Consider the following 60102-nt stretch of genomic DNA (forward strand, 5'->3'; position numbering starts at 1 on the left):
TTGGTTTTTCTCCGGTACCGGGAACCGAACTCACGACCTTGCGCTTGCCAGGCAGGCGCTTTTGCCGCTGAGCTAAATCCCCAGCCCCTCATTTTCACTTGTATTTAGTGTTCTGCTATTGCGTGGATATATCCCAGTTTATTGTTATTAGTAAATATTTTTGTTATATTCAGTTACTTGGGTATTATGAATAGTAGTTCTGTGTCTTCTTGCATGCATTTCTGTTGGACATACGTAATTATGTTCAGTATATTCCTAAGGGTGAGAGCAACAGTTCATGTGTGTTTGCTCAGGAGTTTCCAGAATGGCTCTTGGAAACTGTACCTGCTGAATGTGATCATTCTGTACAACATTTGTTGTCATTTATGCTGCTTCTTTTCTGAGAAGTTCTGTTGTGTGTGAAGTCCTATCAAATTGTGCTTTTAATTTGATGTTCCCTGTTGATTACTGAGGTTGGACTACTATACATATGTTGTCTCCATTTAGCTATTCTCTTGTTGTGAAGTACTAGTTCAAACCTTTTATACGTTTTTCTTGGGGACAGTCTATCTCAAATTTAGTTGTGAGAATTTTTAATATAGTTTTGATAAATGATTTCTGTGACATATGTATTACAAATATCTTTTTCCTGTGCATGGTCTGCCTTTCTACTTTGATAAGGCTTTCCTTTGTTCATGTGTTCTGATAAACGTTTCTCATTTTAATGTGGTAGCGTATATCAAGTGCTTCCCTTTTGATTAGCATTTTTTGGGTATTTGTTTGGATTTTTGTATCCCTTAAAAAAAATCAATGTTTATCCTAAGGTCACAAATAAATTTGCTCAATATTTTCCTTTAGGAGACTTACAATTTTACTTTCACATTTAGATCTACAATTCCACCTGTATTTACTATGGTATGAAGTAAAGGATCAAGATTCATTTTTTGCATACAAATGCACAATTGATTTGGCATCTTCCAGTGAAAAGCCCATACTTTTTGTCATTACACATTTTGCCATAAATCAATTAACTACATATATTTGGATTTTGTTACTTGACTCTGTTGTTATATCATCAGGATATTTGGCTGTCTTACACCAAATTCCATGGCTTTATAATAAACCTTGATATCAGTGTGGATCCTCCAATTTTGTTTCTTTTGTCCTATTTGTGTTCAACCTTGTACTGCATCTTTTTAGACATTTGACAATTCTTGATTCTTTCCATTTGTGTAAATTTTAGAATCATTATTTGCTAACAAAATCTCACCAAAATTTTTATAAGGATGCATTTTATCTACAGGTGAGCTTTGGAGGAATTATCATCTGTATAGCATTATGCCTTTCAATCTATAAACATAGTATTTCTCTATATTTATTTATATTTTATTTGGCTTTAAAGGTTCATACATTTGTCATATTTATTTGAAGACATCTGGAATTTTGCATTGATGTTGATATAGATGTCTTTTCAGATAATCTTGTTGGCAGTAGAAAGTTGTTTTTGATTATTTGCCTTTTATTTGATAGCACGTTAATGTGGTAGATTATTTAATGGTTAACTTGGAACACTCAGCTGAACTGAATCAGGATGGTGCTGGGTGTGGACAGACCACCTGAGGATTGTTGCCAAGAGCAAAAAAGGAAAACTGGAGAGGAAGGTGGGTGCTGTTGATTCTCCTGGTGAAGCTTGTCACACTGGTTTTCCTGATATGATCTCAGCTGTTCTCATCATCGGAGGAGCTCGGATCCTTGCTGTCACTGAGGATGGCTGCAGTCCTTTTTAGGGGAGCTCTCGTCCTTACTTTGAGCATCACTTCCTGGCTCCAGTGCAGATCCCTCAGGCTGCTGGCACAGATCTTTCACCCCGCTGGCACAGACTTCCTAGCTTTCACCACTGGTCTTTGGGCCTTCTCAGTGCAGATCCTTGGTACAAACATGCATGAGACGTTGCTATGGGCTCTAGGTCTTCAGCTGGACATTGCTGTGGGATCAAGGCCCTCAGCTGGATTCTTTGGGTCTCTCGTGTATGAACAGATCTCCCGCACTCTTGCGTCTGACTCTTTGGGTGAATACAATAAAGTAATTCTACAAATTATATGTCCTGTATTAAATTGTTTCCTCTGCAAACCCTGACTACAACAGTTAATTTTAATTAATTAATTATAATTAATTATACATCTTTTGATTTTTTTAAGTTCTTCCATGTCAGCTGTGAATATTAACAGTTTGCTTTCCCTTCTACTACTTCTGAGCTTTGTTTATTTTTCTGCTTATCTATTATCTATTATGTATCTGTCTATCTACTCAGCCCTATCAACTTTGTTCCCATGGGTAGGGTCCATAGTCTAGCATGCGGTGGAAGTGTTGAAGTTTTCCTTGTCTCATTATTGATCTCATCAGGGAATCTTTTATTAGCTTGCTCTGATGTAGGGTGTCTGTTGGTTTTTTTATTTTTTCCAATTTATATTTTATTAGTATTATAGTTGTATTAAGCATATAATTTAAAGAATTTATAGATAGTTGGCCATCATATCTGTACATTTTTCTCCCAATATTCATATCATCTCTGCCATTTCTATTTTATGTTTACTTTTTCTTTTCTACTGTTAAGTTTATTGATACAGCTTAGATATACATAATGATCACATTAATCATATAGGATTTGTACCTGTACATGATATATTTTGATTTCTTTTATTTTCCCCCAGTCTCCTCCCCTCCCTTCTACTCCTCTTCCCCTTCTTATTTACAAAACTTTGTTTCCACTTTATCTCTTTTCTCATTTTTTTCTTTTCCCTTTCTTCCTTTTCCCCTCCCCCTCACTATTTTCCCTTCCCATTTGAACATTTTCTTCCTGTTTCACAAAATATCTATTATACATTTTGGTCCTTATTTACACTTTCAATTTCTCACACAAGAGAAATAATGCAATATTTACACATGTGTGTCTGATTTATTTCACTTAAGTATATGGTCTCTAGGTCCATCCATTTATCTAGAAATGTCTCTTTATCCTTCTTTATGGGTGAGTACTAATCCATTGTATAAAAAAACCCCACATTTTCTTTATTTGTCCATTAGCTGATGGGCATTTGGGCCATTTCCAGGACTTAGCTATTACAAACTGTGCTGCTGTGAGCATGGGTGTGCATACATCATTGTGGTTTGATGCTTTTAATTATTTTGGGGAGATACCAAGAAGACAGGTAGCTGAGTCGAATGGAACCTCTCTACTCCTAGTTTTTTGAGGAATCTCCACACTGATTTCCACTGTGGTTGCACCAGTCTACACTCCCACAAACAGTGGAAAAGAGTTCCTTTTTTCCCCACAGTCCCTCCAGCATTGGTTATTGGTTGATTTTTTGATAATAGCCATTCTTTTGGAAGTGAGATGGGATCTCAGCAATGTTTTAATTTGCGTCTCTCAAATGACTAGTGACTTTGAACTTTTTTTATATGTTTATTTGCCATTTGTACTTCTTCCTCTGACAAATCTCTATTCATTTTCAATGCCCACTTTTGGATTGGGTCTTTAAATTTGGGGGACTTGAATCTTTTCAGTTCTATGTATATTCTATATATCAGTCTTTTGTCCAAGGAATAGCTGGCAAGAATTTTTTCCCCACTCTGTGAGCTGTCTCTTTACTTGGTTGGTAATTTCTTTTGCTGTGCAAAAATTTTTTTAAATGAGATCCCAGTTGTTGATTTTTTTTAATATTTGCTGTGCAATATTTGTTGCTTCTCAGTAAATCTGGGGGCTTGAGTCAGCTCGGGCCTCTGTTTCAGTGGAGTTCACTGACCCTCCATATATATTTTCTGTCTCTCTGATCTTTATTCATCTCTCAAACAGGGTTTGCAGGTCTGAACCCAGCGGTAAGATATCATGAGGCATGTTCTACACCCTAATTGGGGTCCCATCAGGGAGATAGCATCAGTTGTCCATAGAGGTAACTTTCTCATCAATGCAAACTCATTTGCTTTCTTCTCTTTCCTGTTTACATACTTCTGCCTTTGGTAGTGCATGCTAAGAGTATAGGACCCCTCAGATAAATTTCCTTTCACATCAATTTTATTGGTATGTTTTAGATATACATGATGATCATATTCATCATAGGGAATTTGTACCTGTACACAATATATTTTGATTCCTCTTTTTTCCAGTCCCCTCTCTTCCCTTCAACCCTTCTTCTCCTCCCTATTTACAAAGCTTTGTTTCTATTTTATCCTTTTAAATAATTTTCTTTTTCCTTTTCCCTTCCTTGCTTTCCCCCTTCCCTCCCCCTAGTTCCTGTTTCCTTTTGAACAATTTCTTCCCATTTTATAATATCTATTGTACATTTTGCTCCCTATTTACTCTTTCAGTTTCTCACCCCAGGGAGACAATATGATGTTTACACATGTGAGTCCAATTTATTTCACTTAAGAGTATGTTTCAAGTTGCATTTGTTTACCTAGAAATGTCTCCAGTTTATCCTCCTTTATAGCAAAGTAGTACTCCATTGTATTTTAAAATTTTTTTTTTACCCATTCCTTTATTGATGGGCATTTGGGCTCTTTTCAAGATGTAGCTATAAACTGCTGTAAAGTTTTATGCACATGTATTACTTTGGCATGACATTTTTAATTCTTCCAAGAAGTACCCAAATGTATAGCTGGATCAAATGGAACTTCTAATCCTAGTTTTTTGATGAATCACCACACTGATTTCCACAGTGGCTGCACCAGTCTGCACTCCCACCAACAGTGGAGAAGGGTTCCTTTTCCCCGCAGCCCCACCAGCATTCGTTATTGGTTGATTTCTTAATAACAGCCATTCTTTCTGGAGTGACATGTAATCTCAGCATTGTTTTATTTGCATTTCTCCAATAACCAGTGATGCTGAACTTTTTTTCATATATTTATTTGTCACTTGTATTTCTTCATCTGAGAAGTGTCTATTCATTTCAGATGCCCGTCTTTGGATTGGGTCTTTAAATTTGGGGGGTCTGATTTTTCTCAGTTCTTTACATGTTCTAGATATACGTCTTCTGTCTGAAGGACAACTAGCTAAAATTTTTTCCCATTGTGAAGGTTGTCTTTTCACTCTGTCAGTGATTTCTTTTGCTGTGCAAAAGCTTTTTCATAGGATGAGATCCCAGTCGTTGATTCTTTGTATTATTTCTCATGCAATTGGGTTTTTTTTTTTTTCCCATGAAATCTTTGCCTACACCCATCTTCAAAAGTTCTGCCTATTCTCTCTTTCAGCAGATTTAGGGTTTCTGTTTTAATACATAGATTTTTGACCTATTTCTATTTTAGTTTAGTGCATGGTGAGAGACATGGGTCCAGTTTTAGTCTTTGGTGTGTGAACAGACTTCCTCCTTTGTCAAAGATAAGGCAGCAAAATGCATTTGGAGTTGTTTCTACATCTTCTAATCTGTTCCGCTGTCCCTCAAGTTTGTCTTTTTGCTATTACCATGCTGTTTTTATCACAGTAGCTTTGTGCTGGGAGCAGCTGAAGCTGGAAAGTAATTACATGTGCAGGACGAAGCCAGCCCAAGAACATGGGAGCTCCTCAAAGAATGTAAATAAGCCATTGTAGCTTGTTAACTGATAGCTGGGCAGAGAGGCTGAAATTAGTATCAACCTCTTGAGAGTATAAATAAATGCTCTACTGTTCTGGGGCAGTTCCTCTCTTCTGCTCAGGAGAGAGAGGAACTCTACCTGATCCCCTCTTTTTGTCTCTTGTTTATCTTTTCCTCATTCTTGCCACTGTTTCTTGCTAGGGTACAGCAAGAACCCAGTGAGTTGTGACAGCTCTGTAGTATAATTTCAGATCAGGAATTACAATGTCCCCTGCCTTGCCTTTGTTGCTGAGAATTGTTTTTACTATTGTAGGTCTCTTCCGGTTTCAAATGAATTTTAGGAAAGTTTTCTCGAATTCTGTGAGGTATGCTAATGGTATTTTGATTAAGATTGTATTAAATCTTTATAACAATTCTGGGAATAGGCCCATTTTCACTATGTTGGTTCTTCCTATCCATGAGAAAGGGATATCTTTCCATATTCTGATATCCTCTCTGATCTCTTTTTTCAGAGTACTGTAATTTTCAATGTATAGCTTTTTTACCTTCTTTGTTAGATTGATCTCTAAATATTTCCTTCTTTTAGATGCTACTGTGAAGGGTGTGGTTTCCCTAATTTCTCTCGCAGTGGGTTTGTTGTTTGTGCACAGGAATGCTATTGATTTTTGAGTGTTGATTTTGTATCCAACTACACTACTGAATTTGGTTATTAAATATACAAGTCTTTTGGTGGAGTTTTTGGAGTGCTCTATGTAGAACATCATGTTATCTTCAAATAATGATAATCCTTTCCTAACACAGAAATTTCTTGCACTTAGATCATTTCAAGGACTGATCTTAGCAGATTAAGGCTAATAGCAAGACCTTTTCCATTCATATATTTTGTCTATTTGTACATGTGGATATGCTCTTTCATGGTGAGTTGGTCTATAAGAGTAGGGATTTATCCCTCAATATTTGAACCCCGGTTCTGTCCTTGTGCTTTATTCAAGTAAACAAATGCTTATTATTCTTCACTTGTTTGGCATCAATGTAAAAACTTAGAATTTCTAAGTTGAAAATATCATAGTGCTGAGGATATAACTCAGTGGCATAAGTGCCTGCCTGGCAAGCACAAGATCCTGAGTTGAATTCCCTGTACAAAAAAAAAAAAAAAAAAGAAAGAAAGAAAAAGAAAATATCAAAGAGATCATTCTAGTCCCAAACTCTTCTTTAACCTATTGGGAAACTAAGACACTTAGCCACATTTTTTATGGTAGATCATATTTTATTTTGTCTCTGGAGAGAGCAAGAAGTCTGTGGTATTTTCTTCCACAGTATAAGCAAAAGTTTCTAGGTACATTCTCCTATGTGAAAGGTTCAGGATCTCATACAAAAAACCTTTGCAGTCTAGTTTTGTTCAATGAAAATTAGTCATTGTGATAGTGAGAAGAGCTTGGGATTTGATTCAGACAGTAGTTCAGGACCTGCCTTATCCACTGATAACAAAGATACCAAGTGTGTACTCAGTCTTTCTGAACTAGTTTCATCATCTGTAAAACATGACTAGTAATACCCACACTGCAATTTTGCTTTAAGAAATTATATGTGATATTGTATGTAAAAGTTTGGAACATGATTAATACGCAGAATCTGTTTCTAAAATGATATTGTTTAAATTTATTTTAATGACTTTTCTTACATACTGAGATTTATTTTACTTCCTCTTTATAAAATGAAGCAGCCACATTGTACATTTGTTTGGCTTCCTTTCTCTGTAGAAAGGTTGAAATTTAATTGCACTGTCATCAATATTCCCAAATTCACTCATTTACATCCGGAGAATGTTCCTCCTTGTTTCTAAGAGCTAAGCAGTTATGTCCTTGTGCACTCATGTCAGCTCAGCTTGATAGTGGAGTTCATTTTGAGGCTTTTTTTTAAATTTTTTTTTTTTTTTTTTTGGTCTTTTTGAGACAGGGTCTTGCTATGCAGTGCAGGCTGGCCTTGAGCTCACTTTGTAGCCTAGGTTGGCCTTGAACTCTCAATGATCTTTCTGCCTCAGCCTCCTGAGGGCTGGGATTACAGGAGTGTGCCACCACATCCAGCTTGAGACATTTTAAAATGCCACTGTCATCTCTAGAGGAACATCTATCTTCAATATCAAATATTTACAGCTGACCTAAGTGACAGAACGTGATACAGGTTGATAAGTTACCTTTCTGCTTCACAGAGACTAAAGTAAGCAATATTCACCTGAGATCCAGGTAGCTATTAGTGGACCAGTCTTCATTCAGATAGCCAGGAACTAAGCCTTGGGGCTAACAAGCGTGCCTTCTACAATTCCTTTCTTAGTACTTTTGTCAAAAATGTAATTAATATTAAAATGGAAGTTCCTTCACTCTAACCCAATCCCACTGAAAAAATCTTTTGAAGTTATCATGAAACTTTGTCCATTAATAAGACTTTGTACTCTACTATTTACTTTCCCATGAATGATTTATCTGCACTGGAAACACCACTCTAAGAATCTGTTTTTTACCCTCTAGGAGCACAGCCCCAAAGGTAATTAATTTAGTGTCGCAAATAAATCAAGAAAGCATAAACGTTGCGAGAGCAATTGTTTGGACTGCACTTTTGTCTTTCCATGAGTAGATGTGTGTGCTTCTTCTAGTTCAATTAAGCTGTGGGGTATGAAAATTTACTTGCAGATGTTTTTCCCCCTGTGTCCTGCTAGGTAGTCACTCTAGTAACTGAGGTCTGCCACCAGAGGAAGGCAGTGCCACGGTATCTCAGCTCCTCCCTGAGGAACCTGCCACACAGACCAGGAAATGCAGTGTACATGGAGATAACAGGTCAACGGTGCCTGTGTTGTCATGGGAAAGAAAGTGAGGAAGTCTTGAAGTTATGATTAAACAGCCACAGACACTCAGAGTCTTCTCATGCAGTCTCAGATCCTTCTCCCCTAGACTTGGAGCTTTATTGGATGACCTGGGTCGGGTCCCATCCTGACCTGGTCTACTGAACACCAGCCCACCCCCTCCTGTGCCGCATTGCTATAACCTTGCCAAGACTCAGTTTTTCGGTCCAGGCATCAGATTACTTGTGATTTGGAGCTTCAACGGTAGCTTGACTGAGAGCGTCTGAGAATGCTGAGCCCCAGTGCTTTCTCTCGGAGTCTCTTCACCATGCCCTCCAAACTGCAGAGAATTTTACCAGCACTGTGGCTTCTCGGGGTCCTGTCTTTAATGTGGTGTCCACCTGTACTGTGTGGTGAGTACAAAGGTTGTGTGTAAAGGGGGGAGAGTTTAAACCAAGGTAGGGAGAGAACGCTTGTCTGAGAATTGATCAAATGCTCATAATTCAACACAATTTTACAGAAATGAAGCACATTTTAAAGAACTACATCTAAATAGTTTTCATCCTTTCAAAATAAGCTATAACTAGTTGCAAAGCTAAATATTACAAATCCTTGAGGAACTGATCCAGTAAAAACAAAGCCTTTTTATTTGGTTATTTATTTGGTTATACCTAAATGAATACTCTTCGATAATTAATTCTTCTGTGAGGCCATTTTTTTCCTACTGCGTTGGTGATTGAGTACATGTTTGCCTTTAAGAAAGTAAAATTTTATAATATTATGAATGAGGCGTGAATTACTAGAGTTAAATTATAAATCTCTGTATAAACTGAAACCATTGTGTAAGTGTGAGGCATAGTATTGTAATTTAGAGAATAGTTGTTCCTAGTGAAAGTATTTGAGGACCTGCAGCTCCTACTGGGCTAGGGATGCTCATTAATGCAGATGTAATTGTTTTAATTTTAAAGAGAAATGTGCCAATAAAAATTTTTATTCTGATACTGTTTCTTTTCATGAGAAAAATTTTCTAAGACTATTAGAAATATTTAGGTACATATCCTCTGTACCATCTTTCAGTGTTTAAAGTAGAACATTCTGTACAGAGTTCAAAATCAACTCGAAATGGAAGAAAGAGTACACCAAAAGCTTTGTTGCTCTCCATGTAGGTTTTGTTCCATATTCGATCAATATCCGGCATGTTTCCAATCCTGATGGTGCATGGATTGATTCCATGCAAAGCACAAACAACTTTGTCATCCTGGTAAAGACATTGGTAGAATTTGTGAAGACAAAATTTCTAGGGCCCCAGAATGACCCAAAGTTGTCCAGACTTGGAACTTTCTTAATACTGCAGAGTGACTTCAGAGCTGTTTTTCTAAGGTATTTTACTTAGAATTTTTATACACTCAGATAATGAATATTTTTAAAGGAATATTTAAAAGGACATTTTAAAAGGTTAGGAAAAAGAATTCATTCAACTTGGGTGATTCTGCTCTCCTGGGTACAGAAACAACCCGGTTGTTATTATTCCAAAGCCCCAGCCTGTTCCCGCCCTCTCACTACCCTGATCTGCCCGGGCTCCTTTTCTTGTCTGAGACGGGGGAGGTAGACTGTTCAACAAACCACTGAAAGTTGTCAAGATTCCTTCTGGTTCCTCTGCATTTATTCACTGTTCCAATACCTCAAGCCCACCTCACTATGGTCCTTGTTCCTCAACCTGCTGTATAAGGTGTACCTGAACCAGTCTGTTTGTTTTTTGTTTTTCTTCCGGTACCAGGAATTGATCTCACAACCCTGCACTTGTGAGGCAGGCACTTTGCCACTGAGCTAAATCCCCAGCCCCAACCTGAACCAGTCTGGACAGGTTTTTGAGTTACCTTCTTTTTTCTTCTACAAAATCAAACTTCTGTCACTTTTCCTTTGCTCAAACTATTATCCCAACATTAAAAACCTGCCCATATCTCACCCTCTATGCAGTTTTTTTCTAAACCTCAGAATATACTTCAGTCTCCTAAGAATATGCTGTCTTGCCCCTTTCCCCCTTGGCTCTGTCCCTCTCCTCCTGACCCTTCTTGCCTCCCCCTATGCCTCTCACATGAGTTCAAACTGAACAGTGCTGTGGTTTTACTACCCGCGTGGTCAGGTCTGAGATCTCTCACAGTGTTAGGAGGACATGGCTCCTGGTCTGCTGAGCCTGATAGGAGGAATTATAGAAATATTTATGGATCAATTCAGAAAAGGCCTTTTCCTCATGGATGTGTTTCATTTGATATTTAGGAGAGTCCACCCATAAACCTTAAACTTGTACACAGGTTGGCATTTATTTGGGACCTATAACGTCAAAGACAGAGACAGAGATCACGGACACACATTCTCTGCTTTCAAAACAAAACAAATTATAAATTCAGGTAATATAAGTAGTACTTGGAGAATATAGATCAAAGCCATAGTGAATATGGGCTTTTGAGCAAACCAGACCTCAGTTCCACCTCTCAGTAGTTGCTTTGGCTGGAGCAAGACACTGAATTCCTCCAAAGATATGTTGTCATCTCTAAAAGGTGGGGAAGCTGATAATGTACATCTCTTAATAGTATTGTGGTAGCTGGGAGGAGAAAATACATTTGAAGTGTCTGGATTATGGATACATTGTGTCCAGTTCTTACATTTTACACCTACACACACACACACACACCCATACCTGCACACATATATTAGAAATATCTAAGGCTATATACATATCATATGATACACATATTGCCATAGAATGCATAGTATACATATTGTACATTTAAATACATAACAGAGATAGTATATATTATGCATGTACAGATAAAATGTAAATAATATACATGCCATATATATATATATATATATATATATATATATATATGCACACACGGTGTGTGGTATACAATGTCAAGGTTTTACTAAGATAACAAAAAATAGTTGTCTGTGATATATAGTGTCTAATAACTGCTGTAAGATGTTGAGAACTAAATAATGTCTGTTTGCTGAGAAGTAGCAGAAGCCTTCTCGGAGCAAATGGGCCTGGAGTAGCAGACAGAAAAAACAGAGTGGCACTGCATGTAGGAGAGATGATGTGAGCACAGGTGCAGACTGGACACGTGTCCAACCTACTTGGGACCAATTGCTTGGTGGATTGATTAGCCTATAAAGAGAGTTTCTATAAGAAAATGATAGTTAAGGTTGAAGTACCCACTAGAAAGGCCAAAAGAAAGGTTTCTAAATACTCATAAGTGGGAAAACATTTTTAACTTTTATTTCTAGTAAATACATGCTTGGGAAATAACTGATGCTTGGTTCCAGCTATAAGAAGAAATCTTATATTAGTTTAGTACTGTGTCTGACATTCTGCTCTATTTTATTTAAATTTCTCATGCATTGCTTGTGGCCATGACAATGGTCTCTTTCAGAGCAGTGTTCTGACATCTATTTCTTCTCTTAATGTGTAAGTCAGTGTTTTTGCTCCTCCTATGAGCTTTCTTCTAAAATGTTCTAAAATGCAGTATTTTCATGGTGGACGGGTGCATAGTTTTGACCGGAGAGCAAGGGCTCTGAGATTATGGAATGATTTCACATCTTTTTACTTTCTCACCAATGTACATCTTTGCATTTAGCTTGAAATGGATTGAGGGCACCACTCATATGATGTAACTGAAGAATGAATTCAGCCTTCATGAAAAGATAGCAAGGTAAAGTTGAATGCACATGTCAGGGAAGTGAAGGAAAGTCCAGGCGCTGCAGCTCCTCACTGCAAAGCTTGCAGACAGGCAGCAGGAATGACCTTATGGACAGAGAAGATGGGTGGTAGAACAAAGCTGTCTACAAACCAGATAGGTCCTGGGCTGTGCTACTTCACATGCTCTACAAACTCACACTCTCTCACTTTCATGTCTTATCATCAAGGTTGCCCTTCGCCTCCTAGCATTGCCCATGGACATCATAAACGAGTCAATGCATACAATATCTTCAAATATGAGGTTGCATATGAATGTGATGAAGGATATGGTCTGGTTGGACAAGCGAAACTCACCTGTAGTTCTTCACACTGGTCGCCTGAAGCTCCCCTATGCAAAGGTAACTTTGCTCCTTTTTAGCCCACAACCAAGCGGGTGAAGCTGTCACAAGAGAATCCAGCACAATGTTCTTCCCTGCCAGAGGCAGCACAAAAACATTTGATTTCACTGTACTTAGTTCAAATAATTAATATGCACAGATGGTATCCTATACAAACAATACAAAGAATATAGATAAATGTGACATTCCTGCAGTTTCTCCCAATCGTGGAATCCAGCCTTCTTGATTCAGCCCCGTTCCTCATTTCTTGTTTTTATTTCCGAACCTACTTTATAGGCATCCCATTCTATATGTGTGTACCAGTAAATCTGTGTAAAATCCTCAAGAAAACGTGTTCTAGCATCATCTAGAAGAGGGGTGCTGTAGGCTCCTGAGCTAATTCCAGACTTCCCAAAGTAACAGGTATTTCCTCAGAGCCATGTGCAGGGCACCAGCTGCTGTGGCGTGGGGTGTATGTGAGAAAGACTTTTAATGTGCAGCCTGTTGAGGGGACAGAAAGGGTCAAGTTGAGTGTGCAAGGGATATTTACCACGATGGCTAAGAATCTGGGGTCATATGTATTTATTTACATTCCATCACTTTATTGAAAACCTTTATGACATTCACAAGTTTCTTACCTTATTTACCTCAAATTCTTTCCTTTACAATGGGGATAAATGATATTTATTTCATAGTGTACTGTGAGATTAAGTGAGATCATGACATAAAATCTAAAATCTGATAGGTAGTCATCCTTAAAAATATTGCTATCGACATGAAAGAAAAGATATAATAATAAGTAGCACCTAAATATAACTCACTCTTATTACCTTAGACTATTATCGTGTCTTTTTTCTTAGATTTATAGATTGCCTAAAATATTTTCCATTGTAGCTCTGTGTCTGGAACCGAAGATAGAAAATGGAAAGCTGTCTGTGAATAAACCTAAGTATATTGAATCTGAAAATGTCACCATCTTTTGTGACTCTGGCTTTGGAGTGGTGGGTTCCCGAAGTATCACTTGCTCTGGAAATGGAACCTGGTACCCAGAGGTGCCCAAGTGTGACTGGGTAAGTGAGACAACTCAGGCCGTTCCATACTGTCAGACACAGTGCTCTCCTATAAAGCACTATCCCCGCAATGAATGGTGACATATGATTTGTCAAGAAGCATTTCTGACTCCCTCAAACAAACTCTTTTTTTTTTTTTTGACTCACTGCTTAGTTAGGTAGAGGTGGCAATTTCCCTGTTTTCAAGAACAGGAAAAACGAGTACCTTTGAGACTAGGGTCCCATAGGCTTGGGAGTACTATTTCCTAAACATTTTTTCTAAGTCATATAATATACAGTTATCCTACTTGTGGGTGCTCAGCAGAAATGGCCTCTACCCCCTTTATTTAGGTTACTCTCTCAGAACACAACTATGTCTTCTGGGGAAAACTTTGCCAGGGCCCAGTAGGACTTCTGGTTTTCCCTGCTTAACCACCGGTCAGACCTGGTCTCAGCCCTCATCTGTAGTTGTGCCATTGTCAGGATGCATCCCCTCCATGACCACAGAGAATCCTCTCTACAACACCTGTCACTGTCTCTTTTAGGAGGTCCCCGAAGGCTGCGAGCAAGTGGTCGCAGGCAGAAAGCTCATGCAGTGCCTGCCGAGCCTGGAGGATGTGAAAATGGCCCTGGAGGTGTATAAGCTGTCCCTGGAGAATGAACTACTGGAACTACAGAGAGACAAGCCCAGGCAACCCACACTGGAGTGATCACTGCAACTTTTCCCAAAAGAGAGAAGAAAACATATATAGGTGGATCACTTGACTTTAGCAACTCTACAATCTCTTTGGCACAGATATTCATGACAATAAACATTCATATTTCCAAACTACTTTGCCTTTGTGGTCATTTAAAATATCATAAAGAAAGTCCCAAGCAAACCCATTAAACAGGCTTATATATTTATGACTGGGAATGTGCTGCAGCTCACACTAACATGCCTTATGGTCACATCACTTGTATCCTCAGAGTCGAGATTAAATGTCAGCACACCCCAATCCCTGTGCATCCCCTCATGGCAGAGTCATACCTCCTCTGAGCCCCTGTGCACATTGCCTCACTCAACAGTTCCTTCCAAGGAGTGGATCTGCTTCTGTGTCCAACCTCCTCACTCCAGCACCATGAACGCAAAGCCCACATGTCAGCTACCTGTGCACTCCCAAGACTTCCAGCTGTTTGATCACCATTTTCCTCAATATCAAATTAAAATGGCTTTAGCAGCACATGCACAAATGAAGAGAAACACCATGCCAATCTCCTGTATGTTTCTGGGTACTCAAAAGGGTTCTGCTGCTCCAGGTCCTCAGTGGAGGAAGGGCACTGAAGGGTAACTCTTCCTCAGACTCCCGCTTCCTGTGGATTTCAGCTCCTCATGCTGTCTCTTCTCTCCTTTACACAGAGCTCTGTGAGGAACTTTGGCCTCTTTGACTTAGTTTCCCCAAACACATTGTGAAGAGATCATGGAGTCTACCAAGCTTACGGAGGGGCTTGAGCTGCTAGAGGAATCCACCTAAGATAGATGGTATCTATCCACAATCTCAAAAGCTATTATCCACTAGGCTACTAGGGATGTCTTTGGGTGTTGCTTTGTTTTTGTTTTTTTTTGGTTTTTCTCCGGTACTGGGAACCGAACTCACGACCTTGTGCTTGCCAGGCAGGCACTTTGCCGCTGAGCTAAAACCCCAACACCTTTTGGGTGGTGCTTTGTGTAGATTTGCTTTTGGTTTCCTTGAAAGCTCTGGGAGCAACTGGGTAGGAAGATTAAGTTTAGATAATTAGATAGTTGATGATTGTAGCATTTTATATATTCTCTAGTAACTCACTCCAAAGAAATGAAAATTTATGAATTCCCTGAAACAGACTTTAAAACAGAAATCTTAAGGAAATTCAATGATATAAGAGAATACAGATAGATAATTCAGTGAAATTAAAACAATTGAGGATCAGTATGAGAAATTCTGTAATAAATTACATATAATAACAATTTAAAATGAAGAGAAATCATGGAGCTGAAGAATTCAATGAATGAAATAAAAAATATACTGAGAATTTCAATAGCAGATAAGCAGAAGAAAGAATTCCTGAACTGGAAGACTGATCTTTTGTATTAACAGAGGTGAAGAAAAAACAAATGAATTGAAGACTAATAAAAACCAGCAGGACTTATGAAACACCACTAAGTGAACAAATATTTATATGATGTTGTAGTTGACATTACAAAATAGAACTTTGGAAGTTACCTCTTTTCTTTAGAAAAAGTCTCTTCCTGAGGCCTAGGGCATAAATGGTTTCCCCCTTTAGGGGAAAGCAGCCTGTAGGCAGGGAAAATATAAAACAAAGCCCTCATTAGGCTTTTTGGATAATCCTGACTAAAAAAAAGCCAAAACTTACTGGAGAGAGCAATTAAAAAGACAAAGATAGAAAAGGAAAACCAGATCAAAAAATACTAAATGGCATTGGGACTTACATGGAAGGATCAGAGGGAGGGCAGACACGCAGAGCACAGGAAAAGTTAGGTGCTCAAAGCCAAGATAGTGCCCCTCCCCACCTCCAATAAAATACAAAGGAGACAAAAGTTGTAAGGGGGCTGCTAACTTAAAGAAAAACTATAAAACTATACATGTATTCCCATTGTAAGGCCACTGTTTTGCTGCACTAGATAACACATATCCCATTAATCCCAGGCCTTCCAGGTTTGTGCAGTTGAGATGTGATGCAGGCATCATTAAAGGGACATAAAAAGGGCTTTCAGAGCCCTCGTCCAACAGGAGAGACATAGTCACAGAGAATGAGGACTCCAATACACATGCATGGAGAGTACAGACCAAGCCCCGTGGTTGGGAGGAGAGCCAGGATGGGAGCTTGAGGCTGCATTTGGACACCTGGAGAGACTGGGGCTGCTCGGTGTCTATAAGGCAAAACAAACAAACGACAAGGCCTCACACTGTTGTGCTTATTACCATGACTGCTGTTAAAAGTGGCAGGTGTCATCCCTTGGGTACACTTTCAAGGCTGACAAAGACTTACCCCGAAGACTCCTCAGTCACCTGGACTGTTCATGCAAACCTGCAAGACCTCCTGAAAAAGCCACTCCAGCGAAGGCCACCTGGACACAACATGATCCCAAGGACACCACCAAGAGATAATGGCCTTGCTCTAGAGAGCAGGGGCTGACTAGTCTATGCACCGCAGAAGCCTGAGGATGTCGTTCATGGGAAACTATCCCCAGTAAGTTCTGATGGTAATGAATTGTCATCCCTGGTTCTCAGCAACCCTTGAATCTGTAACTTTGCTGTTTGCTGTAGCTCCAGTTGAGGTCAACCCAGCCAGTTGGATGGACACAAGAGGAAAGGTGTCTGCTGGCCCTAACCTTCTTCTTAGGGTTAGGGTGCTTAACTGGTATCATCTTCTTCTTCCTAGCCATCTACTGATCCCCATCCCCTACTCCCGACTACCTCCACTTAAAATCTTAGTCCTGCTGGCCACAGTATGTGGCCCCAGCTGTTGGTTCTTCAGCCAAAGATTTGCTAGGCAGTAATGACCACCTAACCTACACCTGTCCTGTGCCTGAAGCCTATATGACCCAGTGATCATGAGCAGAAGCTGTATTCCTGGGTCCAGCTCCTGTACCTGCATTCTAGTCAATTGCTACCAGAAGGCCACCTTATGCCGTTGTGCTAGTAACCACAGTCCCAAGGGTATACTCTTCTGGTCTGGTCAAACCCCAGGCCCAACAGGTCGACCTGTTACAATCAATATGGAAAAATCACTGTTGGACCTATGTGACCCATTGGGCATGTCTGATGGGGAAGTTAGTACAAGACACGGCACACAAAGAACAAGTGAAGGAGGTTTTAAACAGCTGGCAAACGGGCCGAGAAGAACAACAACCCTATGGGTGTATAGGTCTACCCAGCCTCTACCGGCTGACCCAGTTTACCACCTTGCCCCTCAGATGTACAGACTCTTAAATACCACCTTCACTCTGCTTCACATTGTGGGACCCCAGTTCTGTTGGCTGTGCCTGCCCCTTCACAGAAGGACCCACATAGGAACCCCAGTCCAGCCAACTGGAGCCTCCTGAGAAATCCCTAGAACTACACATGAGCACATTGATAGGGCCAGCGGCCAACAGGGTCCACCTTGACAGCTCAAGGGCCAACATGGGTGCCTTCATAGCTCCCAAACTGGTCTAAAGAGTGGGTTCCTGGGGTCCATATACTACTCAATCTGCTGCCACAATCAGATGCTGCCAGATAATGAGACCCCCATGCCGCCCCCAGTGTTCCACTTATGTGGGGAAACAGCTTATCCTTGCCTGTGCGTAAACTGGAAGAGCACATGTGTCCAGGTTTTCCTCACTCCTGAAATCTCCATCTATACAGACTACAAGATGGAGGTGGTCCTGCACCCTGGCAGCAACTCACGCAGGAAAAGAGCTTTGTTAGCCTCAGCTTTAATTAGCTCAGGAACAGCCACAGGGTTTGGGGCTGGTTAGGAGGAATCAGGGAAATCAGTAGGGCTATCCTATCAGCTATCCTGGGAACTAAACGATGACATGGAACAGGTGGCTGACTCACCATTCTCTCCCCAAAGCCAGGTTAATTCACTGGCAGCTGTAACCCTACAAAACAGGCGTGCCCTAGACCTTCTCACCACAGAGAAGGGAGGCACATTCATCTTCCTAGGAGAAGAATGCTGCTATTATGTAAACCAGCCAGGGGGTCACCACAAAGGTCAGGGGATTGAGAGATATGCTCCAGCAGAGAAGGAAAGAACTAAAAGACTGGAATTGGATCCCAGGCCAACGGATAATACAGTTCCTGCACCTAGAGGGGCCACTGCTGAACATCCTGTTACTTGTTACAATAGGGCCTTGTCTCCTGAGCACCTTCATGATTCATAGAGACTGCAGTCACTAGGAGGGCCACTGCCTGGATCATGGCACTGTACCCATATAGCTCCCTGGGAGATGGTGATGCCCTATAGGACTATACATGGCATCAAAGGGAGTAAATGATGAAGAGAATAAAACTTTGGGAAAGTGAAATTGAAGACTGAAATGGCTGGTTAGCATAAAACAACTGTCTAACCATGCCTTTTCTGCTTTTGTAACTCAGTCTACACGTTCCCACCTAAAACCCCTAAGTAAAGAAAGAAGGAGAGATGCTGGGGGGCCAGGCTTTGGGGCACCATGCTCCTCTCAGTCTGCTGGCATCATAAACTGGTCCCTCCCCTTCTCTGAGCACTACTTGCTTCTTCAGTGGTGACAGGTTCGCTGCAGCACCTCAGCAAGCGAGGAAAAAGAAGAGCAAGCTAAGCCCAAGGTTAGCAGAGGAAGAAAGTTGTAAAGATCAGAAAAGAAATAAAGCAATGAGAGAAAGGAAAAGCCACAGAAAAAAACCAATAACACCAAAAATTGCTTCTTTGAAAAGTAGATAAAAACAAAATCTCTAGTTAAATAATGAAAAGACTCACATAAGTAAAATCAGAAAAGAAATTCCATAAAAAAAATCAGAAATTCAAGGAAGAAATCAGAAAATCAATTGGTAAAATCAGAAATTTTAGTTTCCTGAAATTTAAAAAAATGTTCATAAGGGACAACTATACACAATTATCTACCAGAAAATGGGATAATTTAGAGAAATTAGTAAACTTCTAGGAAAATATAACCAAGGCTGAATCAGGAAGAAATAGAAAATTTGAATGACCAATGACAAAGAGACTGGAGAAACAAAAGCCTTTCAGCAAAGATAAACCAAGGACCAAATTGTTTCTCAAATGAATTCTACCAAGCAGTCAATTGTTAATTATATTTTCTTTACAAAACTCTACCAGTTAGATACTGGATCTCTTTGTCAATCTTCTGATTTTCTTACATTTTTCTCTCTTGTTTCCCATATACACATTTCTGTTGCCTCCCCCCCCTTTGGGGCTATTCCCTTTAATTTGTATTTTAAACATCTTATTAATGTAAAAGAATATTCCCTTCATTTAAAAAGTATTATGGCTTTCAACAGATACAGTATTCATATTCATCAGAAGATATTAATAATAGTTTCTTTGGAACTTCTCTTCTGCTTTCTGCCAACTTCTGTTGATCATGATTCCAGTGATGTTTATTTGGAAGGGTGAGGCCCACATAAGCTAATGTGAGTATGTGTACACGCACATATAGTCAGGGAGCAACCTGCTATTATTAGGAGTTGTAACAGATTGCTAATTGTTTTCCAGTACCTGTTTTCCCTTATTTGTGTAAGTAATACTGTCACAGGGCTGGGCCTGGGAAGTTCCCAAAGTTGAGATGAGGAACTTAACCTACCTACCCTTTTGTAGAGTCCCTGAAAAAGAATGTTGGTATTGCATCAGTAAAGGGCATTAGAGGGCAGGGGATATAGCTCAGTGGCACAGCGCCTGCCTGGCAAGTGCAAGGCTCCAAGTTTGATTCATGATACCAAAAAAAAGAGGAAGGGAAAGGGCACTAGAAAAGTTTATTAGGCAGACATTTTAGGGCACAATCAAGAGTAGAGTGCACTCAGAGAAATGAGATATCCTACAGTTTGGAACTGGGAATATTTATGTGCTTTTAGTAGTGGAAATCTATGGAATTCGATAGTCCATCATCTTGGTCTTTGTTTTGTAAGATAATTGTCCATTCAAGGCAGTCTATTCACAAGTGAAAGAGGACTATTTGCAAGTGGAAAGGGGGCACCACTTCCCTGCTGTTCTAGAGTCTTCTCATCGGGCTACTAGGTGGCCCACTTTGCCTACAGCACCTGCTACCATAAGATCTATGCTTAGCCACTTCAGAGTTTCACAGTGATGTGGGTCCCTGTCTGTGGTGCCTTCCTAATGGCCTTGGAAAATGGAACTTCCACCAGGTTCTCAAGGAAGACTATACCTGGTGGGACTTCTGAACCTACAAAGTAAATCATTCTAATATGTCTACTTTTCTTAGTGTTTGGTCTTTTTCTGCTAAGATTGAGATGGTAGTCTTAACATCTCTACCTTATTTAATGTTGATCATTATTTTCCTGTACATCTGAAAGATTCCTGAGTTTAATTTCTCTTCTCTCTCAGCAGGCCTAGCATTTTGTGAGTTAGTTTATACTGAGAATTGACCCCAGCTTAGGTCTGATGACTGGAGCGGAGGTGAAGATAGATCTTGAGGAAGGCAGTTATGGCCTTAGAAAGCATCTGCTTCATTTAATTCCACTGTATTATACAAGCGTCAAGGAAGAGCATTATTTTACAGTAAGGGGAAATGGACCAGCTCTACAAGTGCTGAGTTATGGAGAAGCACGGTGTTCCAGGGTACATAGTACATCTTCCAGATATTCTCATCCCAAATCTGAAGGCACCACTCCTTCCATCAACTACAAAGGAGGAATAAGGTGTTCTTTGTTCTCCCCATGAAATATACTTGCCATGGGGCTGGGGATTTAGCTCAGCGGCAAAAGCGCTCGCCTGGCAAGCGCAAGGTCGTGAGCTCGGTTCCCGGTACCGGAGAAAAAAAAAAAAAAAAAAAAAAGAAATATACTTGCCATATAAATATATGGTAAATGTATATTATAATGTATTGGAGGCCCCTGAATTTTTGTAGGAGACTTGCCCAAACTCAGAATTCACCTTGTTCAGAAGTTCTGCTATTTTTTTGTGACTAGTCCCTGCATAATTATCCCAGCCCTAATGTAGAAGGATTTCTGATTGTTTGTTTATTTGTTTGTTTTAATAATAACAAGGGGGTCTTCTGGGTTTCACACTTGGATTTGACTTATGACTGATTGCCTGGAGCCTTCATTTCCAGCTAAGGGATGCTGTTCAGCCACCCAGTTTCATGATCCTTGTTATTGCTCTCCCCACCATTATCTCTCAAGTGTCAGAGACACTGCACAAGTCCGTGTGTCTCCCTCTATTATGTTCCATGCCTGCTGAACAAGTGAAAATGTAACACAGACTTCCTGGTTCTTGGCAGCCCAAGAAGGTGTCACTCAGCCCACCTGGCCTGAGTAGTGAGAGACCACGAGCAGCCAAAGTCTCCGTTTTTTGTTTTTTGTTTTTTGCCGGTACAGGGAATCGAACTCACGACCTTGCGCTTGCTAGGCAGGCGCTGTGCCTCTGAGCTAAATCCCCCGCCCAAAGTTTCAGTTTTATAGAAAATAAAGTTTACTGCAGAATAAGAAAGATGGCCCAGAGAAGGAGATCCAGGTCGCTTGCAAAACCAAGAGATAACCCAGGCTTCTCTTTCTCCTTTCCCTCTATCCGCCCACCTCCCACCCTTAGGGCGTTCCCGTCCTCTTTTTGCATAGGTATGAATGAAGAGAGAAAGTTTCTTTCTTTGGGTCTCCTTAATTTTCCCACCCTTCCCACCCTTTGATACTCCATGCCTTCTTTTCTCTTGTATATGTAAAGAGGTAAAGAGGGGAGCTGGGGATTTAGCTCAGCAGCACAGTGCCTGCCTGGCAAGCGCAAGGTTGGGAGTTCTATTCCCAGCACCCGAAAAAAAAAAAAAAAAAGAGATAAAGAGGAAAGCTCTTCGTTTCCAGGGTGGAAAAGTTTGCTCTGCTGAGCTGCCCAGGACCCCCCTCCCACATCTGCCTGCCTACAAAAATGTGAGTCTTTGCCCTGGTACAGAAAGCAGGGGGCTGTAAATTCTCCTCTTGTCATCAACCACGATGGGAGTCTTGGCTACACTGACCCAATTCTAGAATCCCCTCCTCAGGGTTTGCTTTGTAGGCCTGCTTGTGGTACAACCCACTATGGTCAGTTTCTTTAGAAGGGATTCTAATGCATGTGAGCTTTTTGAGGATGTGGGTAAAGGGGTCACACAAATAAGGAGATGATGCAGGAATATAAGGAGGGAAAGGAGCAAGGAAAGGACCTGTTCTCTGGAAAAGTAAAGCCTTCACCAAACCATGACTCATGAACCATGAGGGCTCAAAAGCATATAAACTGCACCACAGAACCATATAGGCTTGACTCAAAAGAGCTGGGCTTTGGTACCCCAATATCGATCAAGCATGGGTTGCTCCTGAGAATAAGGTGACTTCCCAGGTGCATCAAGATCATGAGGCTGCTGTTATCTCACGGCACTGTCTGGAGACCTTCACAGGTATGACCCGCCAACTGCAGCGCCAGCAGCACCTGGGAAGCAGGCTTCAGCTAGGTAAAACCCAGTAGTGTGACCTTCTACAAAGTGGCTGGGCCAGTGTCAAGACAGGAGATCGTTATTACCCAATAATGGAGATTATTTGGGTATAAAAAGCTTGGATTTTGGACTTAACATTGGTTTTAGACTTGGCAGAGCTGCTAATCATCTCAAACACAGGGGGGCAGTTTCTGTATTCAACCTCAGATTGTCTCCTCATCTGTGAAAAGAGCCATGTCACAGGCCTTTCAGAGACTAATTATGATAATGTATTAAGTTCTTGATATATGTTGCATACTTAAAAATCAAAACCATGTTAATAAAGGTTTTTGTTTACTCATTTATATTACTTCTTTTGACTGTGTTTCCTTTTTCTAAAGGAAGTAACTACTTAGTTGATTTATTTTTCTCCTTTCTCTCTTGAAATTTCAGCTGTGTTTTCATCAATATTTCAAAAACATTTGTTTAGTTATATCCGGCAATTCTTTCTGCTTATTTTTGAGAGATAAGCATTTTGGCTACGAGTGGTATGTAGCAATCATTGAAACTTAGCTGAGCAGTGTAGAGCATATTTAGAGAAGTTCCAAAACTTTCTTTGCTATTTAGATAATTATCTTTGTTTCCTCCAGGAACAGATAACCACAGTTGGTAAGCAAGATGTAAAATCCAGATTGTTAATTTCATCTCTTGCTTTAGGAGACTAAATATAGGAAATGGTTTGGATGAGACGCTAAGCAGCCCTAGATGAAAAAGGGAAACTTAGTCTTGGGGTTAACTATCCACACAGAATAACAAATGTGCCTTTCGACAACTTGTCTTAGTGCTTCAAGATAAAATGCTAGACTTCAATGGGACCAGTAGCATTCAGATATTCAGAAGGACATAATAAATCTTTCTTCTAAATTCATCATATTCATCCATTTAAATTTCAGTGTATGATATTTTGTGTGCCGAAAGCATGGGCTAGAACAGTTCCCAGATTGGAATGGTATCGTGCAGAAATTTTTTTGGTTTTCCTTAATGTTAGAAAATCCATAAACTGTAGAAAACAAGTTCCCACTGAAGTCTTTTAAGAACAATAATTGGACTAAACTTCCCAGTATTGTCACACTTGGAGACTTGTATTATTATGCTTTGGCTCAAATATCTAAAAAGAAATTTAACTTGGTAATTTTTAAAACCCTGTTCACCTTTGGGTAATTCATAGCTCTAAAGGAAGAAACCACTTCCCCGGACAGGCCGCGCTTCTCAGCCCGGGCTTTCTCTGAAGCAGAGACTTTAATTCCTGCAGAGCCCACCACACAACTGTCCTCAGGAGTTTGCCTTTCACTCTGTGTCCCCAGAGAGGACTCGTGATGCACCCAGAGGGGAACCTGGCATCAGCTCCACCTGAGTGGTGACGAAGGCTTGGAGTTGTGAGAATAAATGTGCAGAGAACCCTGCACAGAGGGACCATAGCAGCTCACTCAGATCAGAGCTCAGCGCAGCCCCTGTTTTCAGGCCGCTCTTTCCCCTTTAGTCACACATTGCAGGGGCCTGGCCAAAGCGAGTTACTTGCCCTTAGCACTATTTCAGCTGTTAGAGAGCTTTTCCTCATCGTAATTCAAGGTGCATGAGAATGCAGAGCCTAAGGGTGCCACCCCTGAGACCCGGCCCCATGTCCCAAAGTTGAGAGTATTTTCCCAACCTGATACCTCCTCAGGGTCTTGGCCCTGGCAGTGTACAGATCTGGCTTGTGTGGTAGCAGTAACAATGATTACTGGAAGGAGAGGATTGTTTCTCCAAAGTAAGCAAAACATTTTCCAATGAAGAATTAACCAAATATCATGAAGTGGTAGTAGTTAAGAAGACTTTTTGAGAGAGTATAGTGAGTTATGTTATTAATAAAAAGGAGGAATTTTTGAACATCAAGGAAATTGTTCTAATTCAGGTAGAAGCAATTATCATGTTATTTAGAATAATAAAGTGTTACTATTCAAAACTTATTGCTGGGTTGCTTTGGAAAAGAATAACATTTGATTTTCAAACCAATTTATTATATTTAAATGGATACTTCTAAATGGTTACAATGCATTTATTTTCCAGTTAGGTTAGTTACATCATCTACAATTTTTGTTACTGACTGGTTAGAAAAAATTCTATCCATAAAGCAAAACATTATCCGTTATCACAAATACTTGATAATTTTTCTAGAGTAAAACAGAGGACACTTTTGTAACAATAAGGGATCATATAAATGCAAGGCATTGCTATTAAAATGCAGGAAAATTTTTACAAATGAATATATATAAATATATGGGTTAGAAGAACTTGCTAGAACTGGTTGAAGAACTGTCAGTTGGATATTAATTATTGTAATATTGTGTTCTTTTAGTAAAATAATATTCTTCTCTGTCATTAGGAAACTTTGTTTCTTATCTGAGAGAATTAATTTTATAACAAGTTAAAGAAATATATAAACATATTGCTTGAAACAGCTATCATGGCATCAAAACATGGGATTTGGATAGCTTAGGGGAAAACCCTGACCCTAAAATGCTTCCTGACTGTTCTTCTGTGACTTGGCAAATGGATATAAAGGGGGAAGCCATGCTGTCTCTATTGCTGAGAGAAGCACTGTAGTCAGGGTTTACAAAGGAAAAGATTTAATACGGGACACAAAATTTATAGGATTATTATATTTTATTTTTAATTTTTTAATTTTTTTTTTTTGTTTCTTTCTGGTACCGGGAATCGAACTCATGACCTTGCACTTGCAAGGCAGGCACTGTGCCACTGAGCTAAATCCCCAGCCCCCTATAGGATTATTTTATAATACTCACCCAAAGTATCAAAGGCAAGAGTGTAGGAGATCTGTCCACACACTAGAGACCAAAGAATCCAGCTGAAGGCCTGGATCCCATGGCAATGTCTTGCATGAGTCCGGATGAAGGCCTACAGCCTACGGCAATGCCCTCCACGAGTCCAACTAGAGGCCTAGAGCCCATAACACTGTCCCATGCAAGTCTGTATCAAGGATCTGCACTGGGAAGACCCAAAGGTCAGTGGTGGAAGCTAGAAAGTCTGTGCCATCCTTTGGTGAAGGATCTGTGCCAGCAGCTGAGGGACCTGCATTGAAGCCAGGAAGCAATGCTCAAGGTAAGGACCAGAGCTCCTGCAAAGAGAACCGCAGCCATCCTCAGCAACAGTGAGGACCTGAGTTCCTCTGATGATGATAACAGCTGAGTTCCCATCAGGCAAACCAGCATGACAAGCTTCTTCAGAAGAATCAGCAACACATCATCTTCCCTACCAGTTCTCCTTTTATGCTGTTGGCAACACCCATGCTCACGCAGATCTTCCACACTCAGCATCGTGCTGATTTAGTTCAGCTGGATGGTCCGCGATGACCATTAGTTAATCCACCACAAGGAGTAAGGGAGAAAACATGATTTACTGAGACTACTGTAGAGGGTTTAGTGTATTTGGAAGATGATTCCTCATAGCAAAAGCATGAAAATCATTGAGCAAATGGTGTCGATTTAAGAATAGAGTTTGTTCCGGATAAATAGGCCAACTTCATCTTGGGGTGTCCTTCTCCCTACTCTGGGGAGTGGAGAAAGCCCTTACCACCTTTGTCAACACGTCTTTCATTCTTTCAGCTAGTTCTCTGTGTTTCTGTTTATCTTCTCTTTCTTGTCTACTTTCCCCAGTCTTCCTATTATTTATAACCCAAAACCCTGAAAGGTCATTTGGTACTTGTCAACCTGAATAACCTTTTTTAAAATACAGGCATAGCAGGTCTTTATTTTTTAAATGTTCATTTGGTTATATGTTCTCGTTTTTCACACTATCCAGGAGCTGCTTTGTGAATAAATTGTTATTTAAAAACCAGACTTGAACGTCAAAAGTGGTGCCACACACTGTCCCCACCACTTGGAAGCCTGAGTCAAGAGGACCACATGTTCAAGCCTAGCCCAAACCTGAATCTCCATTCTGATCCCAGCTTCTTACTTGCAAAAGAAACTTCTGAGGCGAGGATAGCTCATTGTCTCTGCAGTGGCAAACCTAGGTGCATGTGTTATTATATTTTTCTTTTAAGACAAAAGATGTTACTGTAGAGTTATTTTTCTAAACTAAAACTTAGGTATTCTGGTTTAATTTAGATAGACAAGTAACTGCTAGAGGCTTTTTAGTTTTTACTGTTGGCTTTCTTCAGCTTTGTTTTGTTTTTGCTGAGGTCTTCCTCCCTCCTTGGGTGCTCCTTTTAGACAGTGCCGAAGACGACTGCATGGTCTCTGTCTTCATGCAGTTCATTTCTCATCCACGTTTGTTCTGCATGAAGTCAGGAATCCATGCTAATCTCCAAAGAGCAGAGATCTTTCATTGTCTCTCAACTACCGGAGCCACTACGCAGCCTTTCCATTTTGTATTTCCCTAGCAGGAATCCAACACCAGTCCACTATGTCCCACCTTCAGAATGAAAGAAGACCTACCAGACCTTTTCAGTGTGCTCTCTCTTGATGTGAGGGAGACAGGCCCCTACACATTTGCTTCATCTGGAGTCATGGGGTGGTGCTCACAGGATAACAAATACTTCTGTAAATACTATTCTTAAACTGTCTTTGGTTCCTGACCTGACAACGTCTGACCCGGGTGAGAGCGTTCAAAGTTTTCTATCTGGTTCTCAGCTACCTACTTCATTAATTACGGGGTGTCACTTGACTTTGCAAGTAACAAGGGCATTATTCTTCAGCCAGAATTTACAATTTTACATACTTTTAAAATCTGGTGATGTCATGTAAGGTAATTACCGAATGGTTGCTAGAGAGGACAGAAAATGACAATATTCTAGAAAGTAGTGATGAGTTTTGAACTGATATAATCCTAAATTTAATCCCTATGCTTGATGCAAGTCACTGGCATTTATTAGTCATGGCCTTATGCAATTTCTGAACCTTTCAAGGGTGTGTTCTACTGAATGAATATATGACAGTGTTGCTTCATGAAATTATTGTGAGGACTAAATAATGTAACATAAAATTCGAGTGGTTAGCATTCAGTAAATATGTCCTGTTAGGGGCTTATGTGAAATTCAAGGCAGGAATTATCACAGTTTCCAAGGTGCGATGTAGGAAGGGCAGACAGCACTATAGTAGGGGAGCTGGCAGAACACAGATGCAGAAGCCAGAATGTCCATAGCTTAGCAGGAAAACAAGGAGCAAATGGGTTTCTCTAAGAGCAGTGTTCAGATGGAGGAGTAGAACCTGATAAAGGTGAAGTCCATGAGAAAGGCCAGTAGAGAGTTTTGTAAATTCTCATAGATTGATGAACAATCTAATAATTGTTTTTTTTAGGAAACAATACTTTTGAAATAACTTGAACTTTGATTCAGCCAGAAAAGGAAATGTTCCCTTGGTGTGGTACTTATCTGAAGTACCCAATGCCCTAAATTTATTAAACTGCTGTGCAACTTCTCATGAAATGTTTTTGGATCAGGAGATAATTTCTCTTCCAAAAGGCTAACCCAGCATTGCACAGTTCTTATTTCAAAATATATCGTTGTTCAACAATTTCCTTTCCAATACTTTGTAAAATCGTGAAACATATTCTTTGTGGAGAGTGTGGTAGTTGGGAGTGATGGTGGTTGCAAAGATATCCTGGATTCAGTCACACTTGCACATTTTCAAAAAGAACCAACTTTTCCTTAAAATGCTTATTAGAATATAGACACATACAGAAAAGCACACAATGAAACACATGTGCAGAAAATATGTGCTTAAACAGGAAAGTAGGGGTCAAAATTTTTCTCCAGTGGTTTCCAATTTTTCTCCAGTGGTTTCCTCCATCACTGATTAAATAGACTGTGGTCTCCACAGTTCTCTACAGTGCCATCTTTGTTGTCATTCAAGTGTCCATGTTTAATATGAATCTGCTTTCAGACAAGGAGATACCAAGTTTTAATTTCACAGTATCAGTGACAATTTAGCAAAATATTAGTAAGTACCTATCTCATGTTGAATGAAGACTCTAGGGTAAATTCCAAACATCCCTGAAGTATCCAGTATCTCCATTAGAGCCTCCACATGCTGTCACCTTCTCGTAATGAAGCTGACTTGACAGGAGATTTCTGGTTAACCAACAAGATAAGGTCCTAGTTGGCCTTTCTCTTTACCACTCCATTAACAAACCAAAGAGCTAACTTTCCCTCAGTAACTCAGAAAGATATTAAAATTATGAGGATACAAATATATTCTTAGGATCATGAATAGATCAAGTTTTTGAGATACAGTGGCTTTGAAAACCTTAAGTCTAGGGTCACAACATCTAGGTTTATATTCATAATTATGGCACCTGAAAACTATGCATGCAACTTTAGACAACTCTCATCAACTATCTGTACTTAATGTTCTCTCTAGCACAAAGGAAATAGTAATATTATTCTGCATTAGTGCTTATATTGATATGTAGTATGTGCAATGACATTATTATTAATCTTATTGTTATAACCATAAAATAAATGAGAGAAAGAATAACTCTCAGTCTTCAGATATAATTTAGCACTCCTCAATATTCTTTATTATAAGATCTGAGACTCACAGGATGATCTGAATTATGTTTCCATTATAGTGCTGCATCTAAAGCCAGTGATAAACAATGGAAAGCTATCGGTGGATAAAGGTCAGGATTTTGAGCATTAAAATGTCACCATCCATGATCACTATGCCATGTTATAGTTAGTCTCCAAAGTATCACTTGCTCAGAGCAAGAATCTGGTATCTGGCAGTGCTCAAATGTGAGTGGGTAAGTGGCACACTCTTTAGAATGTGAATGTTATCCAATCACATTTAAAAATGATCACCTCCTCTAGGGCACTGTCCCAGCTAAAGCTGAGGTGATGTAACTTGCGTCAGGATTAATTCCTAACAAAGCATTTACAGAATTGGCACTGTTGCCCTTGGTTAGCTCACTAAAGAAAGTTCTAATTCTTTCCTTTCATAGTAAGAAGGACCAGGCGCTTTGATAAGAAGATGTCATAGGTCCAGCTGACATCGTCCTGAGCCCCATGCTTTCTACAATCAGTGCTAGGCTTTTGCTCCATCTTAGAGGGGCCATCTGAGCTATCGCTTCAGTTGTCCCTAAAGAGGCCTCTGGGTGTGCTCAGCAGCATGGTGCCTGTCTCAGCAGCTGCTCCTTGCTGCCTGAAGGCAGAGCTGGTCTTGACCCCAGGGGAAAGTTGGTGAGACATAGCATCTTTAGAGTGTCTTGCACCTGTTCTGAAAAGCTTTGATGCTCTGATTTTGTTGTCATCAGTGATGCATCCTGAAGGAAATATGTATATTTGATTTCCTCAAAATGCCACTTACACAAGGAAGTTGCAGAGCAGATTTCACTGGAGCTTTAGAGTTAACTTAAAGCTCTATAGCTGGCTGCATAAGGCTGGATGTGTACACTGAACACTACACAGCTATGATCTTAAAAAGCCCCTGCTACGAGAAATGCGTTCTGGTGGAGTTTCTTAGTGTGACCCTGCCAGCCCGAGGGTTCTTGGTCTAACACTTTTCTTCCTCAGCTTCCTCCTTCTCTCATTTAGCTGTTCTTCCTTACCCTGAGGCCCAAGTCCATTTCTCTTCACCTTATTGGGGAAAGGACTTTATCTCTTTCCCTCAGTCTCAGGGCTTTTATATCCAAACATCTGAGAATATGGGCAAATAAACCAAGGGCCCCAGTGCAGATCTGAGCACCAGCTGTCAAAGGGCTGGGGGCAGGGCTCCAAAACCTTATTCTTTCTCTGTCCTGCCCTGCAGTCCCTAAGGAAGGGGACAGCCAGTGTGGGGACGTTTTCACAACAAGGTGAATTACCACGATGTTTTCTCTTTTTAATTTTAAACTAATTACTGCAGTAATTAGTTAAAATAATGCAAGTAATGTATGCACAGGGAAATTATAAACCAAACCTGACTCACTCTCAGCCTGTACAGGTTTTTTGGGGTTGGATTTTCTGTATACTGTCAAGCAAAGTTACAAAAACTGAGCAGACTTCTTTTGAATTGTGCTGTTTGAGTAGTGGAAAGTTTGAGTTTGGAGCCTTTTGACAACTGAACTATCACAGTACTGTATCTACTGTGTAGGATAAAGAAATTAGTGCTCTGCGTTCATGATCCAGCTCAGTTTGTGCCTGTGACTCTCTACTTACATGCTGTTATTTTCATATTGCATTATTAATAGCATTTTGAGTCTACTGAATATCTCTGGCTACTGCCCATTAAAAGCAGAACTAACTTCTGCCTAGTGTTCACTTACACATTTGTCCACAGGTAAGTGCTCAGGCATTTCACAAAGAGATATTTGAAGTTCTGTAACCTGAAAGTTAGTACAAAAAGTGCCACCACAAACCAGAACCAAGTGAACTGTCTCTTTGATGAGCTCAGTAGGAGAGCCCAGGATCATGAAAAGGGTTGAGAACAGTCAAGACAATCTTCCAAGAGAAAAAGCTGTGGATTAATACAATTAGATTCCAAGAATGTTTGTAAAGCTATAGTAATTAAGGCAGTGTGGTAGTGATAGAAGACTCAAACTCATTATGTAACTTAATAATGTCAAAAATGTAATATATATTCATATATTACCTGTGCATATAATATTTAAATATTATATAACTTGAATAGCCTTGATATATTATACAGAAACATGCACTAAAATACATATTTCATATATTATAAATACATATAATATATAAATATATACCGATGTTGATATAGTTATTTTTAACCTCAGATGTGACATCTTTTATCTTCAATATACATTTGTTGGGATTATTAGGAACCTATATGGAAATGGTATACCTCGATCCCAACATTTTACCTCCCCGAAAGAAACTGAAAATGAATCATAGGTCTACATATAACTGGTAAAACAATAAAGCTTCCCAAATAAGGTACATGGGAGAATAGTTTTATGATCCTAAAGTGGGTGAATACTTCTTGTGTACAACAACAAAATAAATATTAACCAATAAAAAATTACATATTGTTAACTGTTAAAATAATTATTTCTGTTTATTTGAAGACATCATTATAGTTGTTCAGACAAGATGTATAAATGGCCAAAGAGGATATGAAAAAAATAACCAGAATCATTATTCATTAGGGAAATACAAATCAAACTCGCAATGATATCACTTCCCACTAACTGGGATTGGTAGCATATATTTTTTTAATAGGAAAATTTTACGGAGGTTGTGGGAAAATTGGAACACACACATATGGCTGTTGGGAATGTAAAATACTGTACTTATTGTAAAAAGTTTCACAGGTCCTCAAAAGTACCAAATGATCCAACACTTCACTGCTACCTACACAACCCAGGAGAATTGGAAGCATATTCTCATAAGAACATAAAAGTTTGTAGCAGCCTTATTCATTATATTCATCTAAACCTCACATTTTATATACAATTAACTCAAAACAAGTCCTATAGTTAAATGTGAAACATAAAAAGAAAATTATTAAATAGGAGAAAAATCTACAGTATCCAAGAATTACATGCAAAGTATAAAACCATAAGTTTTACCAAAAAAAAAAAAAAAAAGAAAGAAATCTTGAGGTAGAATAGGCATACACAAAGACTTTTTAGACATGACAATATAAAAGGCAATACATAAAAGAAACAAGTGATAAACTGGACCTCATGAAATGTACTTTGGTCAATTCATGGACTTCTAATCAGCACTAAAATAGAAAGAACTACTAACATTCAGAGAAGCTGGAGTATAATCACAAGCACATGGAAAATGAAGGATTTTATGCAGAATCCGGGGCTTGTATCAATATCAGTGTCATTCATATGGCAGCTCCACTCTGTCCTTTGTGACAGCTTGAAGAAAGTAGGTAGCACTTTTGCTTTGTAGATATTAACCCGGTTTCCTTATCTCCTTAGTCTCTACCTAATCTCCTCTTTCCTTTGGCAGTTATTTACAAAATTTAAACATATGAGATTTTAGTGGGACACACATCTTTGGTCCCAATTCTGGCACAGACACTTATTATCTGTAAAGTTGTGGGCAAGTGTTACCTGACCTTTTTTTGAAAGGAGATTTGACCAGCCATACAGGGGTTATGAGGAAAAGCACTGGCCTCATCCATCCTTTTCCTATAACAGTGGAGAGGAAGGTGGTTTGGCCAACAGCTGTTATGTTCTTCCCTTGCTGTCCTCCCAGAATGCACTGGGACAACTTGCCTCCTCCCTCCATGTCCTCCCGCCATCCCTGAGGTTGCTTCCTGGCTGCTCTCCTGGCCTCTCTGACACGAGGTGAAGTTTTCAGCCATGCCACCTCCTCCCAGCTCCATTATTTCAGACCCTGAAGAAGTAGCAGGGAATCACTCTAAAGTGCCTGTTGTTTGGGGTTTTGCAATGGAAACAATTTATAATATAGGACATATAGTTTATAAGATTATTTTATGGTAGTCACCCAAAGAGCTATGTACAAAAAGTGCAGGAAATCTGTCCATACACTAAAGACCAAAGAATTCAGTTAGGCCTGGATCCCATGGTAATGTCCTGTATGGGGCCAGCTAAAGACTTAGAGCCCATAACAATGCCCCCCATGAGTCCAACTGGAGGCCAAGAGACCACAACAGTGTCTCATGCAGGCCTGTTTCAGGGTTCTGCACTGGGAAGGCCCAAAGGTCAGTGGTGAAAGCTAGAAAGTCTGTGCCAGCAGGGTGAAGGATCTGTGCTAGCAGGCTGAGGGATCCGCCCTGGAGCCAGGAAGTGATGCTCAAAGTAAGAACCAGACTTCTCCTGAAAAGTACAACAGCCATACTCAGTGATGGTGAGGCTGTGAGCTCCTTCGATGATAACAGCCGAGCTCCTATCAGGAAAGCTGGCACAACAAGCTTCTTCAGGAGACTGAACAGTGCACCATTTTCCCCTCCACAGCCAGGAAGCAATGCTCAAAGCAAGGACCAGAGATTCCCCCAAAATGAACCATAGCCATTCCCAGTGAAACCAAGGTCCCAGTCCCTTCACAGCCAAGTTCATCAGGAAAGCCAGCAGGACAAGCTCCTCCAGGAAAACCAACATCTTCCTACAGCTTCCCTAACAGCTTCTCTTCTTCTCAAGTTCTGCCTTTTATGCTGCTGGCAACAATCCTCATGTAGGCCTCCCATACCCAGCACCACAGTGGTTCAGTTCAGCTGCGTGTTACAAGTTGCTCACCAGTTGTCAGTCCACCACAGTGCCTAAATCAGGGAGGGAGTGATTGGCTCCATTACTCACACCCCGATCTCCCCAAACACCAACAGCTGTGATGAGCACCGCCAGGAATCCTGAATATTCCCGTTTCAACTCTGCCATTTTTCTGAGACACAAAACAGCTATCAAACAGTTCCAATCACCCCCACTCCATTCCCCAGTGAATCACTGCAGTGACAGGTGTAGCTGTCCTAGAACCCTGCACCCACTTGAGGCTTGTTCCAATTAGCAGGCCCAAATTAGAACCAATCATAGGCCTACACTTGAACCAATCACAGGACTGCAGCTGCTATATAAGCAGCACTGTCCTGGCACTTCCTGTGTTAGTCTTTGCTGGTTCCCTTTGGTGTACTGCCCTCCTTCTGCTGCCGTACACAGGCCATGCTGAAATAAATCCTTAGTTTGGTGGTCCTGTCAATCTGCTTGTGATTATTTCTCTGGTTGTGGGGACTCTGGAGGGCGTGTGAATGGACTCAGAACACCGCATACAGTAGTATGGACAGATAACTGCTTTAAAAGAAAGAATGGTAGACACTAGGGGCTGTTAGCCCTGAACTGCTCCAGAGACCAGACCCAGCAAAGTCGGCCAACAGCATGCAGCACGAGCAGGTGGCAAATGCAGGCAGCCGGCAGTGGCAGAGATCAGCACCTGGCAGAGTTGGCTGTGTTAACTGAGGACACCCAGCATCACCTGCAGTCATCTGGTAGCATGAGGGCCACTAGCAGAGCTGCACTTTGCTGATTCCCGTTATCTGCCTGAATCTAGCAAAAGAACACTCAACTGATAGGCAACAATTATATGACTAAGGAGATCATTTATGGAATCTCTTAGAACATAAGTTGGTGCTTGATGGGTAAAAGGAATAATTCAAAATAATCTTTTAGTGAATGTTTTAAAGTTCGTTTCTTACTTGATTTTCCGTGATTATCTTGGGTACTTTTTCTAAAAGTAAGCAAATCCATGGTGAATCTGTTTGCTTTCCTTCTCTTCAGAAGGCTGAAATTTAACCATGTCATAGTCCGTGTTACATCATAATCTACCTAGTTATTTCGGGTAAGTGACAGCTAAGCACTTCACATTTTGAACTTTTGTACTAAAGTTTGCAGCTGACCGGGGTGGGGAGGTCATTTGTAGACATTTCCCCCAACTCGTCTTCTTTTAGAAAACATCAGCATATCTCTCAGTATCACTTCCTGTGAAAGACAACAGTTATGCACATAAACAACTTGCCTTCCACTGCTTCACGTGCAGAGATTAACACGAGGCTGGGGGTTAAATAAATGACTGAACTTCAGTCAGTCAGCTCCTGGCTCCCCACTCCCATCTGCTCCTCTGTGTGCTGGCGAACATGTTCTAGTGCTTCAGACACTATTGTTCTGTCTCTTAACGGATGAGAATGGCACCAAAGCGTGATTCACTACATGACTTGGTAAATCAGGAAGGACAGAAAGGAACATCCCATTCACATACTGTCCGATTGATTTGTCATGCCTGTCTGTACTTACTCATGTTTTTCTTTTCCTGCTAGGCTTTAGGACTTCTGGAAGGAAATTGAACATTTCCCATTATTTTTTCTTTTCTTTGTCAAGGTCATCATTCTAAAGGTCACAACTTTCTTGAGTAGGTAATGCTTCTCAGGAGTCCCTTCCTCTCCCACTGTAATGTCCAGATTCCCAGGCCAGACTGCTCGAGAATGCTTTCAGAATGGCTGAGACTTTGAACCATGCCCTTGTTTTATCACTCACAGAGGACTTATTTCTATTTCTCTGCCCACTTCTGCTGTAAGCAGACTAGGTTTGCACTGGAAAGACTCTCAGAGCTCCACAAGGTTGCTTGTTCCTGGCATCAGATCCTTCATGCTAGAATTCTTGATGTTTCAAAGGTCTTTTGGCTCAAGTGATTCTGGAAACCCCAATTCTGGCCTCTTCCCCTAATCTTCTTCCTAATTCGGGCTCACCCTTGACCTGATTTCCCCCAGGCTCGGCTGCTGCAGATTGCTGCCCAGCTGAACTCTGGTTTGACTGTTGATGCCGCGAGTTCTCTCTCATCCCTCTAGGTATCTCCAGGAAACCTGCAACCTCTGAACTTGTGGTGGTTCCCGGTGCACAGGTGCTATGGGGTTCATGCCAGGGAGCAGCTGCTCTTCTCTGTGCCTCCTGGGGGCTCTGGCCTTACTCCTGCGACCCTCCAACTCGCAAGGTGGGTAAGATGGTGGCAGGGCCCCAGGATAACCTACGGGGAGGCGAAGTCAGGCAATCTCTTTATTCTGTATTAGGAATTTTGAACGTGTGCTCAAACCATGATTTATACTAATTTGCTAGAGGTGTAACACATTGTTTTATGAAGTTCAGTCATTTATTTTTTTAAATTTTACATTTTAATTTTATTAGTATGTGTTTGCACTTCATACAGTTCATAATTATCTTGGGGAGTGGTTGCATGTTCAGACTACAGTTTCTTTTTTAATCCTCTTTCCCTCCCCCTTCAATTCCCTGATCCCATTTTTCATTCTTTTTGATATTATTCTTGTTGATATCTTGGCTCATGTTATGGTATATAATGTTTACACTAATTGATGTTATTAGGTTCCTGTACATGGCACATCCTTATTTCTCTTTTCCCTCTTCCTCAGCCCTCCTGCTTTTTCCCTTGGACCATGTCCCTGTTGCAAGTAATCCATCTCCTTTTCTCATTCTATCTATCTTCATTCTCCTGTTTGTTTATACTTTGTCTCCCTAAAATGAGAGATACCCTATGGTATTTAAGCTTGTGTACCTGGTTTAGTTCACCCAGCATTATATTTTCCAGGTGCATCTATTTTCCTACAAATGTCTGAAATCTATCATTCTTTATAGCTGTATAGTATTCCATTATATAGATAGCTAGATAGATAGATACCACATTTTCTTTATCCAGTCATCTGTTGATGGGTATATAGGAGATTTCCAGGATTGTGCTATTATGAATTGTGCTATTGTAAGCATTGGTATGCATGTACTTCTGTAGTATGATGTCTTAAGCTCTTTGGGGAAGATACCTAGAAGACAGATAGTTGTATCATATGAGATTTCTAATTTCAGTTCTTTGAGACATCTCCATACTGATTTCCATAATGGCTGTACTAGTTTACACTCCCACCAACAATGCAGAAGGACTCCTTTTTCCCCACAGCCCCTCCAGTGTTTGTTATTTTTCGTTTCCTGATGACGTGTTCTTTCTGGAGTGAGTTGGAGTCTTAGCATTGTTTTCTTTTGCATCTCTCTAATGGTCAAAGATGCTGAACATTTTTTCATATATTTGTTGTTACAGCCAATCATTTATTAACAACTAAAATGCTTTATTAGTAGTACAATAAATTATCTGTTAATTTCCATTTTACTAATAGCAAGGTTTAACTATGAAATATTTTTAAAGGTTTTAATATTTTTAGGTATACACAATTACTATTACTAGGTGAAAAAAATCTTGGTCTGCATAAATTCTGGGGATTTACTCTAATAAACAGATAAGAATAAATTTTTTATTTTTATAGATCTTAATATATTTTTAAAATTTATTTTAAAAATAAGAGAAGGAAAACATATTAACAAACACACATCCATTTACAAAATAGCATAAGAACAATACCAGCAATACAGAGTTGCAGACAAAGTGGTAGGAAATTAACAATGGTTGTTGTATTACGTATTGATATCTTCAAAGTGGTTTCTCAGGAAAACAAATAGATACATGCAAGATTGATCAAAAAATTAATAATTAACTGCTCCTTTCAGTAAAGTGTAGAAGTCAGTAGTACAAGTATGTTAGCTATCCTGTGTATACATACATACATAATTTCCCCTTCTTTCTTTTCTTTTTTCCCTCATCCCAGTTTCTCTTTATTTTTGAGCAGTTTCTTTTCATTTCACAGTGTCTATCGTACCTCCTAATTTTTATTTATTCTTTCAGGTTCTTATACTAGTGAGACAATACATTGCTTACACATGCAGGTCTGATTTATTTCACTTATGAGTATGGTCTCTAGTTGTGACCATTTGCTTGTGAAAGCCTTGAGCTTATCTTTCTTTATAGCTGAGTAATATTCCATTATATAAAAATATCACAATTTTTTTATCCATTCCTCAGTGGATGGACATTTGGGTTGCTTCCATGATTTGGCTATGGCAAATTGCACTGCTATGAACATGGGTGCACATATATCCCTGTGATATGATGTTTTCAGATCTTCTGGGAAAATACCCAGAAAGGGAATAGCTGGGTTGACTGGGACCTCTAGACCTAGTTTGCTGAGGAATCTCCAAACTGATTTCCACAGTGATTTCATCAGTCTGCATTCCCACAAGAATAATTTTAAAGAACTTCATCACATCTAAATATGAAAATGCTTAAAATTCCTTTGCTTTTAAGGGAGTTATTTATTTCCTGCTATACATTTACTAATTTGCTGTCACCTTTTACTGTCTGTAAAGGAAATATAAAATGATTATTGCCTCAAATTCTGAGAAAATCAACTAGAATTAAAGTCATAAGAAATGTGCATGAAAGTTCTTTGTAAGCCTTAAAATGTTATACAAATACAAAATTTTATTTTTGCAGTTGGTAAGCAATTTCTATTACTCAAGCATTTAAGACAAAATTTCTGCATGATTCTCTTCTATAAGAGATTTAAAAACCAGTGCCATTCCTGGGGTTAGTGGGAGAAAGTATTTGGGTGTTCTGGGCTTGCACAGCCCTTACGAGTTCTTGCAGGGCAACTCCTCCATATCACATGTTTCTTGAGTAGAGGACTCCTCTTTTACCAATATTAAGCTTAATATTGAAAGGTCATCCTCGGCCCACAAGTATCACATCCTCTTAACTGAGGCATGCTGTTCAGGGCATGGACGCTGTCCAGCAAACTACACTGATTCTTCTCACACACTGTCTGACCTTGGGCAAGCTGCTTCACCTCTCTGCACTTCCTCTGCATTTCTATCTGTAAAATGAGAATAATAATAATAATAAAGCTTACTTTGTGGGATTGTTGGGATTACATGAATTTTTGTTCGGTGCTTAAAGCATTGCCTGACATACCATAACACACACACACACACACACACACACATTTTGTTAAATTTTAAAAGTATTGAAAAAATAGTTCTACACAAAGTAAGCAGTCAATTGTAGCTTCTCCAAATACATGCATACAAACCCTGTTCCTTCTTTCACGTGGCCACATGAGAGGCTGCCCTTTGTGAATTATGCTGTGTTATTTCACGAGTAATGAGAGTGATGGGGAAGAAGACACATCACCTAGTAAATCTCCTCACACTAGGACCCTTGAATGTCCTCACAGGTCCGTGTGTGAGAGCCTTGGTCCCTGCTGGGAGGTGCTAGATACTGAAGAGTGGGCCTCAGAGGGAAGTCTTCCTGTCAGCAGGACTCCTGGGCTCTCTCCTCACTCTTTCGCTTCTGGGCCATAGTGTGAGTGATTTTGCCACACCATGCACTGCCGCTGATGTGCTGCCCCCTATGGGCCGGACGGCAATGACTCCATCTGATCATGAACTGGAACTTCAGAAACTGTGGGCCACAATAAGCCGCTCCCTTTCTAAGTTAATTGCCTCAGGCATTTGTGGTCATTACAGTGACCGAAAGCTAATTCCTTAGTAATGAGTCAGAAAAAATTCTCAGCTAGATTGGTGACTCCAGCCTATAATCCCAGCACCCTAGGAGGCTGAGGTGAGAGGATCAAAAGTTTGAGTCCAACCTGGACGGACAATTGAGCAACTCAATGAGACCCTGTCTAATGATAAAAAATTTTAAAAGGCTGGGGATACAACTCAGCGTGAAGGCCCCGGGGCCAATCCCCACTATCACAAAACAAAATTCTCCCTTTCTGTTTCCAAGGTTGTGGTTCCCCCCCTGTGATTCCACACGGGCACTACACATACCTTACCGGATACCTGGCGCTCACTACCGAGGTGCAGTATGAGTGCAACGAAGGATATGCTCTGGTCGGAGCAGCCATAATCTCCTGCAGGTTTCTGGGATGGTCATCACCAGCTCCTCAGTGTCAAGGTAACCCAGGCTCCCAGGGACAGTAGTTCTGCAGAGTGGCTCAGACATGACTTGGAGGAAGGGTCCACCCTGCTGGAGCAGAGTTTCCCTGGTCCATGCTTGAGCCACAGTTGGCCATGGTGTAATTCCCAATACCCAAGAAACAGCACCTGTGGGGTCTTATGTACCCCAGCACCTTTCAGAAGAAAGTTGACTTCTCTATTGGTCACTCAGCTATTGAGGCAGACTATGCAAAATGTATGTAAGAATGTTATTTATATCTTTTCACGCCCAGCAATTCCAGGACCTAAACTGCTGGCACTGCTTTTGTTCTATACAGGACAAAACCAAGGCAGAAGTCCTGTATGTAAGTAAGGAGATCAGACTCTGTAATTAGTTCACACTCTGGATCTGCCTAGCAGAAGTACTGTGTGTGACTTGGCATGAGGGATCTAGCTTCTCCATGCCTCAGTTTCCTCATCTCTCTAATCAGCTTGTCTATATCTTCCTCAAGGGGTTGCTGAGGCTTACATGAAACAGTGTCTGCGCATGCTCAGCACATAAGCTGCTGCGTAGCAAGTGCCAGCAAATACTAACTAGTGGTGATACTGACAGTGGGCTAGTGGTGATAGCACTATGGTGGTAGCAGTAGTGTGAAAAGGAAAGTAGGCTTCAACAATACTCCTTATTCCTTTTCTTATCAGTGTCAAAATGTCCTTTCTTTGAGATAATCAAGATGGTAAGGTAAAGTGTTCTAATTACAGCTCTGTGCCTAAAGCCAAAGTTACCAAATGGAAAGCTGTCTGTGGACAAGGAGCAGTATATCAGTCCTGAAACTATCACCGTCCGGTGTGACCCTGGATATAGGATGGTTGGTTCCCAGAGGATCTCCTGCTCAGAGAACAAGTCTTGGAGCCCAGCTGTGCCCAGCTGTGAAAAGGTCAATAATCGTCAATGAGTTTTATGTCATACAACACTTGTCTTAGACACTTTTCATTTGGGGACAAAATACTAGACACCTGCAGTTTAAAGGAGGAGAAGTGTATTTTGGTTCACAGTTTCAGTCTCTGGTTGGCTGGCTCCCATGTAGAAACAGGATGGCGGAGGGACATTGCAGAGGAAAAGGTGTAGCAACCACAGAGCCAGGAAGCAGAGGGAGAGAGGAAGAGCCCAGAACATGCCCCCAGCGACCCCCCTCTGATCAGGTCCCGGCTCCCAAGGGAACATTCCACTATGAACTCACCAATGGATGAATCCACTGACGAATGTAACTCCTGCCATGACCCAATCACACGAGGATACCGAGGAAAATTGTAGATCTAAATCATGATGATACCTTAGGACAAATTACAGATCAGATGGTTTATAAAATGAGAAAAGTAATAGTCCTGAAGGATCATCTCAGTCATTTGAGCCAATACACATAGTGTTTATAGGAGCTGTTCTTACTGTACTTCATTGTTTTAGAGCTGGCCAGCCCAGGTGGGCAGCAGATCTTATTAACAAGATCTCTTGGCCTGGCGCTAATACCTGGTTAGCTTTTGTTTCAGTTCTGATCAGTGCGTAGAACTGACAGAGCGGTTGTTCTCTCACACATTTGGCATTCTCGTAAGTTTAGACTCCCCTCTCTGCTTGATCTGATCCTATTAATACCTACATACAGATATGGATTCACTCCTCAGGAAAAACCTTTGTAATGACTACCCATTTATCCTTGGGCCATCCCTCACCTTCCAACAGTCCTCGTGTCACATGGCATCCCAAGAGATGCTTAACCCTTTACAGGGAATGGGAAGGCTTTCTAAAATCATCATTTTGATTTTCTTTTTCAGCAAGTTCCTGAAGATCGTAATATTGTCCAAGCAGGCAAAAACCTCTTACAGTGTCTCCCAAGTCCCAGGGACTCAAAAATGGCGCTGGAGTTACATAAACTTTCTCTGGAGATTGAAAAACTGGAGCAAGAGAGAGACAAGGGGAAAATCATTTAAATATGCTACACCTCTTTTCCCAAGAAGAAGAAGCAAAGATTTGCCTTTCTACATAGTTGAGAGAAAATCTCAATTTACCAACTCCATTTAGGCATCATCATTTATTGTAATACATAACTTTGGTAGAACTTGCTAATATGCATAGTGACCCTGGAATGAGAAATTATTAATAATTTATATAAGTAATATTCTGCTTAAATTTTTATACTTCTGGATTTGGTAGGTTACCTGAAATAAATAATTGCTGGTAAAAATAATTTTTCCCAGTGTTAATAGGGTACTCGGGTGCCCAGCAGTACCTTCCAGGATCTTGTCCTGTTCAGTGAACTTGACAAGAGAAGCAAAAATGTAGTGAAATTTTACATTTATGAAAGGGATTAAAGGTGGAAAGAGAAGGGAAAAGAAGTGTTCTGAAAAAGAAGAGCTCTGCAAAGTGAGTATGAGCTCATTATACTAAACAAAGCACACCCTGAAGAGTTCAGGCTGGGCTGGTGAGAATCCTCACAGTAGTCATGAGGTTAATGGCCACCGCCTTTTATACCCCAGTCCTGACATCAGATGTAGGCCATCCTATCAAAAGCCTGCCTGATCTCGTGCCAGAAAAATCAAAGACAGCATTCTCTGACTGGCACCATGTGCATTCAGGACACTGAATGTGTGTCCTGAATTTCTGTGATTGACAGACTTCTGTGATTGATAGGTCACACTCAACTTTGCCATGCTCTAATTTCCTTGTTTCCCCCTGAGAGACAAAAATTCTTGAAATTCTTTATGGGCTGCTGATGGTGTGGTGGTCTCTGTCTTCATATGGCTTTTTCCAGCTAAAAGGGGCTGTAAGCCATACCTACTAGGGATTCCGAGCTCTCTAGTGTCCTTGGGATGTTGTGACTGGGTTAAAAGTAAGAAAAGAAATCTGCCGGAAGACGAGTAAAGAGTTGGTGAATTGTTGAGCTGAGAAAGCTTGGTGAGCTTGTCAGGAGAGTCATGGCTGTTCAGATCACCATCTGAAGTCTTGAACAGATAAACTTTACCCTTAGATTGTGGATGCAGAACCCAAATATAAGAAGGAGCACAGCAGAATATTTCTTGGTTTGTTTTAAAAGGTGGACTGTGATAAACCCAGCATAGAGATACTAAGCTTTACTTCTATGCTTCTTGTAGAGGAGAAAGCATTGTGAAGAGAGATATTCAATATATTGCCAAGAGCCTAAGTACCATACCCCTAGCAAAATTACTCCTATCATAGACAGAAGTCCCAATATAGGGGATCATTTCAGCTGTGGTGGATTAGAACTCATTACTATTTATCTGTAACTGAAGCAAAACTAGAGTAATGCTTTTTGGAAGAGGAGCCCCACACCTTCTAGTGTTCATAGAGGCTGCTTTCCTTTAACAAAGGAGGTGGTATGAGCTTGCCAGGGTTATTGTAACCAGAGATCAGCAAGTTTTGCAGGTCTATTGGGTGGGAACCACTAGTAATCCTGTAAAAATTTGTCCAGCTTGTCACTGTGTCTCTGGAAGAAGGGCCAGTTCATCTTCTAGACTGGTATTAATGGTCCCTCATGAAGGTCCTGAGCGGCCATAAGGTTGCCCTTCCTGCCTCTCTATCAGCCTTTTGATTTCCCAAGGAGACTTCAGACATGTCTCTTTGGTATCTCTTGAGTAAGAACCAGAGAGGAAGGAGCCAGGAACCAATATAGTCCCCAAGGTCACACTTCCATGACCCACCAAGGCGAACGCAGAGGTATACTTTACTAGTGTATTTAGTGTAATAAATACACTAGTATATAAATTAGGTGTAAATTTATAAATAAATTAGGTGTACTTTACTAGTGTCTTATTTAGTAATCTCAAGGCAATCAACCAGACTGTCAGGATTAACCTTCACAAGTGTGGGTACTCTTTGGCTGTCTAATCCCCTGGATGTAGGAGGGAAGGGCATCTTAAAGGTAGGGAAAAAGTAGGAAAGTTTGCATTTTAAGAAATGAAGAAAAGCCTTGGAAATGCTGTAGCAAGTGTAAGAGCAACCTGATTAAATAGATTTCTGACATTTTGAATGCCCAGGTGGGATGGCAAGCATAAATGTGGCATGGTACCTGCTGCCTAATTTTATGCTTTCTTTCCAGAGCTCTGCTGGCATTCAACAGCAGTTGCTGATTCACTCACTCAGGGCTGCATTTTGTCAGAGAGTATTTCAGAAAAGATAAGCAAACAGAGACATTTAGTAAGCTGATAAAAATTGAAATGGTACACTACTGCCTCAGTTGGTAAGGAAGGAAAGAATGAAAAGAGAGGCTGATGAATAGTCATGTTGAAGAAAAGCTGTTCAGTGGCAAAAGAACAAACAGTGAGGAATGAACAAACTGACAAGGCTAAAATTCATGGTCACAAAATGGCATACACACAGAATAGTGCTGAGTAATGACGAAGTCTAGGAAGGGCAGGGAGTGGGTGCTCACTAGAAGTACAGCATCCCTGGAGGCATGGAGCTCACAGAACTGAAAGCCCAGGCTCTGGCTGAGGTCATTTCCTGACCTTGAGTCTTTAAGTTAGGAAACAGTGATGGCAGGGAAGGGGGTTTGTATTTGGCAAGGCATAATTCAGTTCTTCCTGAGTCCCTGAGCACACTGCTATTTATGGCCACTCAAGTCCCTGTATGGCACCTAATAATGAGATCCCTGGCTCTCTGGAGATCAAGATTCCCTGCTGTAGCTCCTGCCTCATGGGACCTAAAATTCCATTACTGGCCACTGGGCTGATTGATCAGTGCTCCAGGTCCCCCAAAAGGGAGGGCTCAGATATTTTGCTGTACGACTGTTTCTTTTATCATGCCACTTGCTAGATCTAGTTTATACCCTGTGTCTCTTCACTGCAATTGGAAAATATAGTACCAAGACAGGATCGAGCCTACTCCTCCAGGAGGTGGCAGCCCTTGAGAGCTAATTAGCAGAGGCTGGGCTGGAGATATTTTCTCTTTCACACCAGCCTTGCTTTGTACAGCCTTGCAACTTTTCTTGTCTACCTTCCAGGGCTGCCTTATTCCAAATTGGAGAATTTGCATGGAGAGTATTCTAAAATAGTTGTAAAGCTTATTATGCAATTTTCATCTTTTATCAGTAATATGGGTTCTTGGAATGACTGGAAGAGATGGTATTTCTAATGTCCTGCCTAACACCGAAGGAAGAAAAGCAACTGGCCATTCACATGAAAACTGACATTTTGCTATCAAAACACAGGATGACTGAAATAGTTTGGACCATGTCTACCCTGAATCTTGGCTAATGCCATCATTTTTATTTTTACCAAAATAAAGAAAGTTTTTGTAACATGGGATCTGACTTTTTACCCAGAATCTGTTCAGCAATAATCCAAGCAATTACTGTGCATTTCTAAGATGTTGAACAGGGCCTAGTGAGTCTCTGATGACATGTCACAACTGATGGATTTCAACTCATTGCCACCTGTGACTCACATACCCAGGCTAGGCCTGCCTGAAGGATCCCGCTCATGTGTCTTAGGAAAAGCATCACACTAAATTTCATAACGGAGCAACTCCCCTCAAGTCATATAATACTGGACATGCACTAACAGTCTCAGTATTTGACCATAATTTGCCCTTCGGATTCATTGTGTAGAGGGCTAAAAGCTGAATGTTTCCTGCGGTGTAAATCTTGGCATCTCTGAATGCCACAGCTACGCACAATAGCAAATATATCAACGGGGTGTCATTCAGGTTGATAGTCACTGGAGAATGTGCTTTTCTGAACACAGGTAGGCATTCTAGCTATAACTCCTGGAGAAGTCTCCTTTTGTGTTTTCTGTTAAGATTGTATCAGTTAGTTGAAGAACAAGTATATTATACATATATTTTTACAAATACTTCTGTGAGTAATGACTGTTAAAGCTGTTAATTGGGCATAAAATACAAAATTTTTTGAATATTATAATGAGTAGACAGTTTTTAATATTAAAATAAGTTTGACAATATAAATACTAATAGTACATTATTTAAGTAATATTAGGGAAAACACAAATTTTACTCAACAAATATGTAATAAAATTAGATACCTTTACAACACAGAATGATAAATTATATTGTACCAAAGGGGTAATTTTTCTATACTTGTTTGATATAGCTGGTACTTGTGGTAAACATGACCTTTGATAGCTGCACTGAGTTATTTTATTTTATTTAACCTATAAGACTTTAAAAAAAATTCACAGGTGCTCACCAAAGCAGAATGAGGAAAATGTCAATGCTGTTACCTCTTCACAAAGAAGAAAAACTTCCAAATCATGTTATGATAGGCAGCTAATTTAGACAGAAATTAATATACAGTCAGAGAGGGACTGGGCTTTCTAGGAAGTCAGTAAAAAATAAAGACATCAGAATCGCGGCTAGAGGCACATCTGAAGAAAGGCAGGCCTCAAGATGAAGATGAAATGACCAGGCCTACATGCTTCCCTCAGGGATAAGCAGTAACTTCAGGTTACATTATGATTAGCACCACCTGGTCCAGGAAGTCCAGATAGGCATCAGTCACCCCGGTGGGTGGGTGACCAGAGCACCTGGTCCCTTCCCTTCCCCAAAATGCCTCTGTTTTTTCCATGCGCCTGTGCTACATGACTCGTTTCCTTGTTGGTATATGTGCTGCTAAAGCGATCACTCAGTTGCCTATTGGATCAATACTAGCTAAACAGCTATACTTGTAAAATCCTATAGTGGATTGTAGTCTGACCCTTGCTGTACCCACATTGTGACTTTGCTTTATAAATTACCCCTGACAGAGGACTTCAGTGGCCACCCAATCGGGACCCCTCCTGTCTCTCAGGAGCTATCTCTCAATAAACCTTTTCTGCTCTTAAACCCTGCTGTCCTGTGTACATTCTTCGATTTCAGGGGACACAAACTCAACATATCTGGCAGCTAACAGGTTGAAAGTTACATTTCTCCTATATCAATATGATAAAGATTGTCATCCACCTGACTAGAATAAATTATTATCAGCTGTATGAAAAGAAGAAATTGTTAAGGGAAAACATTCCCAAATATCTTACTCTTGTCCTGCCATCAAGAGTTGGTTTACATGGCATTACCAATAAACAGCAGGGCAACCTTCAGGGCAACTGGGCAGCTGCCAGTGTTGATAATCCTGGATCTTACATGAAAACATCAACCTTTAAAAATGTGAGTGTTCAACTTCCATAATATTGTTGTACTTATTGTTAGATTGCTTAGGATAAATTTCCAATTTGTTTTCCCTACAACCTCCAAATGTATTTCAAAGGAACTCATAGCAAACTTTAGTCTCCACTTGGAATAAACCTACTTTAATATCTAGCCATTCAGTGTTAGATCAGAATGTACCTTTGGTGAACCGCCAGAGGTGCCCCTTTCAAAATGGCACACTTCTAACTTGTAACTAAGCATCAAGCTTTTCTCATAGAAAAAAATATGTTGTACATCTTCAGTATGCACAATAAATACAATTTTTTAAAATTTACATCCCCGTCATCACATTTCATAGTTATCTTTTGTGTGTGTATCAGTGGTGAGGGCCCCTAAAATGTATTCTCAGCAAATTTTCATGATGCAGGAGAGTATGAACTGTAGTCTTAATCCTGCAAATTAAATCTCTTATTCATCTTCCCTGCTTGCAAATTTATACCCAGTGGCCTATTTTTCCCTGTTTCTTCACTCTCCCAAACCTTATAATTACTTTTCTATTCTCTGTTTCTTTTTAAAACTCCTAAAAAAACACAGGAAAGCCTCTTGACATTGACCTTGGCAATAAACTTTCAGACATCACATCAAAGGCTCTAGCAATAAAATTTAAAATGTGGGACTGACTACATCAGACTAAAAACTGTATGCATAGCAAAAGAAATAGGAAAAGAAAGAGGAAGCCTGCGGACTGGAAGAAAATATTTGCAAACTGTATATCTGATAGAAGAGTCATATCCAAATTATTTAGGGCACTCACTAGCAAAAAAATCCCCAAAAGCAAATAATCCAGTTTAAATTGGGCAGAGACTGAACAGACATTTCTCCATAAAGATATGAACAGGAACCAGGTCTATGAAAGCTGGCCAGCATCACTCATCAGGGAAGTGCAGCCCAAACTCCTTGTTCCTGCTGTTATGGCTACTGTCCAAAAGTCAAGCAGTGAGCCTTGGTGAGAGTAGGCAGGAAAGGGGCAATTATACACTGTTGGTGGAGTATAATTGGTATGACCATTGTGGAAAACAGCATGGAGGTGTTTTCAAAATTCAAAATAGAATTACCATAAGACCGGATGGGCCCTACGTTGGGATATATGGCTAAACAAATGAAATTAGCACCTTGTAGAGACATTCACATCCCCATGTTTATTGAGGCATTATTCATAAAAGCCAAGGTATAGGATTAATTTAAGTGTCTATAAACTGATGAATAGACAGAAATTGTGCATATATACAGTGAAATAGCATTTCTCCCTTTGAAAGAAGGATATTTTGCCATGTTTAACATGAATGAACCTACAGGACTGAGTGAAATATGCCAGGACTGAGTGAAATACTATGTGATCTCACCTATATATGGAATCTAAAACAAAGCTCCCTTTAGCTGGGCATGGTAGTTTTTGCCTGTAATTTCAGCAGCCTAGGAGGCTAAGGCAGAAGGATCACAAACTCAAGCCAGGCCTGGACAACTGAGGGATTTAATGAGACTCTGTCTCAAAAATATAAATAAATAACATGCTAGGGATGTGGCTGTGGGTTCAATCCCCAGTAAAACCAAATAAAGAAAAAAAGGAAAAGTCCTCTATAATATGCTCCATATCTGTCCAATGAACAGTCACGCAAAGTGTGTCAACAGACTCTGGAGCAATTTCCCCTGCTGTCCAGGATGGAAGCCATAACAATCGAGTACGTGCTGTCCAGAAGTGTTTTCTCTACCTCTGCTTTGTCTTCTCACTCAGAACACATACTTTACTAGTCTCATCCTTTACACATTAAAGCAGTGACCACCACCCAGCCATGACTTCTTACTAAACTTGACAGATCTTTCTGGAAGATCTTCAGAGTATTCTCCAAAAGGTCAAAGAATAGTAGAAAGGACGGTCATTTAGTTACTAAGAACCTCAAGTGGAGAAACTAGGTCAGGAAACCCATCAGCCCTCCTCCATCAATGGGCAGAATGCAACTCTGGCAAACAGGACTTCTGTTCTTGAAGCACACTGAGCCACAGACTAGAACCAGAGTAAGGCAATAAAACTTAAGAGGAGGAGTCAAAAACATGGTCCTTAAGATAAATAATACTTGAGTATAAAAATTTTTCAGTTAAAATTACTGCCAAAAATCATTATGAATGGTTATTTAGAAAATGGCAAAATAAACCTCATCATTTTATTCCCTAGCATCTTGTTTTCCCTTCATAGCCCTTATAATTTAGGCCTACTTATTTTTCTGTGCATTTATGTGTTTTCAACCTCAACCTCCTCAACAGGATTTCAGCTCCAATTTCAGGACATTGCATTGGACTCCAGGGTCCCTCTCCACTGTGCTATCACCAGCCTATCTTCTAAAAGTGAACAAATGAGCAGATGTCTTGCTCATTCTCTAAATTATTCAAAGTAATAACTCTTAGCTAGTATTTAGCAGACAGAAGAGGAAAAATCTGAAGCATATGACATCACCTGTCCTCGCTGACCTTGTCACATCTCCTTGGAGATCTCTGGAGTGACACAGATGCACCAGTCATCGGGAAGACCACCTGGCTGGTGAACCCTTCTCTGTGGCAGTGAAATTCTGAGGCCATGTAAACATGGGCTAGCGTTCTTACCAGGAACAAGTGATCTAATGTATGACCTAAATGTAAACATCCTAAGTATATACTTCCATAGACATTTCCTATTTTGGAAAAAAAAACAACACCCGCACAAAAATAAAACCTAAAAAGAAAACATGAACTTTGTAAAAGAAGGAAACATTTTGGAACATAAAAGCCAGAAACAAAAGTTCTCCTAAAAGTATTTCAAATAATACTTGATAACTATTGTGCATAAAAGTGATCACTAGCAATAATGGGCATGACTGTTGGTCATTTTTAAACAAAACATAATTCCAAACAAATCACTAGTATACATTCAGGGATGTTATGCATGCAGACCTGTGATTCACTGTCAATTCAAACCCTGTCCTCTATCTACATGCTCTGTGTCCTGACCTCTTTGTGCCTTCATCTCTTTATGCATAAAATGAAGATGTAAAAAGGATTATCTATCTATAAAATTGTGGCCATTCATGAAACAAATATTTACTGATCACCTATTATGTGTTTCTATAATGGGGTGAAAAAGAAGACAAAAGTTTCTGTCCCGTGGAATTTACCAATCCCGAAAAAACAGGAAATAGAAAGTGGAATAAAGCAGTAAAGAGTGTAATACATTAGAAGGTGAGAGTGGCTTTTTTTTTTTTTTTTTTTTACAAAAAGCAAGTACAGCAGGTTAAGAGTGATTGGAAGTGACAGGTAGGTGATGATGCAACTTTAAATAAGATAGTAAGAATAAAATCAAATAAAATGCGGATTAAATGAGATAACAGATATAATGTATTTATTATAATGGGTGATACATTATAAATAATACATATAACCATGATTAATAATGTTAACACAAATGATATCATGAATCTTATAAGTTGCAACATATTATTAACCTAAATTTTATTACTACAAGTTCTCTTTTCCCCATTTTACTAAATAAATATTGAACCACAATTTAAATAATAACTCCGGGTGGCACCATTTAATCACCCACAAGCCACTGTGGCCAGGATGCTCAAAGGGGCAATGGGTCTGTGGAAGTTCTCATCACCACATTGTTCAGACTTGAAGGCAGGTGAAAGGTGCTGCCAGCTGTTTCTCTCAGATGTGTGTCAGCCTTGCCACAGTTACTGGGGATTTGCTAGGGCGTGACACACACAGAATGAAATAACTACTGCATCCTCATGAGTGAAAAATAGCTTCCTTAGATGCATTTCTGACTATGTGGGAACCTGTGCATTACTCTGGAATGGAGCAGAGGCAGCTTTCTCAGCAAGAGAGAGCCAGGAGTGTAGCCAAGAAAGGCAGGGCAAAGGGATGCTGTTGTATGTGGATGTGTAGGCAGATGTGTAGGTAGACAGATCCACTGTGTGTTCACATGGCTGAGCAAGAGATGACAGTGAGGCAGGGAGTGGCACACAGAAGATAAAATTGGAAAAATGTCATAAGAAAGAACTTCCAGGCAGGTGACGGGTTTGGAATTTGCCCTATATGTTATGGGGAATCATTAAACAATTTAAAGAGGAGGTAACTCAGTTGGGTCTGCAGGGTAGAAAGATTCTTTCCAGTTCCCGTTCACAGAGTGGATTCCTTGAGATGAAAAGGAAACTACTTACAAAATTACGACAACAGTTCACTAAAGAATTGATGAGTCTAATAACTAGGATCAGATAGAAATGAACACAATTAGTAACCAACTGAGAAGCCAGTATATGGCGATCAATTACTCCATTGTGAATTGTGAGTACAAGGATGGGAAAGAGGGATTAAAAGGAACCAAAAAAAAAACAAAAACAAAAACAAAAAAACCTGGGATGTCAAGCCTGCCTGAAAATACTGCTATCAAAAGCACGGACAGCTCATTAAGAGTGAATTAACAGGTCAGTTCTAGACCTATGAGGGAAATAGAAGCTGTACTTAAAGAGCTTTAAAGGGCAAAGAAAAATAAGATGATGTATGAATGGGCACAAGGTCAGCTACATCTATTTCAGGTGTAGAATGTTTTAAAGGCAAGGCAAGGCAGTGAGAGGTAGGTCATAATGGAAGGGCATGGCCTGAAAGGGAGCTAAAGAGCAAGGAATGAAGTGGAGTGCCGTGGCAGAAGCTCGGAGGGACAGGCTGAGCAGGGAATGGACAGAGAGATATCCCCGGGAGGACCGAGGGGAGTGCATCCCGCCTCTGTCAGGCCTGAGATGAGGACCCAAGGGGGATCTCGTGGGGTCTGGAGTCATGGCTGCTGTGGGAAGGACCCTGGGGAACAAAGAGTTAACTCAAGAGCTATGTAACAAATTTGGCCTTTAAAAAATGTCAAGTACAAGGGAAAACAGATAAAAGAAAAAACAAGAGATTTACATTACAATCCTAAAAACCAAAGAGGTGGCCAGATGCTTTTATTTGATGTTGTTTTTCCCTGGAAACCCTTCCTCCTCCATCTTTTGTTGGTTCCAACCCTCTCTTAGAAGGACTCTGATTCAGTAGTTGGGACAGAAGAGGAAATCATATCTGGGGAGTCAGGGTGGCTTTCCCATTGCTGCTGTTGTCCTTGGCTCTGCTGTCCTAGTTGCGACATTGATCGCCACCTAACATTGCTGGTTCTGGTCCCCTCCCAGGTGGCCACTGCTGACCTTGCAGATCCTGCTGCAGCGTGTGGCCACAGCAGCCACCCTTCCCAACCTGCTGACGGCCCCTGCCCCACAGTTGCTTAGCTGCCCTTGTCCGCTGAGATGCCCAGTTCTCTCTTCCTCTCCTTTAGGGATCAAAAGAGATCTGATTGCTGAGAAATTGGATTCTCTAAATTGGTCTTAAAAGCTGAGATATTTTGAGGGGAAACGTTCATTCCTTGGAGGGGAGGAGAGAACTGGGAATCTCTGCTGAAATTCCTGGACACTGGATCAAATTGGAAATCATGTAACTCTAAAAGGTAGAGTGGAAAAAGTTAAGACCTCAAAGATTCTGGTGATGATCAAAAGTAGGTTCAGTGGTTGCCAGGAAATCACAAATGTGGGCAAAATTACAAAGAAGAAAGGGGGATATTTTAAAGGGGAACACGGAGATGCAGGAGTGTCTGGGTTTTGAGAGATTTGTGTAGACATGCTGATGAGAAATGCAGTGCAGGTAAAGATCAGCTCAGCTGAGAAACAGGAACTGGGACCTGAGGGTATTGAAGAGGTTAACACGGTGGGTGCGAAAGTCTTGCTACAACGTGAGTACTTTAAAAAGGTTATTCCACAAAATAAATGAAAACAGGAATCTGGGTGGAGAAGAAAAATAAAGAGCAAATGTCATCAAAATTCAGTATGAAGGCAGAGAAGAGGCAAGTCAAGCAGATCCTGTTTGTTAAGAGAGTTTCGGGTGGGTGGCGCGGAGGTGGCAGTGATAAGATTTATTCATGTAGGAATAGCCTACTCCAAATAAACACTCCTGCTGTTTGATTGGTATTCAACAGTTAAGCAAGAACTGTCTTTCTAGAACAGTTTCCTCTTTCAGTGAATAAAAAATATTTTTGTGTGAATTCATATTTGTGAACTACACAGGGTCAACACATCAGAAAACCATATCCTGCTTTTCTCTGGTGGGTCAACAGGTCAGGAGACTGTATACTGCTCTGCTTGGGCTTCAGAGGCCAGATACAGGAAGAAAAACTTTTCATTCCCGCTCACTTGCTGTGGTTTTAGATGAGGAGTAAGCTCTTGCCATAACTCAACAGATTTCTTTCCCTACTTATTGGCTTCCAGACATTTGCCTGTACAGTTCGGGTGACTGAACTCAGAATGACGCAGTACTTGCCCTCAGCAAGGACAAAGTCATCCAGACCTCTGTCTTGGCAGCCTGAGTCTGGCCCCTGCAGGCCCACTTTCCCCACACTGCAGCTGTCTTCTCCCTGCAAAGACTCATCCAACTTTATCCAACAAAGCCAGCTCTTTATGGGTTTGGTCAAGCTGATCTCATGGAAGCAGAGCAAAGGAGAGACATTAGGGGTGGAAACCAAATATTAATAAATGAGTGGGAATCATTTTAAGTGGAAAGTGCCTTGATGAAAAAGATGTGGAGCCTCTGTGCTTCAGTCAGTACACTAATGATGTTTGCACTGAAGAACTCCTGGGAAAGAAAAGCCTGAGTCATTCCAAATCTTAATTTAGAAGTGAAGGACCGCTTGTCCTGATTTTTACAGGGCAGGTACAGCTCTTGAGCTGCCTCCATTTCCTCTGACTGGATAAAGTCACTCCGACTGCATGAACACGGGACTGTCCTGTCCTGTCAATTCATCACTCATGGGGTTTGGTATTGTTGAACCCCTACAGGAGGGAGGTGTTTGCTGCTAGTGGGCTCAGGGGAACCTCACCTGGAGAGTGCGGTGGCTCATAGCATCCATCACTTGGCTAACACATGCACTTCTCCGACTACAGCATGGTAGAAGGAGCGTCAGGGAATGGGAAAGTGGAGACTGTAGTGGTCACCTGGAAATATGTTTTTTTCAGATCTTGACCATAGCATAGCCAAGACATCTGGAAGGAGTTGACCTGGGAAGTAAGAAGACAGGCAGATGCTGTAAATGTATGCCAGTCCCTTAGGGTTAAGTAAAACCAACCCAGAAAAAGCACCCAACAGGTTAAGGTCCAGAAGCCCTGGCTATAAGGCAGGGTCCATAAAATCAGAAAGCTGTGGCTTAGTCACCATCTCCTCTCTGTGGCATAATACCCAACATTCACCATTGAAAGAGTTACAGGTTTCAGCTCAGCATCAGCTGTCTCCAGGGCAGATGGCATGGCGGAAGGGGCACACAGATGGAAAAGCGGCTCAGGTCCCAGCAGCCAGGGAGCCAAGGCAAAGAGAGGAGCCAGGAAGGGAGAGAGACCCTTTCAGGTCACAGCCACAGCCACCCACCTCTCTTGACCAGGCCCCACCTCCTAATCAGACATTTAGCTGTGGCACCCCTATAACTCAATCGCCTTCCCAAAACCCTGCCTCTGAGCACATGAGGCTCTTGGAGGATAACTCAGTATAAAGCATATACCAAAGAGTTTTCATGTATGGATATATTCTATGCTCTTTACATTTGTTTTACTTGGTATTTGTGAAAGTTCTGACGTGACTTAGCTATGTTAAGGAGAAGAGCAAAGAAATGAGTTTGTGTCCAAATTTTGGCCAAAACTCAAGGGCACAGGTTTTAACTAGTCATTATAAGATAGCAGAACCAACCCAAATGGGAGAGCCGCCTCAGAAGGTGGATAAGGAGAAGCTGAGCCATGTGACTGGCTCCTGGGCTCCCTTAGAAGACACTTCTGCAAAGTAAAAAGCTTAGTAGTGCTGCATTTCCTTTTCCTAAGGGGTCTGTTTGGTTTTTCTCTCCAGATAAACCCAGGCCTCTAAAGTGAAAGTATCAGCTTGGATTCAGGACTGAGATTCATTGCTAACCTTTAGTTGTTTTCATTCCGGAATATTAGATCACCAAACAGCTGGGTGAGATGACCTCTCCCTTTTAAAATAAAGCAATGCTAAGTGATGTGGCCAGGAATGTTTGCACTCCTGATTCTGCAGGAAATATTTATTACGATGAGCACCAGCATCATGAATACTCACCTACCGTCAGGAGTCACCTACCCTCAGGTAAAAAGCCTTTTCGTTGCTGCTGCTTCTGCACCATGACTGCACTAATCCTTGAGTCCCTGTCACTAACAGAAAAGATGCCTGTGTTTTGCAGCTGGACTGAGCTAATGCTTGAATTTCTGCCATTGACAATATATTTGTATTAATCATCACTCTTTTTCTGCATCATTTAAAAAAAATTTTTTTCCTAATGGGAAAATTTATCAAGTCCTATTTGTTTGCAACAGATGTTTTTTGTTTTGTCTTTTGGTTTTTTATTTAAGTAAGAAATAATACTGGACAGAGAACTGTCTGATTTCTGGTGAAAACAGCAGTGCAGCGGGGGCTGGGAGTGGAAGAGTGTGGGAGCTGCATCGAGGTCAAGCTTCACCTCAGTCCTGTCTGCTTGGAGTAGGTCATAGCTGTTCTTTCAAACTCGAAGTTTTTTTCTGGTTTGTAAACGGAAGTGACCTCTAGAATGCAATCAGGAAGAGAACCATTTAAGAAGATTTTAATCCCAGGTTTTCCTGTAACATATGTAATGGGACCATACTTATCTGCTCTACTTTGTTTTCAAGCTGGAAACTGCTCTCAGAAGGCATTGGTTGGATGCAGGATGACAGTGACAGCAGCGCTGTCTCCTGCTCAGACGGCTCCTGGTCTGCTCTCCCGGACAAAGCCAGTTTGATTTTACTGCTGTCAGTCTTGCTGAGATTAATAGCCAGGATCACAAAAATAGCTCACTAGTTGAGCTCTAGAGTATAAACTGGAGGGAATCAATGTAGTCTGATGGGACTGGTGGAAGAGGGAGGAAGACTTATTCATTAATTAAGCCAGCATTTAATGAGCACTTAATAGGAGCTTATTGAAGCAGGTGTCACCAGGACATGAAGGAAAAACTAAAACAAGATCTCCACCTTCTAACAACCTGAGATCCACAGGAGAAACGACACATAAAACAGCAGAACTCATGGAAGTTTAGAGCTCTTTTGGTTGAATGTCAGGGCAGTGCATAGGAATTCAAGGTTAAGAGAGGCTATTTTAGCTTGAAGGTTTTGTGGAGGAGATGGGATTTTGGCCTTGAGCTTTACACTTAATAATTACCTTTTCCCCTTAAGTGTGCCTAAGAACATCACAGTTTTTCAAGGCTTAGCCCCACTCTAGGTAGGACACGAGCGACATAGTACTCTCACAGCCATGCGGGTCAAGGGGATGAGGAAGAAGATAACTCATAACAGACAAGGTTCTCTTACTGTTACTGAGGCAAGTAGATGTTCATGTCAGGAAAAAATAGTTTTGTGCTTTGAGGGGGATTTAGAATAAAGCCAAAATTCATCTCTGTGACTCTGGGAATATAATTATATACAGCTATAGTTTTCCCATCTCTGCCTCATCCAACAATGCCTTGAGCTCAGCCAAAACCATCTGAAAGTACTCAGCAGGGTCTCTTGCTATAGCAGCAAATTGAGACCAGATACTTCTCTCTGTTCTCCATGGGGACTTGTTCCCCTGTAAAAGTGGGCAGACCTGAGCTACCAAGAGACATGCTCCCCAGGTGCTGCAAAAAAAGATGCAGAAAAGGAGCACAGCAACTACATGCATTTCAAAATGTGATGGCACAGGATTTGGCAGTTCTGAGGATGTAAAGAATGAAGCAGAGCAATGACTTGCCTGGCAGAAACAATGCTGGTGAATGTTCTCTTTCTCCTAGGCCAATGATTGATGAATGGACGAAATGGCCTCAGTGATACCTAAGTTCTTAGCTGCACACCGTGTTGCTTATCTTCTTATGTTGTTTCTCTGTAGCTGTAGTAAGGAACCAGATAGAGGTCTGAGTTATTCAGACACATGTAATATGTACTCAGCAAGGCACACCTCATAAGCACTTTCCTCTAAGCAGAGCGCCGAGTGCAGCTCTCCCCACCTCCACCAGAAACTTGTAATTTCCTTTCCTTAATAGTGTTGGCAAATCCCAGAGATAGCGTCTGCCAGGATTGGCTGAAATACGGCAAGGTGCCTGGTTTCAAAGGGGCACGGATGTTTCTGGCCAGAATCTGCCCTCCTCAGAGCTTTGTGAAGTATTTATGGTAAGGGATTTCTTAGGCAGACAGTAAGACGTTTCTAGCAGAGTGAAAATCTTCACTGACCCAGTGAAGTGGAACATTGATAGGGCGGGTCTTTGTGGCTCAGAGTCAATAGAAACCAGCTTTCCATTTCTGTCAGTAGGAGGTCAGATTCCAAATACAGCTTCATAAAGTATTTATACACACATAATGTGGGTGTGTATCTCTCTAATGCCCTCCTACAGAGTATTCTTTTCTCTTTACTCATACTCTTGGATTTTGGTATGTGTTTTAAAGGATTACAAATAAAAAAGCAAACCCTCTGCATGAGTTAGCCAAGAAAATAACAGATTTTTTTTTAATAGGAAGGATGTTTTCCCCACAGAATTTCAGCTGGTTTACAACTTATTTAGAACTTGGTCAGCATAACTGTGCTTGGGTGGGCTGGTAACGCTTAGGGACACCAAAGCTAGCAGGAGGGTAGTATTTCTGCTCTAAAATATTTTATATTTACACTTTCCATCAGCTATGCTTAAGTTAACAGGATAATGAATGTTTTAGTGTCGTTAGTATATGTAGCTGCCTACGTACTCTAAACTAATAAAACTCCTAGAGTTTCAACAAACTCCATTTGAGAAGCATCTGCTCTTATAGAATGGAGTGAGATTCCAAAATCACTTGTGCTGACATCACAAATGGATCGCCATTACCTGGGGCTTGTAAATTGCATTACTCCCAGTGAGAAAGGGTGGGCTTGAGCACTTAGAGATGATCTCATCATTACATCCTCCTTTGTTCTAGAACGGCAGAATATTCATAATTTAATAATGTTTCTTCTTCCCAGGAAATCCCTTCTCCCAAGAAAAAAATACACTTAGTACTAACTTGCCCATCTTTCCAGGACAATTTTTTTCTGGAAAGTAATATGTACCAAAGAGTAGTTTTGGGGTCCTTATATATTTGAAGATTTTTTTTACAAACTGCTGCTTAATACTAGTACTATCCCTTCCAGTGTTCTGTAATAGGGGTCGTTAACTAAATGTGATTATGCTAGTGATTCAGGGAATTCTCAACTTCATACTGTCAGCAGTCACACTTGAAAGTGACGCTCCAACCCTCCCAATACACACACACACACACACACACACACACACACACACACAGTGTATTTGAGATCATGGCAAGGATCTGAGTCTATGTATCAGCTTTAGGTTAATTGATGATTTTAGAAAACTGCTCAACTTTCCCTTGGATCTTCTACTCAGGCTGCTGCTGAGCAACCTCACAGCCTCCCCAGGGCTGAGGCAGCCATCTGCAGTAGGCACGCCACTTAGCATATACACACTGGGACTGCAAAGCCACATAGCCTGTAATTCCCAAAGTAGAAGTCCAAGAAGGACAGGGGAAATAAATAGATCTCACTTGAAGTACAGTCTAACCAGTCATAGCTCCCTTTGGAAGAAACCAGCTGAAAATGTCCCTGGGAGTTGCCAAAGGTAAGAGTTCAGTGAATACCCTAGAAGGGTACATACAGTACAACAGACATTAAAGGCAACGTGAAATCTGACTGAAATGCTCCTAACATGACCAAAGTGAATTTTACAAGTGCAGTCTGTGTGTAAGTGGGGGATTTAAATTTAGCCTTTAAAAAAATTGTTCCCAGTGGTGACCATCTCATGAGCCGCACTTAGAGTTACCAAGCAACAAAAAGAAACAAAGGCAAGTTTCAAGAAGTTCATTAAAATCCACAGCTGCAAGGCTTACTCTTACATTCTCCACCCTAGTGGAAAAGACACCCAGAGTCAATCCCTCATCTTCTGGCTCTGTCCTCCACCCTCCCATCTCTGAGCCCCTGTGGTGCTGTTTACACAGCTAACTTCAGCGTGGAGTTCATTTGCCCTATGCCATCGCTCATAGTGTATCTGTTTCCCAACTGCATCAATGGCCTTCTTAAGACAAGAACTATATCTTATTTGTCTTCTTAGTAACTTAAAGCTTAAAACAGAATCTTCTTATTCAGAGTACATGGATCATAAATTGAATGTTAATTGTCAATTAATGATCTTTGCCTACTTAAGTTCTAACCTTCGTTGAAGACCTACTTCAAATGCCCCTTCTTCTGAGAAGTCTTTTCTCATCTCTATGTACTGTTATTTTCCTCTGAATTGCTACAGAATTTTCTTTCATAAAGAAAATTTCATATCTCTTTCATAAAACTTACTGTGCCTTGGATTACAGCCATTATAATTTGACCTTAACCCTGTGCTCCTTCAGAATTGAAACCAGGTCTTCCTTGGTTCTATGGGTTTGCACACAAAGATGTTCACACAGCTGTGCTCATTCATTTATTTACCTTATGGCTATAACTGAATATCAACTATGTAGATTCTGTCCTAGAACTAGGGTTATAAAGCAAATAAAACAGATACAACTTTTATTCTCATACAGCATAAGTCTGCAGGGGAATGTGGACAAGTAGATAGGACATTAAAGCTCAGTGGTTTTTTTATTTTAAAAATAAAGGAGGAGGAAAACATTAACAGACAGACAACCTTTTACAAAATTTGTTCTTGCAAAAGAACAGCACAGACAATACAGAGTTACAAACAAAGAGGTAGGAAATTAACAGTGCTTGTTGTATTACATATTGATATCTTCAAAGTGGTTTCTCATGAAAACAGATAGAGACATGCAATATTGATCAATCAAGGACTCATTAACAGTTTC

At 40.5% G+C, this 60102-nt stretch overlaps 2 protein-coding genes and 1 long non-coding RNA gene across 5 annotated transcripts; 2 read left to right on the forward strand and 1 right to left on the reverse strand.

Moving 5' to 3' along the window:
* Nucleotides 1-8348: 8348 nt before the first annotated feature.
* LOC102029043 (apolipoprotein R-like) lies at nucleotides 8349-14340 on the forward strand. The gene is made up of 4 exons (XM_005375425.2): nucleotides 8349-8795; nucleotides 12310-12480; nucleotides 13354-13529; nucleotides 14054-14340. The coding sequence occupies exons 1-4, from the start codon at nucleotides 8672-8674 to the stop codon at nucleotides 14216-14218; spliced, it is 636 nt and encodes a 211-aa protein (XP_005375482.1). The 5' UTR covers nucleotides 8349-8671; the 3' UTR covers nucleotides 14219-14340.
* Nucleotides 14341-35667: 21327 nt separating this feature from the next.
* LOC102008817 (C4b-binding protein alpha chain-like) lies at nucleotides 35668-42173 on the forward strand. Its single transcript, XM_005375486.2, has 5 exons — nucleotides 35668-35774; nucleotides 35949-36091; nucleotides 39782-39952; nucleotides 40696-40871; nucleotides 41764-42173. Exons 2-5 carry the CDS (start codon nucleotides 36007-36009, stop codon nucleotides 41917-41919), a joined length of 588 nt encoding a protein of 195 aa, XP_005375543.1. The 5' UTR covers nucleotides 35668-35774; nucleotides 35949-36006; the 3' UTR covers nucleotides 41920-42173.
* On the reverse strand, nucleotides 38222-57421 carry LOC106146370. 3 transcript variants are annotated; one of them, XR_001230784.1, is made up of 7 exons: nucleotides 57237-57421; nucleotides 54436-57118; nucleotides 54069-54246; nucleotides 41662-41883; nucleotides 41175-41267; nucleotides 39826-40024; nucleotides 38222-38867 (listed from the first exon to the last, which is right to left on the reverse strand). It is a non-coding gene; the product is annotated as an uncharacterized LOC106146370 (long non-coding RNA). The 3 variants fall into 3 exon arrangements; XR_001230785.1 differs by having other exon boundaries at nucleotides 39826-40021; nucleotides 54436-57420; XR_001230783.1 differs by having other exon boundaries at nucleotides 54436-57418.
* Nucleotides 57422-60102: the final 2681 nt, after the last annotated feature.

The sequence above is a fragment of the Chinchilla lanigera genome, unplaced genomic scaffold, assembly GCF_000276665.1.
Source record: "Chinchilla lanigera isolate Chin_1 unplaced genomic scaffold, ChiLan1.0 scaffold00005, whole genome shotgun sequence".
Classification (NCBI taxonomy): Eukaryota; Metazoa; Chordata; class Mammalia; order Rodentia; family Chinchillidae; genus Chinchilla; species Chinchilla lanigera.

Bases quoted from the DNA above. Each gene is read 5' to 3' on its own strand.
- LOC102029043 (XM_005375425.2), top strand. From the start codon at position 8,672: ATGCTGAGCCCCAGTGCTTTCTCTCGGAGTCTCTTCACCATGCCCTCC. The intron at 12,481-13,353 runs GTAACTTTGCTC...TTTCCATTGTAG, and splicing joins TGAAGCTCCCCTATGCAAAG to CTCTGTGTCTGGAACCGAAG. The intron at 13,530-14,053 runs GTAAGTGAGACA...TGTCTCTTTTAG, and splicing joins AGGTGCCCAAGTGTGACTGG to GAGGTCCCCGAAGGCTGCGA.
- LOC102008817 (XM_005375486.2), top strand. From the start codon at position 36,007: ATGGGGTTCATGCCAGGGAGCAGCTGCTCTTCTCTGTGCCTCCTGGGG. The intron at 36,092-39,781 runs GTGGGTAAGATG...TCTGTTTCCAAG, and splicing joins GCGACCCTCCAACTCGCAAG to GTTGTGGTTCCCCCCCTGTG. The intron at 39,953-40,695 runs GTAACCCAGGCT...TTCTAATTACAG, and splicing joins ACCAGCTCCTCAGTGTCAAG to CTCTGTGCCTAAAGCCAAAG.